The sequence below is a fragment of the Alnus glutinosa genome, chromosome 4, assembly GCF_958979055.1.
Source record: "Alnus glutinosa chromosome 4, dhAlnGlut1.1, whole genome shotgun sequence".
In the NCBI taxonomy this organism is placed as follows: Eukaryota; Viridiplantae; Streptophyta; class Magnoliopsida; order Fagales; family Betulaceae; genus Alnus; species Alnus glutinosa.
In genome coordinates this window covers 13,685,343-13,757,431 of record NC_084889.1, presented here as the reverse complement: position 1 = coordinate 13,757,431, position 72,089 = coordinate 13,685,343, and the positions used below count along the sequence as shown (strand labels likewise).

Genomic DNA, 72,089 nt, shown 5'->3' with positions numbered 1-72,089 from the left:
AAGTCCACAGTGAACCCAACACCCGGTCCTAGTATTTGCATTGCAGGGGATCATTTTCCCAATTAAAATAGTACATTCCAAAAGAGGATAATTGTCCTCCAATCCACAACATACATCAAACTCTTAGTTAAGGAGTAATTCTAAATGTACATTAACTATCTATCAAGTGTCTATAAAAAAAGTGGTTTTTAAAATCACCATTGGGCTTGTAATTGATCAAATAGTGATTTTAAAAGCCACCTCATTTTTTTATGAACACTTAATAGACAGTTAATGTACATTTAGAATTACTCTTAGCTAAAGGGCAATTGGCACTCAAAATCATGCCATCGTGGGGAGTACTCACACATAACAATTAAAGAGATGAAAGCGATTAGACATAAATCTCTATAAAATGCAAGTTTAAAATAGATAAAAATGACTTATGGCCCTAAGGTCAAAATTATAACTTATTGCATTCGGTTTCCTTTTCAAGCACAATACTGACTGAAGCATAAGAGCTATCACAGCTGGTACCCACCGGCAAGCTCTTGTGCTTACATTCTTTCTATTTCATAGGCAGGGGTAAATGAAAGGGAGTTGAGAGGGGTCAAATGCCCTCCCTCACCTCATAAAAAATCTCATTACCCTTAGTATAATTTTGTTCTATGTTCCTGAAATGCCCCCACCCCCCAGTAATTCATCAATGGGTAAACTTGCCTACCTTTTGGCCTTTTTTTTTATTATTTTTTTTTATGTCATAACTCATAAACGTTTCTCATATCTGTAACTAGGTAAAAAAAAAATTTCAGAGTTTAGAGGTTGAAGAAGAGACGAAGGTGGAAGACAAGGCAAATATATATATATATATATATATATATATATATATATATATATATATATATATATATATATATATATATATATATATATATATCTTTTTTCTTTTGTCTCCAAAACGCACCGTTTAGAAGTCGTCAATTTTTTTTAAAAAAAAGAGTCAAGAAAGCCTCAACACTCAAGAGTTAAAAGAATCAAAAAAGAATTGTTTAACATAATTAAATCATTAAATAATTGAAATGCACAACTTACGAAACACTCAAGTATTTAACAACTACAGCTACATATAAGATCTAACAAGTAAAAAGTAAATTAAAGTATTAAACTGTGGGGCGTTAGCTAGTGGTTTCAGACGGAGCAGATCTTGTGACTTATGGCTTGGGAAAAAAAAATATTGTATTGTTATTTAGAGCTGTGTGCGTGTCATAATCATTCAATCAAAATGTTATATCATAAAAATCTCGTCATAATATTTTAGACTTCGAGTTTTCAAGTTAAACTTGACGCTTGTGTTATTTTTTGCTTTTCTATACCTTTCTCATTTGAATGTCATTTTACAAATCACTGAAAAGTCTGAATTCTGAAATGAGAGAAGTAAAACTGTAGAAGAATTTGCTGTGTATGATTTGTTCTTAGGTATTTCTTCCAACTCAAAGCATTCAACCATTCAGATAAGCCTTCAAAGTTCAACTGTTCAAATTAATTTCTAAACAAATTCAACCTTTCAGTTTTAGGTATGTAATAAACTTTAATATTGATTAAGATTTAAGCATTTATATTTGAATTGTTCTTTTCAATTTATTGTTCTTTTATATTTAGATTATTTTTTTATAATTATTTTTATATTTAATTGTTTATGAATATATATAGTTTTTGTTTCATATTTTAATTGTATAAAATATATAATTGTAGTTGCCTGAGATTGTGGAGAAAAATGATTCAATTGAGCTACAATCAAATTCTAAATGAGCTCGTATTGAGGTAGATTTAGCAAATCTGCTAACCGATCCTTGCTAAGGAAATTTTTTTTTTATTACCATCCTAGTGATAGAGACAACATTCGAATAGCATTTCTACAAAAAAGACATTGTCAACCATTTAATCATAATTTTCCACAAACACAATTTGAAAAAACATGGCGTCGTTTTAATCCAACATGGTTCAAAGAATATTTTGACTGGTTGGAATACAACATTTTAAAAGATGTTGTGTATTGCTTGTTTTGTTATCTCTTCAGACCAGACACTGGAAATCAAGCAGAAGGAGACTTGTTTGTTATTGAAGGGTTTAAAATTGGAAAAAGAAAGATGAGTTATAGAGTCACATGGGGGCTCACAATAGTACACATAATCAAGCTCAACGAAAATGTGAAGCTTTGTTAAATCAAAAACAAAGCATCATAACATTTTTTGACAAGCAATCAGATCAACAGAAAATGGAATATAGAACTTGTTTGAATGCATCAGTTGATTGTATTCGATTTTTCATAACAGGGATTAGCATTTCTTGACCATGATGAATCTAAAAACTCAAGTAATCAAGGGAATTTTTGTAACTTGTTGCAGTTTCTTGCGAAACATAGTGAAGAAATTGACAAGTTAGTCTTAGAAAATGCTCCTGAAAATCATCAAATGATCGCACCAAACATTCAAAAAGAAATAGCAAATGCTGCAGCAAGTGAAACTCTAGATGCTATTCTTAAAGATCTCGGAGACTTGTCATTTGTTATCCTAGTTGATGAATCTCGTGATATATCTGTTAAAGAATAATTGTTTTGCGTCATGTAAATAAGTGGGGCCATGTGATTGAACTTTTTTAGGCATTGCACATGTTAACAGTACCACAGTTGCAGTATTGAAGAAGACAATTGAGTCAGTATTTAACAAGCATCATTTAAGTATTAGCAGATTGGGAAGACAAGGATATAATGGAGCTAGCAATATACGAGTTGAGTTAAATGGACTTAAAACACTTATTTTGAATGAAAACTCTTCTGCCTATTATGTTCATTGCTTTGCACATCAGCTTCAACTAACTTTAGATGTTGTTGCTAAAAATCACATCCAAATTACAACTTTTTTTTAGCTTGGTTAATAGTGTTTTTAACGTTGTTGGAGAATCATGCAAACGTTGTGACATACTTCGTGAAAAACGAACTGCTGAAGTTGTGGAAGCACTCCAAAAGAACGAAATTTCTACTTCTTGTGGCTTGAATCAAGAAATGAATCTAAAGAGACATGCATACTAATTAGAATAAAGACAGAAGTTCCTTAAATTTTGGGAGTATATATATTCTGAATAAAATAATAGAGCTGACTTAAGCATCGGAGCGTTCCCGATCTAGAGACCGAGAACCCATTGATGTCACTTCTTTTACAGGAAGGAGACTGGAGCCTAGCCCGGAGGATGGGAGAAAACCTTAAGGCAAATCCATCGTATCCTTGTCTTCCAAATATGCTAATACTTAAATGATGCTTGTTAAATACTGACTCAATTGTCTTCTTCAATACTGTAGCTGTGGTATTGCTAACATGTGTAATGTCTAAAAAAGTTCAATCACATGGCCCCACTTATCTACATAACACAAATCTAATGAGATAACCCTGCAGAGAAAACAAGCATGAGAGAAAACCCTAAGGCAAATCTAATGAGACAACCCTAGAGAGAAAACAAGCATGAAAGAAAACCCTAAGGCAAATCTAGTGAGACAACTCTGCAGAGAAAACAAGCATGAGATTAAACCCTAAGACAAATCCAAGGAGATAACCCTGCAGAGAAAACAAGAAAGGAAGACGACCCTCAGTTATCAAGTAACTCCCAATTTTGCAAGTTACCAGGTTTTCAGCAATCTGGACTCCTGGGTAGTCTTATCTCGAGAGATAGCGAGAGAAACCTAAGGAAAAACAAGAAGGAATGGGGGGTCGGATTTAAACCTTAATTTTGCAAGTTAGTAGGTTTTCAATAGGCAGGAGCCATTATCGGAAATAGGAAGAAAACCATAAGGAAAACTAAGAAGGCATGGGGGGTCAGATTTGACCCTTGGGTTTGCAAGTTTCAGGTTTCTAGAAGTTGTGGGGGCATCATACAAAGGAGCCAAGGCTTGGGTTTCCCGAGATACAGAATTACCATTATTTGAGCATGCTTCGGATAAGGGAATTGGGGGTAACTTTTAGGAATAATTCCACTCAGAGTGGTCCATCTAAGAATCATGGGCTTTCAGGCCAGTACCGACCCAAGGAGATTTGGTAGCCGTAAAACCGATACAATAGGACTCCCGGATAGTCCTATCCCAGGAGATAGACACCAATTAGCTATTCTTGTAAGAGTTATTTCCAAGAATACGCAGCAGAAGGTACATCCGGAATGAGTCCCGAGAACATAAACATCTCGAGACTGAGAGTCGATTTAGTCAACCAAGGCCCGGGTTAAGCATGTCCCAAGAATTCAGGTATCAACTCCACTCCAAGTCGAATTGAGGAAGGAATCACGATCTAGGCCTTTTGGGATCGTATTTAGTTTTGGTAAATTCAGGATTGAAACTAATCCCGGATTTGTCACCGAAAATCTCACTTGGAGATTAATAAGGAAAGAATCTCGAGATTGGAGGGTAGGAGAGTTTGAGTCTAAGTCAGGCTTTGACGGTGCTCCTAGGCCAAAGAACATGAAACCTTAGTAGCAAGGGTTCTCATCATTTAGCCTATAAATAGGCATGTATCCCAGGTATAAACGACAGACTGAATTCGGGTGCATTAAGGATAATTTTCTCACAGAAACTAATTTAGGCATCATAGTGAGACCCATAAAAGGGTCTCGTAATTTTAGTTGTTTTGCAGATTATTGGGAAGTGTGATATATAAAAGTACTTATACAAAAGCTAATTTTACTGTTACATAATCAAATTAATGTAATGGCATATTAAGGGTCCGTCTGGGTTTGCGATTTCAAAAAATGGATAATTGCACCATTAGTCCTTGGGGTTAACCTAAATTACAAATTACTCCATGTGATTCAAAAAGTTAATGGAGGGTCACTGTGGTAAACTATAATTACAAATCAGTCCCTGAACACGTTTTTCATCCACCAAGTTAACTGATTCTATTAGCCAGCCGCATCACACCCAATAAAAAGCCGACACGTGTCCATTACAATAAAAAAATATAAAAAAAATAAAAAAATACTGAAGGTGGCCAGGCCACCTCCATCTAATGTAAGTGGCCGCGCACCACCCCTGGCCACTTCTAGGGGTGGCGCGCGGCCACCTCTAAGTAATTTATGTATTTTTTTTTTTTAAAAAAAAAAAAAAAAGAGGAGAAAACAAATATTTTTGTTTATTTATTTATATTTTTATTAGATTTTATATATATATTTTTTATTATAATGGACATATGTCGGCTTCTTATTGGGTGTGACGTGGCTGACTAACGAAATCTGTTAACTTGGTGGATAGAAAACGTGTTCAAGGATTGATTTGTAATTATAGTTTACCACAAGGACCCTCCATGAACTTTTTGAATCACAGGGATTGATTTGTAATTTAGGTCAACCTTAGGGATCAATGGTGCAATTATTCCTTCAAAAAATGCGATTTAGAAATTGGATAATTGTACCATTGGTCCTTGGGGTTGGCATAAATTACAAATCACTCATTGTGGTACAAAAAGTTCATGGAGGGTCCATGTGGTAAACTATAATTACGAATTACTCCATAAACTCGTTTTTATCTACAAAGTTAACAAATTCCGTTAGTTTGCCACGTCATACTCAATAAGAAATCGACACATGTCCATTACAACAAAAGAAAATATAAATAAATAAAACTTAAAAATTATTTTATATTTTTAATAAAATAGAAAATTGCAAAGGGGTGGTTGCCGGGGGTGGCTCGGCCACGTTTGGGGGGTGACGCACGACCTCCCCTAGGCCTAGAGTGGCCACGTGTTGGTTTCCTATTAGGTATGATGAACAAACTAATAGAATCTATTAACTTGGTGGACAGAAAACAAGTTCAGGAAGTAATTCATAATTATAGTTTACCACAATGACCCTCCATAAATTTTTTGTACCACATGGAATGATTTGTAATTTATGCCAACCCCAGAGACCAATGGTGCAATTATCCCTTTAAAAATAGCAATTTAAAAATTTGTGATTTTTAAAAACGCAATTAAGCTTTTAAAATTGTGTGTTTTTAAAAAAATACCCTCTTACCTGTGATGTGAAAACACACATTTTTTACGTTTTCAAATCACAATTTTTTAAAAATATAATCTTAAACGATTCAATTTTTATAATTTATTTTAAAATTGTATTTTTTATCTATAAAATTACAATACTAAACGAACCTTTAATAATACATATTGATCGAATGGAATAATATAGAAGACTCCAAATATGCTTAGGGCCGGCCGGATTTGGGTATAAAGCATAGCGAACAAGGGAATTACACGTTGCACATGCTGAGTTCAAATAGATACAAAAATGAAATGAATCATGCGCAATGTCCCGCACATTTGGTCGGGATCCACACGAGAGTTTAATTTGGGGAGACACGCGCAAAGGGCGCGTGGGGGAATGTGAGAGACAGATCGGACAAGTCTCGCTTGGAGGACCCGTAAAACGGCGTGGCTTTCATGACGGCTGGCAAAGATTTTAAAAATGGCGCAGTAACCCTCGGAGAGAATTGGATAGGTGCACCAATAACAGATCCACACGTGTCAAAACGGAACAAATATACTCAAGAGCACAGAGAGAAATGCGGTAGAGTGGAAGAGTTGCTTCCCGGGAAAAAGGAGAGATAACAAAAGATTTCTTTCAGTCGTTGCAGCAGATTTTTTTTTTTTCTTTTTTAATTAAAAAAAAAAAGAAGTGTATTAAAAACTGGGATTCACCAAACAGAAAAAACGGTAAATCCTATCCCATATCCTCGATCTGATCTTAATTTTTCAAATTTTGAACTTAATATAAATCAGATTTTGTATTTTATTTTATTATTTTTTTTTTTTTTATGAATAAGCTTTTCATTGCAACTAAACCAATTACACACAAATCAGCATAACAACTGAACTACAAAAAAACTACTGACAGAATCAGAACACCAAACAACTACTCAAACAAAACCCACCCAAACAAGCAATAAAGCCCTTGTTCTAAAACTGCAGAAAAACCCAGCCAAGCTGATTCTGCAGTAAAAACCAGACAAAACCCAACAAAACCAGAACACCTAAACTAGAACAGCAAAAGGGATATTCCAATTTAAGCAAAGATCAAAATTTTCCTTAGTCTTCGGGAATCTGCCTTTTCCGGAGATACGGGAACGAATTTCCCAATAAATCGATCTCAGCAACTGTTCCTCCGTCTTTGGAGTCCCTTGGTGTCTAATCTCATTTCTAGCTCTCCATAAGTGATACACAACAGAACTCAAAACAAGCCTGCATAACACCCCCTTAACCTCTTCGTTTTCCATTGAACACATCCAGTATTAATCACACTAGTCCAGTCAAAATCAGGAGCAACAATGTTACAGCGGTGCATGCAATTCTGCCAAACTCGGGAACTGAAACTGCATTGAAAAAACAGATGATCCCTACTCTCTGTACCATGTCTACAAAATACACACTGAGTATCACCATTATATCCCCAGGCCAAAAGTCTATCACCTGTAGTAAGCCTATTCTTCACAGCTAACCACAATAAGAAAGCTTGTTTTGGGATTGCATAGAGAAACCAAATGAGAGGCCACCAATCAACTTCGGCTTTCTTCTTTCTCAAATGATTCCAAGTATCAGAACTAACATAAATTCCTTTCTTAGCCACTATCCAAACCGGACGATCAGAATCTCCAAATCGGATTTTCGAGAGCCTACTCTGAATGGTAACGAGTTCATCAGAACGAGCAGGTTTCCATATTCAATTACCATTCCTAAGAACAGAAGCAACTCGGGCATCTAACTTGCTTTGAGAATCATAAATGACTCTGTATCCGAAATTAGCCAGAAGAGGACCACAAGGATGCCAGTGATCATGCCATAAATGAATACCAGTTCCATCCCCCACTTTAAATTTGATAAAACCACGGGCAAGATTCCGAAGTCTGAGAAGTTTCCTCCAAGTCCACGAGCAATCTTGGGGAAGACGAATATTCCAGAAGCTCCTCCCCTTCAAAAGGTATGTTTGAACCCATGCTACCCAAAGAGATCCAGACCGAGCAAATAAAGACCAAATATGTCTCAACATAGAAGAAACATTCCCAACCTCAACACACTTCAGCCCCAACCCACCTTCTGACTTAGGAATACAAACATCCCCCCAAGCAACTTTGGCTTTTGCAAAATCTCCATCTTTACCATTCCACAAAAATCGATTAAATTTTTGGGAAATGTCTTTAAGAACACTTTTAGGCAAAATAAAAATGTTGGTCCAATAGACTTGCAAACCATGAAGAACTGAAACAATCAGTTGCAACCTCCCAGCAAAGGATAACTGTTTAGAAGTCCAAGAATCAATACGTTTGGTGATCTTTTCAATCAGCACTCTACAATCAGCAGCAGATAACTTGGAAGATATTAAAGGAACCCCAAGGTATCTAACCGGAAAATGCCCTTCCTCCATTTGCAATTCATCCAGTAAAATAGCCTTCATCCTATAGGAGATACCAGCACAAAAAAATGAACTTTTTGAAGGATTAGCTTACAAACCAGAGAGTTGTTCAAACTCTAATAAAACAGCCTTCACAGCTTTAATAGAAGATAAACTAGCCTCAGAAAACAGCAGCATGTCATCAGCAAAACATAAGTGAGTAAGTTGCAATTTAGAGCATCTAGGATGAAACTTGAAACCTGAGTTAGAACCAATAAATTCACACATGATTCTAGAAAACACTTCCATGGCAATGACAAATAAGTAGGGAGAGAGAGGATCTCCTTGCCTCAACCCTTTTGCCCCCTTAAAATAACCGACTAAGGTTCCATTCAAGGAAATAGAAAAACGAGGAGAGGTGATACACTCTTTAATCCAATTGACAAACTTAGGAGGAAAACCAAAACAAGATAGACAATGAATGAGGAAATTCCAATTAACTGAATCGTAAGCCTTCATCAAATCAATCTTCATGGTGCACCGAGGTTGACCATCTTTCCGATGATAGTTCCTAACCATTTCCTGAGCCAACAACACATTTTCAGCAATATTACGGCCAGGTATGAAAGCAGATTGGTTTCTACTAATCATAGAATCCAAAAGAGGGAGCATTCTGTTGGAAAGAATTTTAGTAATGCATTTATAAATGACATTACAACAAGCTATAGGTCTGAAATCTCCCATAACAGAAACATTTGGCCTTTTAGGCACCAAGGAGAGAATTGTGGCATTCACTTCTTTAAGGAGCATTTCAGAATCAAAAAAACTCTGAATTGCAACCACCACATCCTCCCCCTACAACTTCCCAAGAGGACTTAAAAAACTCAGCCGTATATCCATCTGGACCAGGAGACTTATTAGCCTTCATGCTGAAAAAAATAGATTTAATCTCCTCAGTTGATACAGAATTCTCCAACAAAACAGCCTGCTCAGCCGAAACAATTGGAGATATAAGATGCTTAATCCTAGCAGCACCATCACCAGAAAAGACCATATTAGAAGACCCCAGCAGTCTTTTATAAAAATTCTCTACAATATTTTTAATGCCAGCAATATCTTCTATTCGGTTTCCATTATCATCACAAATGTAATTGATAGTGTTACGGGCTTGTCTAGCCTTAATCACCCTATGGAAAAAACCTGAATTCTTATCTCCCAATTGGAGCCATTGATTCCTAGCTTTTTGTTTGAGAAAAGCCTCCTCAGCTCTAGAAATGGAAGTGTACTCATGCAAGCACTCTCTTTCTTTGATCAAGGATTCTGCACTACCATGAGAGTTCAGAACAGCCCTTTGAGCTATTTCAAGACACTCCCGAGCTTTCAATTTTTTTTTTTTTTTTTGCATGCACTGGCATCAGATTTTGCTCCCCACTGGTTCAAGGATGGGTGCGATCTCAAGCGGCGTGGAGCTGGTGAAGTGTTACTGCTGCGGATTGACGGAGGATTGCACGCTGGACTACATTGCACGGGTGCGAGAGAGGTACCAAGGCCGTTGGATATGCGGGCTCTGCGCCGAGGCCGTGAAAGACGAGTCGTTCAGATCGCAGAAAGATATGAGCACCGATGCATGAGGCAGTGAAGCGACACCGACACGTGAAGTTCTGCAAGCAGTTCAGGTCCTCCGGCCAGTCCACCCACCAATCCTACGGAGGACTTGATTATTGCAATGAAACAGATTCTTCGACGGTTTTTGGATTCTCCCAAGAAGAAAGGGTCGGGTTGTCCACCGCTTTGTCGGTCCAAAAGCTGCTTTCCAAGAATTTCAGATACCAAGAGCGAGTAAAAAATAAGTGAAGGTGGCCGGTAGCGAATAATGAATAAGAAACAATGGTGTGTTTCTTTAGCATTTTCAATAACATTTTCTTCATATTATGAAGTAGATCAGATCAGGTAGGCATCAATTTTATGGAAAAAGTTTGTTATGAAATCACGTTGCATGCAGTCTTCTAGTTTGAGTACAGTACCGTAGTGATAATTATAGTCTTTTCTATTGTTGTGGTTATTTAAGTCTGAGTAGAGTCTTATCTTTTATCTTCATGAGTTAGTTGTTTTCTATCTTTTAGTGGGTATATAGGGAAGTTATTTCTAAGGGTTAGTTTTAAATTAAGAGTTCAAGTTGTAATCTCTATTTAAAGAGTTGTTGATGGATAATAAAGCATGTAAATTAAATTTAATCTCAAATATTTGTTTGAAAAGGTTTAGGTTCTTTTTAACGAACAGTTCGCTTGATTAAGAGGATCAAATGCTGTACATAGAAAATTTCCGAGAGTTATTGATACTCAATCAAGTGAAGTACTTGTGATAAGGACAATTTTATACCTATTTTTTTTAGGATTGTGATCATACTCATTCTATTTAAGCTCAATTAGGATGGCTTGGCTGCCCAATATGTTATTTTTCTCATATATCAATTAGAGACAGTACTTATAGAGTGATTTTTCTTCATTTTTATGGATTTGGCTTAGGTGTTGTAGTTTTTTCAATAGTCCAAATTTAATTCCAAAATTTTTATGAAAAAGAGAGAGCGACTAAATTTGGATTGTTGAAAAAACTATGGCATATATGCTATAGTTTTTTTACAACACTTAAGCTAAATTTGTAACACTCCGGTTATTCTTCTAGGACCTACCTTTTTAGTAAATTCTTGTTAGAAATCAACAATTGAAACTCGATGGAAAATACTGAACTTCATTGATGGGGAATGGAATTGGTGAATTACAAGTAACTGGTCTAATTCGAAGTAGACCGGGCCTCCAATTACAATTAGGCTAGCTAATCAAGAACTAAGCTATAATTACACCTCAATATTCCAAATGAATCCTTCTGCTAAAATGATTACATTTTATATAAGGCTACTGGCCCAACATAATACTAGTCGCCCAACCCATTCAGTTAGCCGTTTAGCCCATGTGCTCCTTAGCCCAAAAGCCGAATCCATCATGAGCCCCAATGCTTCCACGTGCTCCCCTCAATCATCTGCTAGATACAATGAATCTGGACATCCAGCTGTAATCCACTTCTAACTTTACTCATGCTGTCACCTTGGCCTTCTCACACACGCCTTACAAATCATCTTCCAAAAACCTCTGCTATGACTCACCCATTTCTTCCTTCTTTTAAACCTTAACAAATCATTTCAGCAACCCTTCCACCAACGGCTCTAACCTTACCTCCAACGGATCTATTTCAAAGTTACCCAAAAACCCTTTCACCCAATAGAGCCATGACAATACCCTCCCCATTAAAACACCTTGCCCACAAGGTGTGGGTAGGAATTTCGCAAATGGTGGTAAACTTCCCGCGACGCCTCCTCCCAACTCTGGCCACTCCAACGGACCAAGATTTCCACCACGGCTTGATTTTTAACCTTCCTAGAACGGCGATCCAAAATCTCCTCCGGCTCTAGTTGAATCACCCCGTGAACATCGACGGGAGGAAGATGAGGGATGGCTACTGAAGATTGGCCCAATTTAGCCTTCAATTGAGACACATGAAAGACAAAATGAATAAGAGACCCTGCAGGCAAATCCAGGCGATAAGCAACCTGGCCGATTTTTTGCAAGATCTGGAACGAACCAAAAAATTGAGGTGAGAGCTTTAGATTTCATGAAAAGCCACTGAAGCTGGACGATAGGGATGTAAACGTAAGAAAACCCAATCCCCAATTTCAAAATTTCTATCGGTTCATTTTAGGTTAGAATACTTTTTCATTCTGTTCTGATTGGCTTGTAGGTTTTCTCGAAGAAGTTTCAACATTACATCTCGACTTTGGAGCTGATGATCCACCGCAGCAATTTGAGTATTGCCCGGTCTATAGGTAAGCAGCCGGCGAGGTAAGTAACCAAACATGGCCTCAAAGGAGGTCATTTTGGTGGAATGATGGTATGTAGTATTATAGCAATATTCTGCTAGTGGTTGCCAGGTAACCCATTCTTTAGGTTTATCATAGATCATGCATCGTAGATAATTTTTCAGATACTTATTGAGTGCTTCTGATTAACCATCTGTTTGCGGGTGATAAGCTGAGCTAAAACCCAAGAACACCCGTTGTGCTTTAAAGACTTTTGTCCAGAATTTGCTTGTGAATGTTGAATCTCTGTCTGAAATGATAGAAGTAGGCATACCATGAATTTTGAATAGCTGGGAAATGAATAATTGTGCTAACTTCTCTGCTGTATATGGATGCTTTAAGGGTAGAAAATGAGCAAACTTAGTCAAACGGTCCACCACCACCCAAATCACACTGTAACCCATAGACAAGAGTAACCCATCTATACAATCCATCGATATACCAAGCCAAAGGCGAGCTGGAATTGGCAAGGGTTATAATAACCCTGCTGGCGAAACATTTTCAGATTTCACCCTCTGACAAGTATCGCATTCCCTTATAAACTTTCTGATATCTAATTTCATTCCCAGCCAATAAAAATCCTTTCGAGCTCTATGGATTGTTTTGTCATACCCAGCATGTCTAGCTACTGGGATAGAATGAATGAACTGCAAAACTATTTCCCTCAAAGTAGGCCCTATGTAAAGGCGCTCCTTATACAATAGGATCTCATCCCTAATTGAAAATTTAGGACTCAAGACCCTAGCATGAAACTTCTGAATTAATTCATGCATATGAGAATCAGTTAGATAGTTGGCTTTCAATTCCTGCAGCCACTCTAAGTTAGGATAAGAAATCACAGACAACTGAACTACGGGCTCATCTTCTTCAAATCTCCGGGACAATGCATCCGCTACCTTATTGTCTTGACCATTCTTATATTCCACTAGAAAATCATAACCTAGGAGTTTAGAAACCCACTGTTGCTGCATAAGAGTACCAATCTTCTGTTCCAACAGAAATTTAAGACTCTGATGATTCGTCTTAATCGTAAATGGATGACCTAACAAATAGGGTCGCCATTTTTTTATAGCCGACACCAAGGCAATCAATTCATTTTCATAAGTGGATAACAACAAAAATCTCCCTTTAAGAGCCTGACTGAAATAGGCAATAGGCCTTTGTTGCTGCATAAGAACAACACCAATTCCTTTCCTCGAAGCGTCACACTCAATAAGAAAAGGTTTTGAGAAGTTTGGAAGAACAAGAACTGATAGATTTGTCACAGCTCTTTTTAGGGCTTCAAAAACAGTTTCAGCCTCATCCCCCCAGTTAAAAGAGTTCTTCTTCAACAACTGAGTGAGAGGAGCTACAATACTCCCATACCCTTGCACAAACTTCCTATAATACCCTATTAGGCCGAGAAACCCTCTCAAGGCTTTTAAGGACTTAGGGCGAGGCCAATCTAGCATTGCCTATAGATTCTTAGAGTCAGCTTTTACACCGTTTGCCAAAATCATATGCCCCAAATACTCGATTTCTGAACAACCAAATTTGCACTTACTCTTCTTAACATAAAGTTGGTGAGTTTGAAGCACCCCCAATGTCACTCTTAGATGCTGTAAGTGGTCCTCCACATTGCTACTGTAAATAAGGATATCATCAAAGAAGACTAGAATGAATTTTCGTAAGTAAGGATGAAAAATATCATTCATTAAACTCTGAAAGGTTGATGGCGCGCTAGTCAGCCCAAATGGCATCACAAGGAACTCGTAGTGTCCTTCGTGAGTCCTAAAGGCTATCTTAGGAACATCGATTGGCTTAACCAAAATCTAATGGTACCCCGATCGCAAATCCACTTAGAATAAATTCGAGAACCATGTAACTCATCCAATAATTCGTCGATAACCGGAATTGGAAACTTATCCTTCACCGTTTCCTTGTTAAGCGCCCTGTAGTCCATACACATTCGCTAGGAACCATCAGCCTTTCTTACCAGCAAAACAAGGGATGAAAAGGGGCTTTGAGATGGTTGAATGACCCCAGATGCGTTTGGGTATTGAATTTTGAGAATTAGAATTGAATTCTAATTCTATTTACAAATATCGAGGTAAGAAATTGTGTTTGGGTGTTGAATTTTGAGATTGAAAAATATTATATTTTAATGGTAAGAAATTATTGATAGTTTAAAAAGTTGTGTTTAATGATTGGTATTTTGAAAAGTTGTGTGAAATAATAATTTAAATAATAATAATTTATTATATATTGATTATTTAATTAAAAATAAATAAATAATTTTTTTTAAAAAAAATAATTGAAATCAAAATTTAAAATTTAAAAAAAAAAAAAAAAAAAAAATGAAGCAAGGGTGGCTGCCGGTCCCCTTTGGGGGTGGCCGCGCGCCACCCCCAGAGGAGGTCGGGGGTGGCCGCGCGGCCACCCCCAGTGGTCGGGGGAGGCCGCGCGGCCACCCCCAAGGGTCGGGGGTGGCCGCACGGCCACCCCCAAGGGTCAGGGGTGGCCGCGCGGCCACCCCCAAGGGTCAGGGGTGGTCGCGCGGCCACCCCCAGTAGTCGGGGGAGGTCGCGTGGCCTCCCCCAAGGGTCAGGGGTGGCCGCGCGGCCACCCCCAGTACTCGGGGGAGGCCGCGCGGCTACCCCCAAGGGTCAGGGGTGGCCGCGCGGCCACCCCCAGTAGTCGGGGGAGGCCGCGCGGCCTCCCCCAAGGTGGCAGCCACCCCTCTGTTTTTTTTTTTTTTAATTTCTTTTATTTTTTTTATTTAAATTATTAATATTAATTTTTTTTATTTTATATTGATTTAAATTATTAATATTAATTTTTTTTTAGTCAACTTTTTCTGCGCTGGGTCCCACCAGTAATTTCAAAATTCGGGTCAAAATTCGGGTTTTTGGGCGGGTGGGTGGGTTTTAGAAAAAACCCGGATGGAATAAAATTTCATTTCTAATGCCAAACAGTTCATAATAATTCCCTGACAATTTTTTCAATTTCTTCCTTTTGATAGTAAGGATACCGGTATGAGCGTACACTAACCGGTTGAGCATCCTGCTTTAGAATAATGGCGTGGTCATGATTTCTACTAGGAGGCAACCCAATAGGTTCTGCAAAAACATCCAGAAATTCTTCCACAATAGCTGAAATAGCCACGTCCTCCTTCATAGCTAGAGAATCCTCAACATCATTCAATAAGTGCAGGAAAATGCCCTTGTTCCCTTCATCCGTACCTGCTGCATCTTGAGCTTCCAGCAATAGCTTAGGAGTAGCTAACCCTTGTAAACGAATGATGTTATTGGCAATAGAAAATTCCATAGTTAGGTCTTTAAAGTTCCAGAGAATAGAACCTAAAGAAACTAGCCATTGGACCACAAATACCATATCACAACCAGCTAAAACAATCACAAAAACTTTTGTGATGAATTGAAAATTCTGTACTACCACATGCACCCCAATACACTTGCCTTCACTGACTATTTGATCACCATTTGCAATATGGACTTTAATCTTATTCTCTTTAACCAAAGGAAAATAAGAATGTTGCACAATAGAAGAGTCTAAGAAATTGTGCGTACTACCACTATCAATAAGGATCACGACTCGTTGATTGCATATCCTCCGAATAATCAGCATAGTCTAGGGATGATTACTACCCGTAATTGCATGTAGGGAGATTTCAGGATGCCCATCAGTGTAAGTAAACTCCATTAATTCTCGTTGTTCCAGAAAGAGGGCAACCTTCTCTTCTTCAATCAACTCTACACTTTCGATTACAAATAATCTAGGGTTAGGGCACTTATGGCCAGTATGCCACTTAGCATCACAGCTATAGCATAAACTATTTTTCCTCCTTTCTTCCATCTGGACCGGTGAAATTTTCTGAATAGGAAATGTTGTCTTAACTGAACCAACACTATTCCCACCAGAAACAATAGCCGGTGGACCCCCTGGCTTGCAATTCCCAGAATTGGAAAAATTCCCAACATGAGATCTATAGGTCTTTCTAGAATTCAAAACGTACTCCTCTTGAATTTTTGCTAAACCATAGGCAACTGGCAACGTTTTAGGAGCAAACATACGAACTGGAAGACGAATTTCTTCTTTCAGTCCACTTAAGAAGCAACTAAGCTTATACTTTTCTGACAAATCCCGTAATCTATTTGACAGAATTTTGAACTTCCCTTTATAACCTTCCACATAGGTTTGCTGCCTCAGTCATGTTAAAGACTCCATAGGATCATTATAGGCACTTGACCCAAATCTTTCCTACAAAGCTTGAGTCAAGGCATCCCAATCAGGCAATTACCTTAATTGAAACAAATCCTAAAACCAAACTAATGCTTTGCACTCCATATTATAAGAGGCTAGCAAGTTCTTAAATTCAAGTGGAGTATTGTATACAAAAAAATATTGATTAGTCTTGTAAATCCATTCAGAAGGCTCACCTCCATCAAACTTAGGAAAAGTCATTTTTACTGACCTTGGAAATAGACTGCGAGGATCATCCTGTGGAAACTAGTGATGCTGCAGTTGTGCTCTACCATTATCTTGATTAAATCCCCATGCTCCCCGATCTTGATGAGCAGCACCCTGCCTTTGAGCTTGGCCGGTTTCTTGATTCAATCCCCACGCTCCCCTATTGTCAGGTTGAAAACCCCAATGAGGAATGTTTGAATTGCTTCTCTCGTCACCTTTGTTCAGTGGTTGATAACCCCAACTCATATTATCTTGCTATTCCATATTAGGGAATGAGAATTTCATTTTTGTATTCTTGGAATGACTACTTTCACCCATATGAATTCTTTCTGTGTTGTAGGTATTTCTATCTTGCCACTGCAATGCATTTGAACTCTGATGAACAGGTTGCATAGGAGGAACATTCTTCTCATTCTGCACCTTCAACTGATTGACGAGCAACTAAATCTGATTCTGCAACTGGGTCTGTGAAGCAGCGATTTGTGCAGCCAACTGAGCTTGCGCCTGAGCTAAGTCATCATACTTCTTATCCAAATCCGTCACTTTGCCCGTCATCCCATTGATATTTTTCACTAAGCTGATTGATTCGCGTCCCTTCTGCCATGGAAGCAATGGATGAAGAATCGCTTGGCTTTAATACCACTTGTAACACTTCGGTTATTCTTCTAGGACCTTTTTAGTAAATTCTTGTAAGAAATCAACAATTGAAACTCAATGGAAAATACTAAACTTCATTGATGGAGAATGGAATTGATGAATTACAAGTAACTGATCTGATTCGAAGTAGACCGGGCCTCCAATTACAACTAGGCTAGCTAATCAAGAACTAAGCTATGATTACACCTCAATATTCAGAATGAATCCTTCTACTAAAATGATTACATTTTATATAAGGCTATTGGCCCAACATAATACCAGTCGCCCAACCCATTCAGTTAGCCGTTTAGCCCATGTGCTCCTCAGCCCGAAAGTCGGATCCATCATGCGCCTCAATGCTTCCACGTGCTCCCCTCAACCATCTGCCAGATACAATGAATCTGGACATCCACCTGTAATCCACTTCTAACTTTACTTTTGCTGTCACCTTGGCCTTCTCACACATGCCTCACAATTCATCTTCCAGAAACCTCTGCTGTGACTCACCCCTTTCTTCCTTCTTTGAAACCCTAAGATATCATTTCAGCAACCCTTCCACCAACGGCTCTAACCTTGCCTCCAACGGATCTATTTCAAAGTTACCCAAAAACCCTTTCACCCAATAGAGCTATGACAAAATCCCATCTTTAAAACACTATTTTTCTTAAATTAAGAATATTACAAATTTTATTCCCATAATCTAATACTTTTCCTTTGATTATTAAATTCATGTGTGTTAATTATTGGGAATTTTGTTTTGGGTATTACATAAAGAGCAGCAGATATTAGGTAAATTGAGACTTTCGTCTCATTTCTTCCAACCATATTTTGATTTATGTACGATTATTTCCTTTGATTCATATTTACTTAAGTATCGGAGCTATCCCCCTGTCGGTTCGCTCCGACAAGCTCTTTTGCTAATTTCTTCTCTTCTCGTAGGTGTTTCTGATAGTTACATTAGGCACGCAGTCACCTGTTATAATGTTGGCACAATAAATATGCCTAAGGCAGACTCAATTCGCCACATCATGAAAAGTAGTAATCCGACCGCTACAAAATTGCCATGTGGTGAGCATCAAATGAACCAAAATCTCTCTATTCAACCTACTAACTTAAGCATGGAAGTGTTCTCAATCCTCTGGAATTAGTGGTTTTTCTTGTGACTATTTCCTCTGTCCATCCATGGCGAATCCGTGCACATCTACTGTCTGGTGAAAGCAATAGCAAACTCAGTTTTCACATGGCTTGATATTCCAATTTTACCCACCCGTTTGGCAACTTATGCATAAAAACGGTTATTTGATTGGATGCCACGAAAAACCAAAAGCTTCTGGGTGTTTCCTTTCCGAAATGCAATTAAAATCTTTGGCGAAAGGTTGACGTACCGCCGAAAAATCCTCCAAGGCAACTACGTCCCAAACCTGAACAGTTGTGCTGCATCATGACAATTGACAGCTCCACCAACTCGCCCTATGAGCAGTCGATCCTCTGCAGGTTCACCGAGGAGAAGCTCACAAGTTCTGAGAAAGCTGAGCCTTCTCGACTTTGAGTAGCATCCTTTTGGCACCAACCTGCATGGACTGATTTGAGCAATGCACAATTCTAAATTCACATGACCTTCTATTGGGGCAAGGAGTTGACCCTCCTAGTGGACTCGTGGCACACCACGTTTTGAACCAGTTACTCGTTCGCCCTGCTCGCCTGCCTCATGGTCTCCGCCTTCTACCAGTACATGGAGCATTGGCACATGCACCTCAAGCTTGTCTCAGCCACGAAGGCACCGAGGCAGATCGAGGTGCCTCAGCTGCATGGGGTAGATCCTTGGAGGAGAGGCAAAGTGGTTTGGGGCGAGGATCGACTGGGTAGTGCTCTTTGTGGCTGTGGTATTGGGCCTCGCCATTGGCTACTTGCTCTTCATGAGTGGGGATGAGGATGTTGCTACGCTTGTTGTCAATAATCCTTGTGATTGTGCTTAGATTTCACCCCAAAATCGCAAAAACAATCCAAATGATTCTGCTTTTGGTTTTTTTTTTTTTTTTTTTTTTTTTTTTTTTTTTAATTTGGGGTTTAATTGTTGGAAAGCTTTCATTGATTTTACTATTATCAGACGAATGATGAGAGAAGGGGGTTTACGTGCCATCTGCATCACAATGTGTATGTAATTCTGCTTATGAAACTCAATTGTTGTGTAGCTCAATTTTGTATGTTTGGGACTGAGAGAAATTCCTTAATCATGGAAATGGAGTATATTATTTGCCTCATGAATATGCGGTTTTTTGCACATCTCTTCGTCAGCTTGAAAATTGGACATGCTAAATTGCCATTTGCATTATGTTTTATATTGGGCAATCAGAATTTTCTCAAAGAGAAGGAACTCATTCGTAAGGGTGCAATTTCTGGACAGTTGCATGCTCTGAAGTAGTAGCATGTATTCCCAAGAATCCCAACTATTAACGGACTTAAAGTTGACAGGCTCGAGTAGTCTTTGTCACGGTGCGCTTATCGCCGTCTGCCCTCCCATTAAGGACACAAGCACCAGCAGTTGTGGCACTGCTGCAATGAGCCAGTGACACTTTTTTCAATTTCTACCATAAAATGGACAATAGTAAGGAGCAGAACCAGGATTTTTTTTTTCTTTCTTTTTTTTGGGTTGGGGGGGGGGGGGGGGGGGGAATTTTAATTTATTTTTGGGGGGAGAGTGGAGAAATTTAACTTTTGGAAGTATACTTCATAATATATATATATATATATATATATATAAAAAACATAATGCAAATAATAACTATATTCTTACGATAAACTGGAGGACGAAATATAAACCTACTTGCAGCAGAACATGGGTAGGAAGTAGGAACTGCTGCATAAGGTTGCCAACTGTGGACTTTACCCCTCACCTTATTTGGTTAGGAAAAAATAAAACAAAAAATCATTTACAGAAGCGCTTATAATTTCCTACAGTAGAGAGGACAAACAGAAAACTCCTAATCAACAACAGTACGTGAAAATTTTCACCTAGGGTGAGCATATTATACAAGTACTGAAGAACATGCTATGAACTCACTCACACAACTCCTATTAGAAATTCTACCTAACTTGGCTCATCTATCAATAATATCCATCAGAAGTTTTTCAAATCATCCTCACAAGGGGCATGTATCACATTAGTCATTAGCGTTGCTGCAAGTGATCCAATAGACTTGGCATGGATGCTGGGAGCTGTGCTCCTTTTCGTCTCGTCATTTTATCCTCTCTTCCAAATTTAATGAAAAATAAATAAAATTGAAGCTCTTTCTGACAAAGGTATAGAAAACATACGATTAGCTATTGCTGATCTTGAATTTTCAATGAGACTAGTTCACTCTCTTGCTGTTGATTTCTGTACTTTGTATTGTTCGGGAACCATTTTCGAAGCTTCTCTGGCCAGAACCTGGTAAAAAAATTGCAAACACAACCATTTACTCAAAATGAATGTATTTGGAAACTGAAAACAGGGATTGGATGAATAAGGAAAGAACATAAGCATCATCAATCATCAAGAATTGGACATTTCTCCAAACTCCAACCCCCCAAATTCTGAATTTGGGTTAATATGCAGGAATCATTGCCCTCTCTTCTATGTACAATCCACGACTCCAGAGATGACAACCCCAAGAAGTGCCAATAGACCTCTACTTCTTTAGGGGTTAGAGCGGAATGGCTCCAAATGAAAGCATCTAGCCATCACAAACTATAAGAGATTTCGATCAACCAATATACTATTGCTTGAAGCACTCATGAAGTTGCAAAGTAAAAGTTCAAGAGACCATTCTGTCAGTCTAATACAAATAGATCGGCGTTGAAGGTTAAGACATTAACAGTGGATGGCAGCTGATAAGTTAATATTTCTTGAGACAATTTAAAAAGAAAAAAAATAATAATAATAAAAAAAAATATCAGCATTTATAACTTACAGTTCCAAGCGCTCATAAATTGCACGTCGCACTGAAGAGTTCAGGCCGTAAGCTATTGAGTTAAACAGTCCCTGAAACATGTAGACAACAATATTGTATTAATTCCCCAAATAAGCAAATGATCCTCCCATCTGGCCCAGGAAAAAAAAAATCAACAAAAGGATTTTTTTTTCCTGGTAAGTAAAAAGAGGATGTTATAAACTCGGTTATTATTATTATTATTATTTTTTTTTACCCTTTTCATTGGAGAACATATCATGTATACTAATTGATAATAAGAGATAATTACTCAACGTAACTCAACATTTTTCAGATCATTTTTGCCATAGTTCTGAAAATTCCACAATCATGCATTAGAAGGTAAAAGTAATACAACCCATAATCAGGAGAAAAAAAAATCACCGAGTTATAGGCTTCTGGAATTTCATACCAGCCCTATGCTGTCGCAATGGGTACAAACAAGTAAAACAAATATAGGTTTCTTTCCAAATACCAGCTTCAATATTTATAAATAGTTTCTACAACATTAGGCAAAACCCACATCCACCACACTGAAGCTAAAAACACGCACACAATCAGAATACATATTATATTAAATTGCTTGATATATTATAGAAAATAAAATGAAAAGAACATGTCTATGGTCAATGGAATTACCATAAGTGAAGCTGTCCCAACATCAAGAACTGAGAGCCAAAAGATTTTATGGCCAGGCTCAATAAAATCATGAATGCGGTCGATTGTACCAAAAGCCCATGCTCCTATTAGAATGAGTGGATAGTATCCCCACCTGTTTACAGCCTGTGTAAAGAGAGTAATAGGAATTATAACATTTTTCCTTATTTGAGAAAAACTACGTTTTACAGGGTTCTTAACATTGAGAAAGCCCAAATCATAGTTATGGGGTGGTTGAGAGCTTCTCTTTCTAACCCATCTTCTCTCTCTAGATTTCCTTGTGTTGTTTTCTTTTCTCTTCATACCATTTGCTAGCATAGGGATTTCTAGAGAATGTTATTAAGATTATTGGCTGATTATTTGGCTTAGTGACATTATGCTCAAGTTCCCTGCTGTATTTTGGTATCTGTTGAACTGAACATGGGCAAATCTCCTGGTTTGCATTGCCTCCTTGAAGATGTCCTTGAAGAAGTTCTTAAATCAGGGTTCTCTTCTACAAGCTGAGCAAGGCACTCGGCAAAAGTGGGGAGAGCAGGTGACCGATCTTGAGGGGTTCTTGAGTTCCTAAAAGAGGATCAGATCACTAAGGAGAAGGTGGCTTCTAGGATCCAGAAGACGTACACGAGAGGTGAGCACCAAGAAATCTGTCTTGAGATTCCACCAGGGCTAGAACTTCTTTTTGCTATGGAAGGTAGATAATTGTTTTGGTTTGGACTTTCTGCCAATAAAATGAGTCAACTAAAAAGAAGGATGCAGAGGCCGAAATCTGGTATTATGATGAAGATTTCCCGAAGTTGATTAGGCAATCTGGTCACCCTGGTTGCTAGTTCTAGCATCCAACAGATATCATAGAGTATGGCAAGTTACTAGAGGAGTTGCTCTGGAGTGTGAGCATGAAGGTAAAAGGAGAGAAAACATGTTACGGACCTCTGACCGTAACGGGGGATGAACGGTGTATAATTTGGATGGGGAAGTGCGTGGGATAGTAGGGTATTCGAGGTACCCTGGGCCTCCCAAGTTAGGATTATTCGAGAAATCCTAAAAAACTCCTAATCAACTACAAGAGCTGAATTATAATAATTTTCTTCTTGATATTTTTATTGATCACTCTATTAGGTTTATATAGAGATGATTACATCAGGGGAAATATAATACGTAAATATTACTTCTAACTCTAATAGGAAACAAGTCCCTTATTTCTCTCTCTAAAATCCTGCTTCCTCTAATGGGCAACAAGTCCCTTATTTATCTCCTTAAAATCCTGCTTACTCTAATGGGAATTAAGTCCCTTATTTTTCTCCTTAAAATCTTGCATTTATTCTCCTAGTAGGATTCTTGCTTTATGAGCATGTATCCTACATTTACAATGGGTCCTCTTGCCTTAATCAGCCACTTTCTTCTCCACGTAGTATTCTTTCCTTCTTACCCATGTTGTGCAGCTCAAGACTTTCCTTGGGAGAGGCATGGTATTTGGCAACTCCACTTCTTTCCTTCTTAGTCATGGTGTAGAACCGTAACACTCCTACCCCCTTTAATTGGACCTTGTCCTCAAGGTCCTAGAAAGATTTCTTGGATAGCTGTGGAGTATCATCACTGGAAGAAACCAAAATAAATGAACATGCAAGTTGGCACCTTTTTTTTTTTTTTTTCAAACATAGATGACCAACTTCCCCTTCTTCTTTTTCCATTTCTTTCTAGAGCCAACAAAAACAACAAGCCGTCGTTTTCTTCTCTTTTGCTGTGCGGGGAGGTTGTTGTGAGGCGACCTTGGGCTGGGCAGCGGTGCGCGAGCTGTCTGGCGGTGTTGGCGGCGTGGGCTGGCAGCATGGTTGGTGGTGTGGTTGTGCTGTCTCCGGTGATGGCTGGACCTACGGCTAGGGTGGGTTTGTTTGGTGGTTTTTGGCAAGGAGGTGCCTTTTCCTTGCGTTTTGGGTGGGATTTTGGGTATTGGCTGTGCTGATGGGTTGATCTGTGGTGGTGAGTAACAGGAAAAGCAATGATGGCCTTTAGGTGATTTTTTTGGTTTGGGTTTCGTTCTCTTGTTTTGTGGCTGACAGTGATTGGCTTTTAGGTGTAGAGAACGCGAAATTGAGGAGATCTCACAGGGGGTGGCTGGGCTTTGAGGTTTATGGGTTTGGTGCTGTGGGTGATGGTTTGACTTATTGATGGGTAAACTAGGTAGGAGTTTTGGAGGGGAACTGAGTGAGAACGTGTGTGTTTGTGGTGATCGTGGGGGTTGGTCTTTCTTTTGAGCAATGGTGGGTCTTGGGTCCTTGAATGACATCAGGGCTGTGGTCGTTTGGGTTTGAGTTTGGGGCTGTGATTGTTCACAAGGTGGTGGGTTTGTGGTTTCTTTTGTTGGTTGTTTTTCTGGTATCTTGTCTAATGGTGAAGATGAGAGTGATATTACCTGTGAAGAGCTTGTGTGGGACGGGTCTTTTGCACGAGATTTTTGGAACTGGATGGAGAGGGCTGCCATCATCTCATCAAGTTGTTTCTTGAGCCGTTCTTCCATTGATTCCAACGTGCTCAACATGCGATCTAGCCGTTGCTCCATCATGTCGAAACTTGGCTCTGATACCAAGATGTTACGGACCTCTGACCGTAACGGGGGATGAACGGTGTATAATTTGGATGGGGAAGTGCGTGGGATAGTAGGGTATTCGAGGTACCCTGGGCCTCCCAAGTTAGGATTATTCGAGAAATCCTAAAAAACTCCTAATCAACTACAAGAGCTGAATTATAATAATTTTCTTCTTGATATTTTTATTGATCACTCTATTAGGTTTATATAGAGATGATTACATCAGGGGAAATATAATACGTAAATATTACTTCTAACTCTAATAGGAAACAAGTCCCTTATTTCTCTCTCTAAAATCCTGCTTCCTCTAATGGGCAACAAGTCCCTTATTTATCTCCTTAAAATCCTGCTTACTCTAATGGGAATTAAGTCCCTTATTTTTCTCCTTAAAATCTTGCATTTATTCTCCTAGTAGGATTCTTGCTTTATGAGCATGTATCCTACATTTACAATGGGTCCTCTTGCCTTAATCAGCCACTTTCTTCTCCACGTAGTATTCTTTCCTTCTTACCCATGTTGTGCAGCTCAAGACTTTCCTTGGGAGAGGCATGGTATTTGGCAACTCCACTTCTTTCCTTCTTAGTCATGGTGTAGAACCGTAACAAAACACCCTGGAGCTAACTGTGGAAATGGCGCATCATCCAAAAGAGGTAAAAGGCCAAAGCTATGATGGTAGTGCAGTCAGTGATTCAGAGCACTCCACTGTAGTATGTTCTTGCGGAAGTCAAGATGTTTGTTCCATTTGTGATGAGGATGATGATGAAGATGGAGGAGATGAAAATAAGGAAGAACAGGAGGATGGAGATATTAATCACTCAGGAAATGAAGAGACCATGAATGTAGGAGGTAATCGGCCAATAAATGAAGCTCAGATTATCCCCTTGGTTGAAGCTTCGGGTGCAGAAAGCTTGGGAGGGAAAATTCCCACCAATTTCCTAAATTCAAAAGCTACTGAAACTAGGGCAGAACCTTCAGGAAAAGCTCTTGCCATGCAGGAAAAGGATGCTGCCACTACTGGAGAAGATATTGTCCATGCAGGAAGCAGGTTGACTGGCAGTGTAGAAGAAATGGTTCTGTCACATGTGAAACACCATGCTACAGATGGGAACAACAATGTAGATTCGGAGGGAAAGAAATGATAGAAATTTCGAGGACTAAGAGAGGACGATGGAGGAGCTGAAGTCTGTCTTCTTTTATTCTCTTTTTACTTGGACAGCTGCGTTTTTAGCTTCCTTGGTGATTAGTTTTAATGAATTTCTTGTACTTTTTTCTACTTCTAGTTAGGCGTTTTTCTTGTATACTTCTTGTGTACCTAGGTTGTGCTTTTTAATGATATTTCAATTACCTATAAAAGAAAAAATTTAAAAATAAAAAAAAAAAAAATAATAAAAAAAAAAAAAATTAAGAAAAAAAACGTGGATATGGAGGGTGGACCCAGGGTTGCCTGTGGGCTGGAAGCTAAGCCGGTTAGCCCATCCGACCATACCAGCAACAAAACCAGGTAATTCCCCTTCTTGGCCTAGTTTTCTTCACCAGGAAAAAACAAGTGAGGGCACTATGACCAAGCTTACAAAACAAAATGTGAAGCCTATGTAAGAAGGAATATATAGCACACCCAAAAGAATTACAAAAATAGGTTAGAAGAAATGAAAGAATGTGACTTGACCTTGTACTTCCCTTTCATATTGTAAAGGGTTGGGTGGTTAAGACATGGGAGCAAGACCTCCTTGATACTGGCTTCCATATGTTTAAGTTGATGAGTGAAAGAAAAAAAAAAAAAAAAAATTGCAAAGCCATCCTAAACGCTGGACCTCATCCCATAGCTGGAAAGTTGTTAATTCTCAAAAAGTGGCAACCAGGAGTACCTCTCCGAAAACAACATTGCAAGTATTCCAATATAGGTTGAGTTTTATAATGTACCACTGGTTTTGTGGATACCAGAAGGAACAGAATACTTAGGTAGCATAATTGGGAATCCTATCTTCTTGGCCATTACCATCAGTTCAATGAGGATTTCTCACTTTAATAGAATATGTATTCAAACTCAAGTAAATAAGGAAATATCAAAGTCAGTGCTCCTGGATATTGGAGGGAAGGAACTGGCAAAGGTAGAAGTGGAACTCCCATGGAAACCACTCCGATATACTAGTTGCGAGATGTTGAGAAATGCTCACAATCTAATGAGAATGTTGAGAAACGGAAGCAGCAATGGAGGTTGAAAGATGAGAGGAAAGAACTGGCTGGTGAAAAACATATGGAGCATCTTCATAATGTGAAAACCAGCAGTGGAACAAAGGGAACCAGGACATCTCCTGGTAAAGAGATGAGCAACACTGGTGAACCAAGGAGAACAGAGTCATAGGAAGTCACCTACCATTGTAAAGATCCGAAGATCAAAGAGGAAACAAAGCAAAAGTTGCACCTTAACACAAGGAACAAATTTGAAGCATTAACGTTCTGCCAAGGAGAGAATTTGTGTAGTGATGGGGGGAGAAAGAAGAAGATGATGCAAGTCCATCTACTAACCCCATTGCAACAGCATGTGGGGCAAAGGAGGAGAATCAGAATCTATTAAGGATGAAAGATCATGATATGAAGATAGCTACGGCAAAAACTATTGTGAGAGCATAATCCTATTCTCTTGGGTTGTGACAATTTGATTCTTGCTTGTTAGTTTCTTGCCTTTGAGGAAAGAGGCTGCTGAGTGCATTAGGGCTTTTCATCCTACTGCATGTTTGAACATTGTTGTATATCCTTTTTACTTTCTTTTTGGATGATACAAATACTTGCCTTATCCAAAAAAAAAATAGCATTTCAAAAGTGTGTGCGCACTTGCACATGCACATTTGTGTGAGTGAATGCATGTATGATCAAGGGGAAAGAACCCAAATTCTGAATGACATGAATGGTGGGATATTTTAGTAATTGAAGCAATGGAACCAGCAATAGATATTCCATTCAGGTATCGACTTGTTTACTTCTTGGTGGAGATCTGGAAGGCCGAGGAGTGCTGCAATTTGGAAGATGGTGCCTATTTGCCTTTTTTGGTGTGTATGGAAGGAAAGAAACAATAGGTGTTTCGAGAACTTAGAAAAGTCATTGGAGGATATTTTAGCTTCGTTTTTTCATACTTTGTATCTTTGGACAGTGGCTTTTGTGTCCCCACTATCGCTTAGTTATGTCGATTTTCTTGTTCGTTTTTCTCTTTTTAGTTAGGTGATTCTTTTTGCATACTTCCAATGTACTTAGGAACGCCTTACACTTAATAAGATTTGATTAGTACTTACCAAAAAAAACAAAAGAATCTCTATATATAGCCCCTATTCAAATCCATGTAGGAACTAAGTCGATGGAACAACATACCTTCATGTCTGCTCTTGCATCTAACTGGTATGCCCGGTCTGACATGCCTACCGCCATCTGAAATTTTCAGAGTAGAATAATAGTCTCAACAAGTGTACAAATGACTAGAATTTTTTTTTTTTGAACGGGATGACTAGCATACATACACGGGTTGCATTGTTTAGCATGCGTATCACTTGAAAGTACGTAAAGCCATTATAAAGAATTGCACCCCAGAGTGGCACATAAAATGTTATAAAGTGAACTGCCTGCAGAAATAGATAGAAATGTTTAGGATATAGTGAAGAAAAAACATCAGAGATTAAACACAAAAGATGCTGAAATTCGAAAGATCTTTATTTCATGTTCCTGCTTTTTTATCAAATCAGAGCCAACTCTGATGTCCACAATCATTGACAGTCTAGTGTCTTAATCAATTTGAAATCCAACATCTATTTCTGAAGTAAAATGGTTTTTTACTCAAATAATGAACTTCAGCTATGCATCTATAGATTGCTAAAATTCTGACAAATCTAAAAGAACATTTTGAACTGTGAAATCAACTTGGTCCCAGTAAACATCTTGCATAGACTCACTCCATCGTCACTCATGTTCGATTTTGTAAATAAGCAATAATATTGAATATGTTAAATATTTCTTTATTACCCGATGTCCACATCATGCTTTATATATATATAGTTTTGATAACACCAAAAAGGATTCCTCACTCCCCCTCTCACTTTATATATAATGCAAGATACACATATAAGCATGGAGAAGTGTGACAATAAAATAGGCAACTAACACTGGATATCATGAAAAATAACTAATTGCACAAGAATTCTGAGCAGTTCCCGGGCAGTCTAGAAAAATTTAATAAACTTGTAAAAACACGAGCCATTATTCCTGCAGCCAAAAGCTACTTAGACTAGCCTTTCCTGTGCGCCCTGTTTGTGTCCAACAATATGCGCCTAAATGTCCATGGTTATTACCAAAAGAGCGTATGACAGTCATAACCAGTGAAGTTCCTGTACAAAGTAACGAAACATTAAAATCAGCAGATGGAATGAAGATAGCTACTAGCCATCTAAAAAATATACAAGTGAAGAAGCCGATGTGTGCAATAAACTCTAAATATAACCAATCTTTTAGAGCAGGAACACTGGACAAATTACTTTTCTATTACAGATATCATAAATTATTTTTGTCACAAATTGTACGTACCCCAAACGTACAAGTGAAACATGGCCTCCAAATCTTCAACATCTGTTTTGTGTCTAACAACAGTACGGTGAAGAGTAAAAGCTATTGTTGTAGTCCAAAGGAAAGAAGCCACAGAGAAGAAATGTGTGCTATAGCCCTGAGCATAACAGAAAAATGCTTTGGATGGATCTCTGCATCAACACAAAACTTCTCTAAGTCACATAGAAAAAAAATATCAAATGAACTACATCCAAAAAAGCTGGCTGCTCTAGACTCCAAAAAGCCTACCCAACCATGCTGAAAAAACTGCAAAGCATGTCCTGCACTCAAAAGAAATTGCAGTATGTCAGCACATACCATAATTACTCAAAGAATTCAACTGAGGGACTCGGAAGAAGAATAAATGGATTATATACGAAACAGAGAAACAGACTTCTCCGGTTTCCTGAACTTGTTCAAGGACATCCTTGTGTATCAGGCAACAACATCAGTAACACAAGTAATTCTGTAGTGACATCAATTGGATTTTACAGAGTAGTTCTCTGAAACAATCCAAAACTATAATTTGGTTATCCATTTCATTCATTGCCATTGATTCAGTGGAAGCAGTAAACTAAAATTCATTTTAAAGAGTAAAGGCATGATCTTACGAAATCTATAAAGTAGTAAATTTCAAATCGAACTTGATAATTATTAATCCTGCTTCCAATTAGATTATGTCAACACCAAATCTTATTTTAATCGCCAAAGACCTAACTTCACCATGAAGCACACCAAACAATGCTGCGCCCTAGTAAATATCTTAAACTGCCAATCCTTTAAGAAATCAAGCAGGAAGCGTGAACAGTTCGATCCAAATCCACAAAATCCCAATTTAAGCGAGTTTTCATGATCGAACAAGTACTTAGTGTTTCATCATCAAACGATTCAAAAAATAGAGGTGATTATAGTAAGAAGTAAACAGAAGAGGGCAGCAGCGAGATCTAAAGGGGAGGATAGAGTTTTTGAGTTTAAAGGGCGTACGGAGAGGGCGAGGTAGAAAACAAGCTTGAAGGAGAACTTGCGGAGCTCCTTGAAGAGGACGTAGCAGAGCACAATGAAACCCGACCCCACGAACGAGAAGCTCGATGCTCCGGCATTCACCGCCATTAGAACGCGGCGATCGTGCGCCGTCAGAAGCCCGGCCATTTCTCTCTGTCACTGCAACTCTTCAGGTAAACCAGAAAACTGATTCTTATTGCTCGTAAATGTTCCTTTAAATCGCGCGGATAGTATACAAAACAGAAACAGAAACAGAAATAGTTATGATGTTTGTGTGCGCTGGAACCTGGTGCGGACCGAATTCATGCCAAAGGTGAGAAAATGAAAGAAAAAAGCCTAGGATGTGAAATTTAAATAGAAACTAATTTATTATTAATTTTTTTAATTATTTCCATTATTATTATTATTTTTCTCAATTTAAGATGTCAGAATAATCGGTGATTTTTCATAAAATCTGGCACATCGTTTTGCTCTTGTTTAAGTTAAATATTTTACGTGTTAGGTCGAACTTAATGATTTTTTTTTATTTTTTATTTTTCAATCAATCCGTGAAAAGAGTGTTGTAGCATACAATGATACTTTCAACTTGTTTATTGGGTCTCACTTGATTAGATAAGTTTTATGGAAAAAATGGTCGATTAATCTCTAATATTGTTTCTTAAGATTGAAAAGTTATCAAATTACTCCTTAAGGTTCGAAATAAATCTTTTCATTTCTCTTTCATTATCCGTTTGTTTCGACGTAAAATGGTTTCCATCGTAAAATGGTTTCAGGGAAGTCATTTTTCATGAAACCATTTTCTGTCGAAAGCATTTTCCGGTGTTTGGCGCGTACGGAAAATCGCAAATATTTTTTTTAATTTTTATTCAATCATATTAACTTATAAAAATCAATTTTTATTCACAACATAAAAATATTAATGGAAAATAATATAAAAATCATCATTGACGAGATTCGGTCACTGACCGACAAGATTCTAACCATTTTTACCTGATTCCGGCTAATATAGCTAGAATTCGAGATAAAGGCCGAAATCCGAACAGTTTCGTCGGAATCTGGGATAGCCGGATTCCGGCAGTTTCGCCGGAATCAGGCACAAAAGGCCGAATTCCGACCATCTGGCTGGATCCCGGCAGGCTGGCCGGATCTGGCCAGATGGCCGGATTCCGGTCAGATTGGTAGCCGGAATCTGGCTGACCGGATTCCGTCACCAGATTCCGGCGACATTAACCGGATGTTGTCGAATTCCAATACCGGCAATATTTCGATGGTGGTCGGCTGCTTGAACGTGAAGGTCGACTGTACCGTTTAAAATAGATTGACTGCGTCTGGCGTATTCGGAAAACGATTTACGCTTTTACATTTTCCGAAATTTACTAAGCATTTTTGGTCACATCATGTCCAATAAAAAGATGACACATGGACACAGGTTGAAGCCACCCAACTTAAAATAAGCCATATAATAAAAAATCTTTTACGTAATGCTACTACACTTGCAATATACAAAACATAAATTACCAAGTATAAATTTTTCTTTTCTTTTTGAAACTACAAACTCACCTCAAATCATAATGTACTAGAGCATCTAATTAAACTTCACATTATATATATATATAGGTTATTGTCATTACAAACTTATAATATTTACATATAAAATTGTTTCTCAAAAACTGCCATAAGCAGCAAACCAAAATACTACGGGCTCGTTTGGTTTGCGGAATAGACCCCTGGAATGCAATGATTATTCCTATGGAATAGTCATTCTTATGTTTGGTAGGAATCTATTCTTTGGAATAGTTATTCCCATTAGAATACATATTTCCTTACAAAGATGAATACATATTCCTCTAAAAAATGAGATGAATAACTATGCCAATGGGAATAGGCTAGATTTTTCAGAAAAAACACTATTTTTTTTTCTTTCAATTTTTTTTTTCAAAAAAAGGAAAAAAAAAAAGGGAAAAAACGAAACCCCACCCCCCCTTAACAGTGGTTGGCCAGCCACATATGGCTCCGGGGGTGGTCGCACCACCACCGGGGCGATTTAGGGGTGGCCGGATGGGCTTCGGCCAGCCCCTGGCTATTTCATGGGTAGCCGACCACCCTATAGTTTTCAATTTTTTTTTTAATTTTTTAATTTAAGTTTTTTTTAATATATATATAATGTGGGGTGTTTTTAGTAATTTTGATTGTATTCCAATAAATGTCTATGAGTTGTTACTAAACTAAAGATTAAGAATAACCATTTCATTCCACCACCTTCTATTCCTAGGAATAGCTATTCTTTTTCTTAATAGAATAGTCATTCCGCAAATCAAACGAGGCCTACATCTGACAACAATAAGTTGGTCCTTCCAAAAGTGAAGGCATCCTACCAACCTCATTGGAACACAATTACAGAATTCTTGTCACCCCTCGAGCCCGCACTGCTCTTGCTGCAAATGCCTTTTAAACCTCTTTGTTGGTCCCATTTAGAGGATGACTTCGCCTTGCATTTGAGGCAAGTTGAACTCTTGGCATGTTATCAACTAGTTCAATTCGACAAGAATAAAATATTTAATATTTTTCCTTTTAAATAATGCAATCTCTTAGGATAAAATTTGGGAGTATATTACCTTTCAAATAATGTAATATGTTAGCAAAAAATTAAGGAGTATCTTTCTTTTCAAATAACATTATTGTAAGTGTTTTACTATATTAAATTTTTTTTATTTAAAAAAAAAAAAAAAAAAAAAAAAAAAAAAAAAAAAAACCTCAAAATTTATTGAATAAGAGGCATTATATAATTTTTTTTTTTTAGCATATTTCATCTTGTATGAAATTTAGGAGGCCTTGGCTCCCTCGAAGTAGCTAATCTATTTTCTATTTGATTTTCTCATAAACACGGTCTTCAACTATAACACCCCACCCTAACAAATGGTGATAAAAAAAAAATAAAAAAAAATAAAAAAATTATTGATTATGAGATAAATATTAAGGCAAGAAAATGAGTAGGGTCGATAATTAAGGAAGAATTATGTGAGATGTGATTGAAACTTAAGGAAACAGAGTTTAAAACACTAAGGAAAATTTAGATCAGGTGCCACGTTCAGATGAGGCAACTCGTTAGAACAAGACAACCCCTTTGAACACCGTTCGAACGTACCACATAGGATGCCATGATTTAGATAATTTTGAATACCATTCCAACGAGTCACAAATTGTTAGAATGAGAACGTCCTACATGTGAATTAGATACATCTAGGGCTATCTATCCGTGTTGGTGTGTTGGGTTTAGGTTGACCCGCTTGACTGTCAACCCATTAAGGGTCAACCATCAACCCTAACACGACCCATTTAAATAAGCGAGTGACACGACACAACCTGTTTGATAAACAAGTCGTGTTTGGTTGACCACACCCGACCCACATAACCCATTTAATAAACAGATCGTGTTAGGTTGACCAAAATACAACCTAATTAACATGTTTGACCCATTATTTGAAAGCTAACTCAAATAAATGAATAACTTGTTTAAATGGCCAACCCATTAGAGTTTTTTTAAAAAAAAAATTGTAAAAAAAATGATTTTATAATTATACGGGTCATTCATGGGTTAAACGGGTTGACCATTTTATTAAATGGGTTAACTTGGGTCGAACTGAATTACCCAAACCCGATTATACCAAACCCTAACCTGTTAATTTTGTATTGCGTTTGTAGGTCGTGTCGAAAAATAATAGCCCTAAATATGTCTAATGAATGAAACACAGTGCTCAAGGATTAAAAGCCCTAGCCAGCATTTAGCCTTCTTTCCCCACTCATCTAGAAACCCCAAGAGAGAGAAGAAAAAAGAGAAAATTAAAGAGCTTTGAAGTTGGAGGACGAATCCAAGGCTACAAGGATAAAATCTCTAAGCTTTTCCTTTTGATTTCATGAGGTTTAATAAGTTATATGTATGTAGATGTGTTATTTTTGGAATCGTGTGTGTGTGTGTGTATTGTTGGACATTTTGTGATGTTTTGGGTTGGAAGGTGAAAGACTAAAGGGAGTTCCATGGAAATACTTCAGCTTTCCTAAGAAAGCATGAGTCTTTTATATTATGTGGGTGTGTATTGCGTCTATAGATGGTGAAAAATATGATAGGTGAGTGGTATGTGTGGTGTGAAATGTAGTTTTTAAAGAAAAGTGCTTGATCTTTAGTCTTGGAACTAAAGATCGTGGCTTTTGAGGTTCAAATGATGTTAGATAAGGAAAATAATATATTTTTAGTGCTCTGTATTAATTGTGAGGTGAGAAAATCGAGGTTTTAGTAGAAATAAATCAGGAAAAATGATTTACAATGCATCGTTGGAACAATAGTCACGATAGTTCTAGTGAGTCACATGCGAACATTGTTCAGATGAGGACTAGCGTTCAAACGGTACATGTGACAAAATGCAAAAAATTTAAGTTTAGGATCTAAGTCAAGGTTTTATGATATGAAGAAACAACTAACTTTAAGTTTAAATTGCAAACAAAGAAACTAAAGGCTTAGGAGAGGACTTTGTGGATGAATTCTACATACAAGGTAAGTAAACGCACATTAAACTTTAAAGTGATAAATTTTGCAAGCGTGTCTATTTTGGATAAATAATATATGTGCATATTCTTACAAGCATGGATTTTTTATTTTATTTTTTGAACGAAAACCTTCTTCATTACTAGAAAAGCAGACCCCAAAGGGTTACAAAGACCAGAAACCAAATACAAGATCCAGAGCTATCGAAGGCGATTACAAAGGCCGTAGGCGAAACAACAATGCCCGAAGACGAATGAGTGACTAGAGATAAAGAATCTCTACCCACTAAGCCAGGAAAAAACCTGACTTGAAGCAGCTACCAAACGGTAGATTGTGACTAAAGACAAGAATATACAACCAAATACAAATAGAAACCCTCGGAAACAAGCTCCAGAAAAAACCGCTGCCGGAACCGGCACGTGTAAAGCACGCGCCTTCTCCAGGAACCCCCCTTACGTCGGATGACCTTCAGGAGTCCAGATCATCACCAACCGAGATGGGAGAAGCAAACGATGACCCACACGAGCAAGACCAGGGAGAGAAAATCCCCGGCGCGTGCTAGTCACGTGCCGAACAGGAGCAAACCACACGGACATGTCGAGTGACCACCGTGACTGGAGAAGGCCGACAACCGCAACAAGAAGGTCCTTGTCGAAGAAATTCTAGCCGAGTCTTGTAGATCTAGTTTTGACAACATCTCTGCCGGAAGCCACCAACACTCGCCGTTCTCCACTGACCTGAACCAGAAAAATTCATGTTTGCACCAACACACAACAACAAAACAAGCATGGATTGTTTTATGATCTCTATGTTGTGAGCCCCTAAAGTTTCATAATGAAATGTATCAACTTTTATGACATCCAACTACATGGATTAAATATATAAAAATGAAATAAAGATATATAATTTGTATGACACAGCCACAAGCGAATTGTTGTATGGAGAATATTGAAAATATATTTTTCGTAACATCTGCACACCAGTTTATACAGGCTTGACCCTATGACCTAGTTAATGACATGATAATTTGTACACTGGATCCGAGTGTACAAATTATGATCAATGCATCGTTGGAACAATAGTCGCAATAGTTCTAGCGAGGCATATACGAACATTGTTCAGACAAGGACTAGCGTTCGAACGGTACATGCGACAAAATGAAAAAAGTCTTAAGTTTAGAATCTAAATTAAGGATTTGTGATTTGAGGAAACTAACTAACTTTAGGTTTAAAATGCAAACGAAGAAACTGAAGGCTTAGAAAAGGACTTTGTGGATAAATTCTACACATAAGGTAAGTAAATGCACATTAAACCTTAAAGTGATAAATTTTGTAAGCATATCTATTTTTGATAAATAGTATATGTGCATATTCTTACAAGCATGGTTTGTTTTATGATCTCTTTGTTGTTTTACATGTAGTTATTATAGCATCTGCACGCAAGTTTATACATACTTGACCCTATGACCCAGTTAATGACATGATAATTTGTATACTGGATCCAAGTGCTATTTGTGACTTGCGCAACCACCTACGGGGTGGGGTCACTAGTTGCAGGTATTACTAGGTTGAGTGATGTCACCCAGGTCAAATGTAATACCCTGAAATTTAATCCAGATTAAATATCCTCTAATTGGTATAAGTAAGTGGTGGGATTAACTTCAAGTGTTTAGAGGTGGAATTTTGAAATTTTAAGAAATTCATGTGCTGCTTGAATGTTCGAAGTTGCATCTCAAATGCTTGATGGTGAACGCTTGTGGTTAGATCTCAAACGATTGAAGTTGGACTATGAATGTTCGAAGGTGGATTCCGAACATTCGATGTATATTTGAGGGTTTTTTTTTTTTTGTTTTTGTTTTTTTAAGGCACCTTATTCTTTTGGACGCACATGAGAAGTTATAAATAAAAACCTTCTTTAACACCCAAAATAATAAAATAAAATATAAAAAAAGAATATCTACTTTAATCAAATTTTATAAAAAACCAAGACTCGTAATTGCATTTAAAAAGAAGAAAACCCAATGAAAACCTTAAAAAAAATTTATTTTCAAACCTAAATAATTCAAACTTTCATACTCTACCCGAACGTTTGATGTTCCACTAAAATGATCGAAGCTGTCATTTCTTTCACAAACGTTCGACATCTCACTGGAACGTTCGATATGTCGTTTTCCCGAATGTTCGAAGTGTACCTTCAACATTTGATCATGTGTGAAAAGAACTTTAACTTTTGAGTCATCTCAACCAAACTTATCCCTTCCTCTCGCCTATAATAGCACACCACAACCCTGAGCCTTCATTCTTCATTCTTGCACTTCAAAAACCCTACACCTAGTGTGTGTGTGTGTGTGTGAGAGAGAGAGAGAGAGAGAGAGAGAGAGAGAGAGTTTCTTTAAAGAGAAAAGTGGCATTTGGAGTGGTTACACCCTCCATTAGGTAACATTTAAACCTCAAGTCCCTTTTTTACAATGATTATACACTGACCTTGTTGTTTATTAAGACTTTTGTGAATTCTTAGCATGCCATGTTGTGAATTCCTCGCTAAGATGCCAAGAATGTGGTGATCCCATGAAGGTCACCAACGGGAACATTAGGTCTCAAGAAGGGGTGATTGTGACGTCCCACATCTCTTGAGTATGGGAATTAAGATATGCTTATATGTATATTCGCACATTTCTTGACACAACATGTTTTAAAGTCATAATGGACATGAACCTATTAAAACTTCGCAGTTAAGCGTGCTTATGCAAGAGTGGTACCAAGATAGGTGACCTCTTGCGAAGTCTAGTTCAGGAGAGTCAAAAGCAAACAGGGGTGGGTTGTTACAGAGCATGCTTTACTTTTCAAAATAATATGTTCTGAGCCTATTGATTTTATGACATGTTTAGATTGCTTCAAATGGATAAATGCTTGTACATGAGTTTCTTAAAGTAAATGAATAATATTTGCATCGTTTAACATAGTACACCAGTACGTGAGGTATAATGGTCATAGGCTTACTATTATGCGGGCTTGACCCTATGGTAAAAAAGATCTACTTTTATGTTTGGCCCTAGATTCAATGGTTCTTTGTGACTGGCGCACCATGTACGATGGGGTTAGCATTACACCTTTGCAAATAGCGTGAGCCACTTGAGGTTGAACTCAGTCAGGTTGCTAGTAAATGACGATATGCGGCAATATCTGAGACACTGGTATTGTACTACAGGTCTTTCAGGACAACGTCAATCCTACCAAAAAAGGGTTATTGGTTCATTTGGGTGTTTGATTTTTGAAATCAGAATTAAATTATTATTTGGTTCACGAATTTCGAGGCAAATAAAAGGTATTTAGGTGATAAGTAGAATTTAAATTGAATTTGAAATTATGTTTGGGTGAGAGTTGTTTGAGATTGTTTTTTCATGGATAACCATGATAGAAAATGATTGGAGGTATGAAAAGTTGTGTATAATTATAGGAGTTATGAAAATTAGTGTGAAATAATGGTTGAAATAAATTGTTTAATATAAATAAATATGAATAAATTATAAATAAATAATCTGCCATCCAATAAACTTGACTGATTTTTTGCTTCTTTTTTATTATTATTATTATTATATTTTTTTAATTTTTTGGCCCAACCAAGAGCTCTCCAGCTGGAAAGCATTCTTCTTTGAAAGTCTCCTCAGCTGCCACGTATTCGACATTCACACCATCTTCACCTTATCTTCCTCCAACTTCTCGACTTCTCTTCAATCTCTCCCTTTTCATTTCTTCTCTCTCCCGCAAACCTCATCGTCCTTTATGAAATTGCCCATGACACAACTCCACTCCCAGCTTCATCGCATCCACCATTTCTGCCAAAACCCAAAGAATACATTCTAAAACACAAGCTATAACACCAATTCCAATGCCGAGAAAATGTAGGAAAAAATGGGCATCTGTGTCCCCCTACTCCATCAGCCGATCGAACGCCACCCACCATGACGAACAGCCTCCAAATGATCACCACCCACTAAGACGAACGGCCACCAACCGACTGCACACCGCAAATCTCTGGTGGTTCTTTCGACCTTCAAGTGCCAGATCCGACTACGAGCACCACAGATATCGTTGCTCCAAATTTCGCCAAAGCTGACGCTCCGATTGACATGAGAGTGACTCAGTGTGATTCCTTTGGGAGGGACGATCGGTCGGCCAAACCTGAATGAATATGTTGGAATTCTTTGTGAATTAGTGTATTTGGTGAAGAAGAAGAAGAGATCTTACGCTTTTCTTTTCTTTTTGGTCATTTTAAAGACGTGTCTGACGCAAAGGGATGCGTTGGAATTCGTCTTGAAATTTGAAGCAAAACGAGTGTTTAGTGTGGGTTGTACTCGGGTAAAAAAAAATCCAAGATTGTAGCAAATAGAATTAGGATTTGTTTTGGCAACCAAACGCACCATAAGGGCTTGGATAAACCATACAAAAGAAACTACAACTATATATATATAGCATGTGCATTAAAATGTTAGTGATTGTTATTGAGAATATGTTACCCTCTTCAAAATAAACCTAAATTTTTAAATGACATATTAACAGTGATAATACATACTATTTTTTTAAGAAGAAAAAAAATCCACGTTTATTAAATTGAGTATATATAATGTATAGTTGCTTAAGGCTTATTGCATAAACAGGCTCTGTAATAATTTATTTACCAAGTTGTGGACTTACACAGTTATTTCTTTTTTACTGTAAAACAAATCGGTGTTTTGCAATATAGCAGATTGCCACGAGATAGAGTGAGAAATTCGATGGGATGAAGATGCCAAGTAAATGGCTCGCATTTTCGGGTGGGTTTAGTGAGTAGTTATCTGTTGTTGTAATAAAAATGTTTGTTTGGAGGCTCTGAGTCGATAATTTATGATAATGTGTTGTTTCAAGATTACTTGATTCCACTTTCCACTATAGTATACCCTCACAATTAGTGTTGGGTGGTGAATTCAGTCAATTACCGGTTAATTGATTTGATGACACTACGAGTAACACTCCAAGTTAAGTAAATATAATTATTTAATTTTAGGATAGCTATAGTATGGTATCAAAGCATTCAGCTCTATCGACCACATAAGATAATCTGAGAATAGAAATTGATTCAATAGGTCTAAATATATAATGACAAGAGTATATGATAGATTAAGGGCTTTTTAGGTTTTATGACTTGATTGATCGGGTGTAGGTTAAGTAACAACTTATATTTGATTGCGATAGAAATAGGCTTGATGAGTATTGGGTGAGAGCTTACTAGTCACCATATTGCAGCCCACATGTCCTATGTGTCAAATGAGTATGCAAAGATTAGACGAAATGAGATACAATTGCTAAAGGCCGGAGCACTTCGATAGGGGATACATCATCAGAAGGCAGCCCTTCTGCTAAGTATTGAGAAGGATTATGTAGCAATGATCAAAGAAGAGGAGGATCCGTCCGAGGACTCTGCTGAGGAGGATGCCAGCAATGACGAGTAATTTTAAGAATCTGACGTTTAGATAATGAATAGTTATAATAATTAGGTCACTCATGGACACCAAATAGATAGATTTGGGTTGCACTTTTGGGGTAGTAAACACTTATTTGTTTTGAAAAGATTTCTGAGATGAGAAAAAGAGTTTAATTGCTTTTATTTATGCAATCTTGACTTCTAGGGTTGTTTCTTAAAACATAGTTTGTCTTTTCAAAGGATTTGCAATACCAAAATAATAACAAAAATAATGATGGTCGAAGGTTCGACAGTTGAGGTGAGTTTTAAAAATCCCAAACCCATTTCAAAATTCATTTTTTCCCAAAATCTCCCTCCCAAACACGATTTCGGCCAACTCTCCCACAAAATCGCTCAACTCCTTTGAAGATCCAAGCTTATTTATAAGAATTTAACGAAGTAAGCATGATTTCTACTTGAATAAACTTTGATTTTGAAAATCATTTACTTAGGATTTCGGATTTAGGACACCCACTTACTATAAGATGGTTTAGGATCATGCTAGATTGATGGGACTTCTTTGATCACATTAATTGAATTCATACTCGCTTCAGAGAAGATGAACAAGTCATCAACAAAACACAAAGAACTATTGGATCCAAGGCTACTACTAGCAAAGCCGTAATGGTTATCCCATCAGTACATGGTGCACTGATCACAAAGAATCATTGGATCCAAGGTCAAACATAAAAGTAAATCTCTATGACCATAAGGTTAACCTGCATAATAGTAAGCTCATGACGGTTATCCCGCATATACTAGTGTACCATGTCATACACTTTTCTTATGGAGGAATGTTACCTGTGCACTTCTCAGTTTATACTAAAGTATTCTTAGTTATCCTAATAAATTCATTGGGTGTTATAGCTACTATTTGATAGCGTCAAATTGACATCAGAAAAAACATCATAATGTTGGAGTTCCAGAAGTTTCTGTTTGACAAACATCATATAGCCATCAAATACAAGTGCTGCCATTATGGAGACCCAAGAGCACCTATTCAACAATATCATATAGCTATCAAATAGAATTCATGATGTTGCCTACCAATATCAAAAAAGTTAGCGATGAAAACCTAGTTACTGTCATGACGCCACATCGCGAACTGCACAATGCTGAAGGCATTTTTGTTTTAGTTTTTACCTCACTATAAATAGTTGAGCATGCCTAATCTATGGGTTTAAGCAAGAACTTTGAGAAAATCCTAAACAACCCTTTTAAAGGTAATCTTACTTCATCCACCCTTGTGCCAATAGAGGATTTGTAAAAAGCTTATAGTTTTCTCTATCTTGGAGTTTGATTTCCTTTTCAAACCACATCATACGCATCCTTTAAGCACAAAGAAGTCTATCAGTGGGTTAATAAGGAGAGGCACTTAGAGAAGATTTGTCAGTGGGGAGCTCGTTGTTCATACAGATTGTCTAAGTATTTTACAAGGGTTGTAAGTTTATTTTGTCTTTATTTTAATATTTTTTAGTTAAGTGGTCTCATGAATTTGGCTGCCCCGTAGTAATTTCACCTTTAAGGTACTCAAATGGTTTCTATTTTGTAACCAAAATCTTTGTGTTGATTTTTTGGTTGTGATGTTTGTGTGTTTTATGATTCAATAATTTTATCTTGTGTTAATTTGTGCTTTTAGGCGATTGTTTTAGGGTTAGAACCCAATCCTTAGTCTTTTTCAGAAAGGTTGGCCGCATATGCAACGACAAATTCTTTATTAATAAATTTATACCCTTGAGAACAATGCCAATATATATATATATATATGGAGGAATGTTACCTGTGCTTTTAAGTTACATAGTTTTACTTGTTTTGTCCTAGTCTTAGGAAAGTGATTCACATTTGAGTTCTAGTATGAGTTCATTGCATTTGCTTTCTATTTTCTACCTTGTGAATGTCATGGTTGAGGTGGAAGCCATCAAGATGTTTATAGATCGATATAAGGTTCTTAGTAAGGGGGAATGAATGTTATCAATTGGTTCAATTTGGTAAAAAATAAAAAAAATAGTATCTTTCATTTCAAATAATGTCATCGCTTAGGAAAAACTTAGGGAGTATCTTTCGTTTCAAATAACTTAATTTCTTAGGAAAAACATTATAGATATTTTCCTTAATTACTTTTACAGCTTGTAAGGGATTTTCTATAAAATCCAAAGGTTTATTTAATAAGAGGCATCCCTCTACTTTTACAATTTCTTTAACATATTTTATCTTGTATGAAAATTTTGGAGGCCTTAACTTCCTTGAAGTAGCCAATCTATTTTAGATTTAATTTTCTCATAATCATGGCAAAGTACATGAAAGGGAAAAGTTTCAATCCTTGCTTTCAGCTGGGACCATTCATCCCAATCCACTTGCATTATTTATTTATTTATTTCAATTCTAAAAGGCAGAGGGGGACGACCAGAGTGGCTACTCTATCTGAACGTGACCATGGAAACCCCTCCCACTAGGCAAATGCATCGGAGGGACCTAGATGGCGGGGAACCGCATGCGCTCCCTCAAGTCCAATAGAGCCATAGCTTTATTGTCCAGCCCTACCGAGGACACTAGCGATACCCAAGCCAATAGGGTAATAAACTAAGTGCTTCCCATTTCGGGATTCGACATTAAGACCTTACTCCATTGTTAAACTCGAATGCCACTAGACCACTCTTCTCGGTGGTCACTTGCGTTATTGGTTATTTTCATAAAGTGGTCCAACTTACATTATATGCTTGCCACATTGGAGCAATTTAATGGTGTTTCATTCGGTGTGGATGCATGGTTGCTTCTCATGAAATTTAATGCTATGTAGTCTCTTTCATTCATTTCATGAGGGTTGTTATTAATGCTATGTAGTCTCTTTCATTCATTTCATGAGGGTTGTTATTAAAGCTTGAGACATATTTTTTAAATCCTAACAAGGAAATATCTTCTAGATGTCATCTCAAACTATTTTGAATTTAATAGTAAATTATGCACAGTAATATGTATTGTTAGGAGTAATGCTATAAATTATATAATTATTTTATAATTATTTTACAATATGAATATAACAGTTCCAACTTTCTCCAAAGCCTGAAAGCCATATATATCACTCTTGGTCGTCAAGCATGGGAACATGCTATGATTCCATCAATTAGAAGCTAAAGCAAATAGTGGAATTAGTTGAATCTAAAGCAATTTAAAATATCTGTTATTTTTCTTTGTTCTGTTCGTTTCTCTCTTCTTCTTCTTCATTTTTTTTTTTTTTAAGACAAGTTTATTTATATAAAAGATAGAAGTCATCCGGAAAAAAAAAAAATCATTTATTGAAATTGGAGCCAATCAGTATTGATATCCTCATATCCTCAAAGGTTTCAACCCCTTCAAGTTATGCTTTGTTAACAAGGTTCATGGATCAGAAAATTCTGCAGCCCACAATCTCACTTAATATGGTTTACTCCCCTACTCTACTCATTGTTTTTCTGAATCACTCAGAAATAATGCTATATATTGGACAAATATTTATCTTTTATCCACCCAAAATTAACGCGGTTTGATTTCTTCAACTAAAAAATGCATTCTTTCATCTACCAAATATTGTGAGAGGACCTCGTAACGTTAGCATTGGTAGATGATGGAGAGTAATTACATTGTTCCGTTACCATTATCTCCCATTACACCAAAGCTTATATAGCGTGGTTCTCTTAACCAAAAAATAAATTTTTGTCTACCGAATATATGGGAGGACCACGTCATGTAAACTTTGAAGTAATAAGAGAATAATAAAGTGATACATAGCATTACTCGGATGAAACGTACCTTTTTTTTTTTTTTTTTTTTTTTTTTATGAATATGAATATGAAACGTACATATTTCTCCAGTATATAGCATTTCTCCCCTTAAATATGCTTTAGTCTTTTGTTTTCTCCTGATTTTCTTTTGGCATGTAGGGTATTCTCGAATGTTGTAAGATCTCTTCCTTTGTTGTTTAATTAATTTTGTTATTGGCTTCTTCTTCTTCTTTTCTTTTTTTCTTTTTTAAAAAAAATAAATTAGTAATGTAGTGGCTGATCATGTCAAGATGATGTGTGCAATTAAAAAGCATCACTAATGGTTATTAAAATCGAAATAAAGGGGGTTTGGTGAAGGAGTTGGGTCGGTCGGTGGGTCACCATCGTCAACGCGACTAAACCAACCAACCAACCCCAATGGCCCTCTTAATTCGCCACACACTAGTCCACATTTTCTTGTATCAGTCTGACCACACACTTCACCCTTTCTCCATACCAACACTCCACCTCATCTATTTAGATCTACCTTTTTATTTTTTATTTTAGCCATTTTTCATTAAACAGAAAAATAACTACAAATGGTGCAGGTGAAATTAAGGTTGGTAATTTTTTATACGACCCGCAAATCCGACATAAAGTTATATGATTTGGGTTTAGGCAAAACGATTTCGGGTCATAAAGAGGTTGACATGTTTATAACCTTTATAAACGTGTCGTGTTCGAATTTTGTATCTTAACGCATTTAGATAATCGTGTCGAATTCAGGTTGGCCTAAACAGGTTGTCCGATCAACTGGGCCGATCCGAACCCGACACAGTAATCCATTTTACCAACCCTAAGTAGAACCGACAAATACCCAAAACAGATTCGGTCTCATAATTCCTTAATCAAAAGGTTGAGAAGAGGTCGACCTATCATGGTGGCAATAAGTGATGCTGCTGAACAAAAAATGCACTAACGATGACTGTGATGAAGCGGTCAATAAAAATCTCCAATCTCACTTCTTTTTACAAAAGAACATATTTACAATAGTTCTAGATAAAAGAAAAAATCCATCCCACTTTATTTATGTTTTCTTTTTTTTGACATGTCTACACAAAAGGGGAATGAAAGATTCGAACTAGTGACCTCCGCTTTATGAGGCAGGCGTGATCCCCATCCCACTTTATTGAATTACATTATTATTCAATTATATGTAAATGCCAAACCCAATGCAACCAAAATTCTGGGATACGAGAATCATCTTAGAGACAAGTAGGCGTGTCCGGTAGGTGGTAACTATTTTAAAACAAAATATGAAGCAAATTATAACTATTTTCACATTATAAAGGCTATTTCTCACACCATTCTTCTTAGAATGAGTACCAATTATGGATGGTCACGTGACAGAGATGATGCGAAAGGAAATAACTTTTAACAATATATTATATATTTGAGCCACTATCCACGATTTTTTTTTTTCTTTTAATAGTAATTCTAGAAATTATAATTATTTCATAAGGATAATTTGATAGTTTCAATTAATTATTTGATCATATTTTATTAAAAATTATTGTTGGAACTATCATGTTTTTATTGTGAAATAAAAATGTAGTATATAATATTATTATTTTTATTTTTATTAAGGAGAAAATACATTTTACCCTCCTGTTGTATTCATCCATCGGCAATTTGACATCCAATGTTTAATTTTTGGTAAATGACCCTCCTAAAGTTGTAACTGTGTTCCACAATAGACCTTCCGTCCACTTAGTCCGTCTAAAAAGACGGACAAGAGGTCACGTGCAACGCACTTGACATTTTAAAGCCAAACTTTCCAAAATTGTCCCTATACAAAACGGTGAGTTTCAGACAAATTGTCACTCACTACCGGACAACGCCTAACGTCCCCACCAGACAAAATTTTCGCAGTACCAGACCCCCCTAATGGTGGTGGCGTTGGGTGAACTACCAGCTGGTGCCGGAGCATCGATTCCCGTGGCAGTAAGAAGACGGGTTCGACGTGCTGAGATTCTCAAAAGCTCCATTAATGGCAATATCATGCCTGATTTAACTGCTTTCTCTGCAAGGTGTTAAAATACTTTAGCATGCATCACCCTGTAAAATAAAGCTCAACGACAAAATATGCAAGAGAAGCACAAGTGAACAGGACTGCATACACTCAGCCGTGTCAATTCTCCATGATTAGCAAGACACAAAGCTAGTCCTCTTAACTCATGACCCTGTAAAGCTCCTTTTACAAAGCCTGCAGGAGCAAACCTCTTAAGAGCTTCACGAGCAATCACCTTGTGCAGTAGCATCTGCAGCATCAATAAGATCCAAAAATTCCTTTGCGAATTTCACTATTCCTTGAACAGCTTCCACAACATTTTCTTTCTTAGCTAATGTCATTCAAATCAAGCCCAGTAGTGTTGTTTTTCTTTACCCATTAATAATCCTATGTTCAACCCTGTTCTACCCAACCGAAACAGAGGCCCATTGCTTCACGTTTTCTTTGTGTTCTTTCTCCCTTTTCTGAAGCTGGTATAGAAAAGCATGAAGTCACAACGTAGACTACGTAGTCATAACCGAAACAAAGGTCCATTTGCTTCGTGTCTTCTTCGTGTTCTCTCTCTCTCTCTCTCTCTCTCTCTCCCTGTCTATAACGTGCACCACTGTAGATTTAACGCTGGTTTTGGTTGTTCCCTGTAATTGATCTCTCTGAATGCTTTAAGATTGGCAGGTTATAATGAAAGAGGGGCAAAAACTTGTCGCGCCACGTCGGCGTGTTTGGGCTCGAGTACCACCACCATCTCCCCCTTTGCTGCTCTCAAGTACTGACTGTGTCTCCGACAAGAACCGCTTATTATAATTTTGAGACGTAAAAAGAAGCAAGAGAAATGGGCTTCCCCTTATTGAAAATCCTACCTTCAGGAGAATCAATACACTTCGGTGACTTAATTAGACCCAAAACCGTAGACTTTTTGAGTTAAAGATGCAACCGAGCAATCGCTGCAACAAAGAAGCTGCTGCTCCTCCTTCCCGCTTTCAAGCAGCAGCCAGCTAGTTCCATTTTCAACTTTCTTGCTTGTGGACTGACTTTGTAGATCACTGAAGAAGCAGGTGCATGCATGCATGGGCATTGTGTACGTGTTATTAGTTTCCTCTGTTCTCCCTTGTGCAAGTGCTCTCGTGGTGCCGCGGCAGTGCTATCGGTTCTGGGATTCTACTTACTAAGTTAAAGAGTCAAAGTTAGCTATTAAATGAAACAGTGCAGCGTAGAGTTAGAGCGGGAGGATCTACAAACAGCAATAATGGTGATGCTACCATTCGGCCCTGGTGGCATCGGTCTTCGGCACCATCGTCAGTGATGGGTCATCGGTCTCCGGCACCACCAATGCCAACTCCTCCACACCTCACCGCACATAAACAAGCACAAAACATAAACAAGCACCGACAGGAACAAGCCCAAGACACCTCACCGCTCGTGTCCACCATGGAGGCCCTGGTGGCCGACGACGGTGTCATCTTGCTCGGCTACCAACTCAGGTCCCCGGAGGCCGACAAGCTCTTCTGGGAACTGTGCCAGACAGTTAGTGGGAACTGGGACCGAATGTTGGTGCCGGCTTTGAGCTTCGTTGGTAAGTCGTTGGCACTCGTTGATGGCAATGTGTGGAGACAGCTTGAAGAGGGCCTCAGGGTAGCAAGAGTATATTGAGTCGCTGCACACCGTTTTGAGTGGGGCAAAATAAGAAATTTGGGCTTTAAAATGTCATGTGCAACTCACGTGACCTTTTTCTGTCACTTTTGATAGATCATATGGACGGAAGGTCTATTGTGGAACACGGCTACAACTTTAAGGGGGTCATCTACCAAAAAATAAACATTAAGTGTCAAATTACCAATGGGTGGATACATCAGGGGTTAAAGTGTACTTTTCCCTTTTGTTAATAATGCTACTTTTTCACACTTATTTATTAGATTCATTTCGCACCGATTTGATGTGATGTGTTTTATGTGATTTTTTTTTATTATTATTTATTTAAGTGACCGATATGAAAAATCACTTAAAATACGTCATATCAGTAAATGTGAAATTAGTGTGTGCAATAAATGTGTGTGAAATTAACATAAATTATATGGGTCTCATAAAAGATATCTCACAATCCCTTATCTAAATTCGCTCAAATTCAAATGAATAATTATAAGGGTTAAAGACATATTCGGTATATGTGGTTTAAAAAACTTTATTTTTTTTGTACCTCAATTTCATTTCGCTTCACAGATGATACCTGGGTTTTGGAAAAATATTGACTTGATACCTCCGTCTATTTTTCTATCCAAATTTGAACGGACTGCCACGTGTCAACCAATGAGGATTGACATGTGGCACATTATAAAAAAAAGAAAAAAAAAAGGGTGGCCCTTTGAACAAAATGGGGGTGGTTAGGGGCAAGGGGATGGGGTAAAGTGGGTTTTGGTTATTTGGAGTGTTATGGGGATGGTTCGGCCACCCTCAAATGCCAAAGCCCTCCAATAATTTTTTTTTTTTTTTTTTTTTTTAAAGGTTATAACACCACATTTTACCTAAAAGAAAAAAGAAAAGAAAATTAAAGTTTTTAATATATTTTTTTTTTTAAGTTTTAATAATTTTAATTTTTTAATTATTTTTTAAAGATTTTTTTTTTTATATTTAGCAATCCGTTAAAATTTAGACCAAAAAATAGAAAGAAATATCAAGTCATTCTTTTTTTCAAAATTCAAATATAAAGCAAAATAAAACTAAAATAACAAAATAAAATAAAATTTTTAAACCACAAACACTAAATATGTGATGGCAGTCGAGTTAGCCGATAGCGTTAACTCAACCAATAAGTTCGATCTTCTTTATATGGAAAGAGACAACCTTTGTTCCTAAAATTGCATTTATAGAACAGAGGAAGCTAGGCTCTCGGTCTCAAACCTTCCATCTCCACCAATTTCACGACAATGGAACTTCCACACTTTCTAAGCCTAGTCTCCTTATACGGCAGCTACCTCCGCCGCGCTTTCACCGCCTCCGGCCTCTCATCACAGACCATTGACGTGGACAGCGAAACCACCATCCATTTCTGGGGTCCCATTCCCAAACCCACCCAAAAACCCTCGCTTGTTTTTATGCACGGCTTCGGCCCCATGGCGCTCTGGCAGTGGCGTCAGCAGGTCCAGTTCTTCTCCCCTCACTTCAACGTCTACGTCCCTGACCTTGTCTTCTTCGGCGGCTCCACCACCAAGTCGTCGGAGAGAGCCGAGACCTTCCAGGCGGTTTCCGTCGGAAAACTGCTCGAGATCTTGGGAGTGAATAGATTTTACGTGATGGGAACCAGCTACGGCGGCCTGGTGGCCTATCACTAATGGTTATTAAAATCAAAATAAAGGGGGTTTGGTGAAGGAGTTGGGTTGGTGGGTGGGTGGGTCACCATTGTCAACGCAGCTAAACCAACGAACCAACCCCAACGGCCCTCTTAATTCGCCACACACTGGTCCACCTTTTCTTGTATCGGTCTGACCACACACTTCACCATTTCTCCGTACTAACACTCCACCTCATACTAACACTACACCTCATCTATTTAGATCTACCTTTTTATTTTTTATTTTAGCCATTTTTCATTAATAGAAAAATAACTACAAATGGTGCGGGTGAAATTAAGGTTGGTAATTTTTGACACGATCCGCAAATCCGACACAAAGTTATATGGTTTGGGTTTAAGCAAAACAGTTTCGAATCATAAAGAGGTTGACCCGTTTATAACCTTTATAAACGTGTCGTGTTCGGATTTTATGTCTTAACGCATTTAGATAATTGTGTCGAATTCGAGTTGGCTAAAACAGGTTGTTCGGTCAACCGGGCCGATCCGAACCCGACACAGTAACCCATTTTACCAACCCTAAGTGGAATCGACAAATACCCAAGACAGATTCGGTCTCATAATTCCTTAATCAAAAGGTTGAGAAGAGGTCGGCCTATCATGGTGGCAATATGTGATGCTATTACTGAACAAAAAATGCACTAACGACGACTGTGATGAAGCGGTAAATAAAAATCTCTAATCTCACTTCTTTTTACAAAAGAACATATTTACAATAGTTCTAGATAAAAGAAAAAACTCATCCCACTTTATTTATGTTTTTTTTTTTTACATGTCTACACAAAAGGGTAATGGAAAATTTGAACTAGTGACCTCCGCTTTATGAGGCATGCGTGATCTCCATCCCACTTTATTGAATTACATTATGAATCAATTATACGGAAATGTCAAACCCTATGCAACCAAAATTTTAGGATACAAGAATCATCTTAGAGACAAGTAGGCGTGTCCGGTCGGCGGTAACTATTTTAAAACAAAATATGAAGCAAATTATAACTATTTTCACATTATAAAGGCTATTTCTCACACCATTCTTCTTAGAATGAGTACCAATTATGGTTAATCACGTGACAGAGATGATGTGAAAGGAAATAACTTTTAACAATATATTATATATTTGAGCTACTTTTTGAGTGAAGTACTATCCAATTTTTTTTTTTTTTTCTTTTAATAGTAATGCTAGAAATTATAATTATTTCATAAGGATAATGTTAGGGATAAAATTAACCCTAGAGACACGTGGATTCAGAAACATCTCGGAGTTATGCCTCGGACATTTATTTCGGCCAGCAAAGAAAAGATTGCCTAGGTATAAATATATCTCAGAGGTATAACGACGTCTCGGTGCAAATACATCTCGGAGGCATAACGACGTCTCGGTCTTAACACTCCAGGTTACGGTATGTAGAACATCCCGATATCTCCTAGTCTGAATGGAGCGAACATATCTCGGGTATTTGGGTCTCGGAGTAACATCGCCTCGGAGGTGACATCAAGTCGGTATATTAACGTCTCGGCCTTTCACAACCCTGTTATGGTGCGGCGATATCCCAATATCTCCAAGGCGGAGCGAACATATCTCGGATATCATCACCTCGGAGTTTGGTTGAAAGTTTGCTGCGGATGTCTCAGAATACGATAAGGATAAAATTCCATAAGATCAGGGAAAAAAACCGCAATTCCATGATTAATGAGATAAGGTAGTTATTTATCTGAAATCAAATTTAAAGAGATACAAGCGCAATCAAACTGCGGATTCTACAATCTCATTTAAATTCTCTGAAGATAAGATTCAACTAAGTTAGGATTCAAACTCCTAATCCAACTAGGCGTCGAATTCTAGTAAGGTAGCAAGTCTGGTGAGACCACGAGCCCAGCCTATAAATAAAGACCACTGCACCAGGTATGAGAGCACGCATTCTCTGAGTTCTTGAGATTGAGATATTCATCAGAAAATTGATTTGAACTGACTTAGGCATCGGAGTGGGCGTAGTCGGCACTCCCGACGAGTTGTTTGTTATTTTTGCAGGATTGGAGTAGTTAATCAGGATCCAGTAGCGAATTACCAGGCGACACGTCACCATACCGGAAACTGTATCAACAGATAATTTCATAGTTTCAATTAATTATTTGATCAATTTTTATTAAAAATTATTGTTGGAATTCCCATGTCTCTATTGTGGAATAAAAATGTAGTATATAGCATTATTATTATTATTATTGTTATTGTTGTTAATAATGCTACTTTTTCACACTTATTTATTAGATTTATTTCACACCGATTTGATGTGACATGTTTTATGTGATTTTTTTTTATTTTATTTAAGTGACCGATATGAAAAATCACTTAAAATATGTCATATCAGTAAATGTGAAATTAGTGTGTGCAATAAATGTGTGTGAAATTAGCATAAATTATATGGGTCTCATAAAAGATCTCTCACAATCCCTTATCTAAATTTGCTCAAATTCAAATGAATAATTATAAGGGTTAAAGACATATTCGGTACATGTGGTTTAAAAAACTTTATTTTTTTTGTACCTCAATTTCATTTCGCTTCACAGATGATACCTGGATTTTGAAAAAATACTGACTTGATACCTCCATCTATTTTTTTATCCAAATTTGAACGGATTGCCACGTGTCAACCAATGAAAGTTGACATGTGGCACATTATAAAAAAAGAAAGAAAAGGGTGGCCCTTTGGGCAAAATAGGGGTGTTTAGGGGCAAGGGGATCGGTTAAAGTGGGTTTTGGTCCTTTGGAGTGTTACCCTCAAAGGCCAAAGCCCTCCAATAAATTTTTTTTTTTTTTTTTTAAAGGCCATAACACCACATTTTACCTAAAAGAAAAAAGAAAAGAAAATTAAAGTTTTTAATATATATATATATTTTTTTTAAGTTTTAATAATTTTAATAATTTTTTAAAGATATTTTTTTTATATTGAGCAATCCGTTATAATTTAGACCAAAAAATAGAAAGAAATATCAAGTCATTCTTTTTTTTCAAAATTCAAATATAAAAAGCAAAATAAAACTAAAATAACAAAATAAAATAAAATTTTTAAACCACAAACACTAAATATGTGGTGGCAGTCGAGTTAGCCAATAGCGTTAACTCACCCAATAAGTTCGATCTTCTTTGTATGGAAAGAGACAACCTTTGTTCCTAAAATTGCATTTATAGAACAGAGGAAGCTAGGCTCTCAGTCTCAAACCTTCCATCTCCACCAATTTCACGACAATGGAACTTCCACACTTTCTCAGCCTAGTCTCCTTATACGGCAGCTACCTCCGCCGCGCTTTCACCGCCTCCGGCCTCTCATCACAGACCATCGACGTGGACAGCGAAACCACCATCCATTTCTGGGGTCCCATTCCCAAACCCACCCAAACCACCCAAAAACCCTCGCTTGTTTTAATCCACGGCTTCGGCCCCATGGCGCTCTGGCAGTGGCGTCAGCAGGTCCAGTTCTTCTCCCCTCACTTCAACGTCTACGTCCCTGACCTTGTCTTCTTCGGCGGCTCCACCACCAAGTCGTCGGAGAGAGCCGAGACCTTCCAGGCGGTTTCCGTCGGAAAACTGCTCGAGATCTTGGGAGTGAATAGATTTTACGTGATGGGAACCAGCTACGGCGGCCTGGTGGCGTATCACATGGCGAGGATGTGGCCGGAGAGAGTTGAAAAGGTGGTGATCGGAAGCTCTGGGGTTAACATGAGACTAAGAGACAACGAGGCGTTGCTGAAGAGGGCCAAGTTGGAGAAGATTGAGGAGCTTATGTTGCCGGTCACGGCGGCTCAGTTACGGACGTTAATGGGTTTGTCCGTGTCCATGCGTTTCAACATGTTCCCGGATTTTTTCCTCAACGACTTGGTGCAGGTAATCTTTTCTCTGTTCTTTTCTTTTTCCTTTTCTTTCTTTCTTTCTTTTTTTTTTTTTTTTGATATAATTGAAGGTTCAAATGATTATATATTTTTGGTTTAAAATGATTCAAGTTGTCATCAAATGATAAATGCAGCTACAAATGGAATAAACAAACAATATCTACCGACAATCGACAATTAATTCAAACCCATCTAAACTGACCACCTGGTCGATCTATTCGTTGTTTTCTTTTTTAAGAAAATGAAAAATTAGTCCCTAAGTTTTTAACCCTTTAAAAATTAGCTCTTAGATATTAATTTTGAAAATTATATCTTGTGAAATTACAATTATATCTTGAAAAATAATAAAATTATAAAGAAAAAAAAAAAAAAAAAAACCTTGGGGTGAAAGCCAATGTCCGGCCACCAGCTGTCTCCACTATGAGGGGATGGAGATTGCCTCCACCCATTCATAGCAAAGGTGGAGGCACGCTCTCCTTTGGACGAGGGGCCTCCTGCCACCACCTATGGACGAGGGGCCTCCTGCCACTGCCTCAGTTTTTTTTTTTCTTTTTAATTTTTAATTTTTTTTTGTTTTATTGTTGAGGTATATAATTGTAATTTTACACGGTATATATATGTGTGGTTACAACTCACAAGTAACTTGGCAATAATTGGCTGTAGTGAAAAAAGCCCCGTCAATAATTTGGACAAAAAAGCTGACGGGAGCCTCCATATCTAACAAAAAAAAAAAAAAAATCTTTGATAAATGAAGATAGGCAGATAGCCTACATATTTGAGGCGTGTGGATCAAGATTTCTTTTTTTCTTTTTCTTTTGTTTTGGGTGCGTTTTGGTTTGACCCATGCATCACTTTGAGTGAACCCTAATTGTTCCCAGTGGGCAGGTATTGGTCGACGGTTAAGTTTAGTTGGATTGCTAATTTGCTATTATATATATATACACACGTTACATCACATATGTAATTACTTGCCCGAGAGGCATTTCTTTCGTTTATCATAAGTAATCACATACTTATTTTACATTAGCTAAGGTAATGTATTTTAAATGCATTTTCTTTTTTTCTTTTTTTTTTTTTGGTGTAAACGACTGACATGAAAAACGACTTCAAATATATCACGTCAGCTAATATAAAATGGATGTAAAGTTATTTGAGAAAGATAACGACAGATGAATACTCGACACGGATGCAGAAATTGTACTCGCAAAACAGGAAGGAAAAGATTGAACTTTTGAAGGGACTAACCCTTGGGAGAGATGACACTGCAAACATTTCTCCTCTTAAGCAGGTAATTAATTAAGTGCATGCCTTTTTAATTTATGAACATGTACAAAAGAACACACGTAATTTGTACAATAACTCTTATCATTTGCATGTGTAGGAGGTCTTGATAGTATGGGGAGATCATGACCAGATATTTCCATTAGAGATGGCTACTGAACTCAAGGAGTATGTGCTCGATCCCTTTCAATCCCCTCTCATAAATTCAATCGAAACTTTTCCTAAAATGTTTTGGAGATTCTTCTCCGACCAATATATATATATATATATATATATATATATATATATATATATATATATATATATATGAGAGAGAGGCTGAGAGTTAATTGCATGGGTGCATATATGTTGCAGGCTTCTTGGGGAGAAGGCAAGATTAGAAGTGATAAAGAACACGGCACACGTTCCCCAGATTGAATGCCCAGGACAGTTCAACAACATTGTCAAAAATTTCTTATGTGGGCCCCTTTGATTAATGTGTTATCTTCTCTATTTAACGTACGTAGCTAAGATTCTTAATTTTGATTATATATATATATATATATATATATTATATGAAACAAAGATGGGTACGGCGTGTGCTTCGTGCAATATTCTCGATCTGCATGCATAGATAGATCTCTGTCTTTTTTTTTTTCTGTTCTTTTTCAAGTCTTAGATCTCTGTCTTAATTTGATTAATTGGTTCCCATAATTAAGTTTGCTCCTCTTCCTTTTCTTTATGTGCTACATGCCAATTTTGTCTCGACACTAGTGATGATTTGGCATTTCTTTTTGAGATAAAATTAATTTTTTTTATTCTAAATGATACTTGTCATACTATGATTAGTGCTGACATAACAAATTAATGACGGATTTTATCAACTTTTTTAACGGTAGGGACCAATTTTATTTTTTTATTTTTATTTTTTTGCTTACCCTGGCCGGCCTAGGAAGTGATTAATCACTTTTTTAACGAGTAATGTTATATATAACACCAATAACCCACTATACTAATTTGATATTCTCAATCCACCATTGAATTAGTCATTTTTTTTTTTAAAAAAAAAAAAAATCAATGGTAAATTGTTAATGCCACGTCAACATAGTGGAATAGTATTGGTGAGGTATATAGTATTACTCTTTTTTAAAATCTAGGGAGCTACGAGTAATGCTACGTTCATACTACACCACCATCTCACTTGTCTGAGACATTGCTACATCAGTCAAGTGGAATAAAGATAAAATATGGATGTAGTATCTATCATTATTCATTGTCAAAATCTCAAACCATATGGACTAAAATGTATTTATCTATTTTTTTCTAGCCTCTTGGTTGATTTTCAAATTTGGGTATTTTTTTTTTCCTAAGAATAATTTTTCCCTCATGCTCACTTAAGGGTGAGAAAGCACAAATAAAATAAAATAAAATAAAAAGAAGAAGAAGTAAGTTAAAGGGAAGTTAGCAATGATCCTCATTGAATTTTTGACAAAGTTTAATAAATTCCCCCAGCATCGGTACCATAATGAGAATTGCTACTATGTATGTCCCGTCCATTTTACAATTCTTCTCCTCTGACATGGCATTGTCCACTTTACCTTTTTTTAAAAAAAAAAACCAAATGAATGAAATTTGCATTTATCACTATCTACCACTCTTCCTCCCATCATTTTCCTTCAAATTTTGAACATCTCTCTCTCTCTCTCTCTCTCTCTCTCTCTCTCTCTCGTTGATTCTTCCTCCATAGCCGGCGGTAGAGAACTCTAGAGTCGACGAAAGTGGGGCCTCTCTCTCTCTCTCTCTAATTCTTCCTGCAAAGCCAACATAACTCACATGGTTAAAGAAACCCAAAGTGTTTCACTCTGCTTCTTCAACCTTTGGAAGGTATCATATCTCTCTCTTGGTTAGGATTTGTGCATAGAGGGTTTGTTGACTAAAAGCTTAGGGTTTGTGCAAAAACTTTAATTCTCTTTTACTTAGGGTTTGTGCACATCTGTGTTCACTGGATCTAAAATGAAGAAGATGGATCTACCCAATCCGGGTTGTGTATGTTGGAAATAAAATTTTTACATTTAATGATTTTTTTTTTTTTTGGAAACTTCACAAAAGGGTATCAAATTATCACGCTTTTTCAATTAAGGGTACAAATGTAACAAAACGTTCGATTGAGTGTATGCATTTATCAAAACCATTCAATGTAGGGTATTTCGTCAGGATTCGGTGTTAAAACTTGACGGAAGTGGAGTCACGTGACTTCCACGTGATTTTTAAGGGCGTTCTTCCTGTTATGCCCCTTAAAAAAAATGTTAAAATACATATAAAAGACAAAACTTATAAAATGCTCCCAGACGACACAGTATTAATAGCATGTTTATTAATAAAACACCATGCACCATCTCCGGCACAATTCTACCCGTTGAGATTCGAATACACCCTTGGGTCATCCATGGCAGGAGTACTTGATCATGGGACTCGAATCCACCCAACGACGTCGACGTGAAGGATGGCTTTGTACATAGCATTGAAGATGCTGGACAACCGACGACGATGACCAACCTTTGTCCTCCTATGATTTTGTGTATCTCCCCATTGATTTCAAGTAATCTATCTACCTGCTATTCCTCTAATCAATATTATACTTTAAATATAATTTACTACAAGCTTCGATCCCATATATATACATGGAATGGACCACTACCTGCCAGTGGTGTTTTCACCACCTTGAGACGGGAGGCAACTAACGGAGCCTCTCCCCATAGTTGGTCAGAACAAGCAGCCCATCTCCATTGGTTTCTCTAGTCCAAAAGCTCATGAGATGGACGGTCCTAATACGCTAGGAGATGACGGCAACAATGTCCAAGACTGTTAATAAGCTTCATCTGTTTTAACTTCCAAAAACAGAGTAAAACAAAATATATGTGATGAAAGTGGAACAACATTAAAAAATCTGGTGGAAGTGATAGTGATGATACAGATGAAGAGGGCAGTGATGATATGGAGGTGTTTGACAAAAGGTTTGAGAATGATACGTGGGTTGATGGCTTTTTTTTTTTTGGTAGATGAGATAAGGTACAAAGTCCTTCTCGGTCTACATCAGTTCCTCGTGCATCAGTTCCTCTGTTGAAGCTCTTTGGATCAGTCTTAAATCAATACATGCAGGATCAGTTTGGTCAATTGTCGACCTGCGTATCTTACTGTCTTTTGCATCTGACCTGATGAATGTAGTGCTTAAGTGCATTTCAAAAGTTACTGTTGTCTTCAATATGGTGCTGGGAATAACCTATCAGACTTCTGTTTGTAACCCTATCTCTGTACATGTTTATTAATTGATTTCTTGTCAGATCATTAACAATGTGAACTACATGCATGGGTTGATGGCTGGTTTTTTTTTTTTTTTTTTCTTGGTAGATGAGAGGCCATTGTTGGTTCGAAGTGAATGTATTGTAAGGCATCAGCTGCATGTAGGTTGGTTTCTTTGGCCAGTTTTTGCAGTTCCAGTCATGGTGCTCGACGTGAAAATATATGGGCAATGGTTTATGACAGAAAAGCTGTTTCTGTCAATGATGGTGAAATCTCTGCAGTAGAGCTCAGAGCTCAGAGCATACTTCAGATCGATCTAAGAGTACATGTCACACGAAGAGGCTCAGGACGGATCCATATGGAGACCCGGAAGCTAGGTTCGATAGGCTGGTTGTGGATGCTGAGGTGATAACTTTGTCACGGGTAAGAGCTGGAGCTAAAGGTTGAAGCTTAAGAATGGCAAGGTATAAGAAAAGCAGTATAGTGCAGTCCAACTGGAAGGCTATTAAATAGTTAGGATATTTAACAAATTCTGTTTAGTTTTGTAAGATAGACTAGTGTTAATTTGGTGGTGCTCGTGACAGAGTAAGCTAGTGCTCGTGACCTTCATGGGAAACGACGTTTGAGATCAAACTACATTGAATATCTGCATTAAACTCGCATTGCTCACAATGGTAGGTGAACCCATCACATGTTTTGGCTAAACCCAGTTTATCAAGGACATAAAATAGACATTTAGAATAAACAACATCGGCAACAATATCATAGATGATATTACAATTACATGAAACCGATGGGAGGCCAGGCGAATAATTCCATGATCACGACGTCGTTTGACCTTAGAGCAAAATGGATTTGATAGGGTAATGGCACCATTCTCATCATCTAAACTAATCAACCATCCATGTGAAGAACCAAACAACCTGGGTACGAATGATTTCAACTTATATGTCTTGTTTTGGGCTACATACACTGTATACGCACGTGATGCGTATTCCGTCATCGATTTAGAACGGAAGCTGATGGAATACTCAACATTGAACGGTTTTGATAAATGCATACACTCAATCGAACGTTTTGCTACATCGGTACCATTAATTGAAAAGGCGCGATAGTTTGATATCCTTTTGTGAAGTTTCCCTTCTTTTTTTTGTTAGTTTTGTTTATTTTTGTTTGATTTTTCAGTTTGCATTCAACCAATCAAATTACCTACTCAACAACACCATTTTCAACTTTCTATGATCTTTATTTATAATTTTTTGGTATATAGAGATTATGTGTTAGGGTGTGATTTTTCTTCCTGAAGCATATAGATATGTGTGATACACAAGCTTGAAAGATATGCTAATTTTGTGGGATGTCCGTGACAACCTCTGCCTTGAGTCAGCCGAAAACATCAAAGCAAATTTTTCTTGTGCTTGAATCAAATAAAACTGATGCCTTAAATCCAAGAATAGGTATGATACCTATCACCACATCCGTAAGATTGTATCCCCATCAGGTCCTCCCAGGATAGGCGAATAAACTCGTGTTGCGGCTAGTGGTCTTGGTGCATTTACCTATTGCTGTGCTCCCATCTTTGTCATACAATCTTTACTGAAATGGCCAAACCGATAGCAAGTGCCTGTTCCTATTCTACAAGGTCCTCGATGAACCTTGTTGCATTTTCGGCATAGCTCAAGTGCTTGACTCCTTTGATACTGCTAAGGTTGGTTCTGCAGGACAGCTGGAGCGCATCCTTGAAAGGATCGTTGAAATGGTTGATTTCCCACAGCCGCTCTTTTAGTAGGTTCGGCTCCTCTAGAAGAAGTTCTTGGAACAAAGGTCCTCTTTCTTTGTTCAGCGAGGGCTGCTACGTTCACTTTCAGGCTTTCTTCATAGATTGATACATGGTCCACTAGTTAAAAAAAATTACGAATATTGAAGCACACCATCATAGCCCTGATACGTGGACTTAGGCCTCTCTCAAACTTATTAGCCTTTTTCTCTTTGTCTGGAATGAGTTACACAGAAAATCTTGATAGCTGAATAAACATAGACGCGTATTCTATTATGTCATACCCCCTTGGACTATATCCATGAACTCCCTTGCCTTGGCCCCTTGCACTACTCGCGGAAATAATTGCTTGTGGAATTCTTCCTTGAAGATCTCTTATGTAATAGATCATTCTGACCCCAGATCCAACATGAGCATGTCCTTCTTTGCTTGCCACCACCTTTTCGCTTATCTAGTCAATCTATAGGTGGTGTACATCACCTTCTACTCAATGGTTCAGCTAATAGTCTCTCAAAGTTCCCCCATGTCATTCAGCCAATTCTCAGCGCTGAAATTATCACCACTTCCGTCAAAGTTATTTGAGTTATGAGTACATAAGTCTTTAGGGTGCAGCCTTGTCCTCCCCATTGTCTCGCAATTCTAAAGTGTTGCGTCCAGTAGCTAGATTCCTTTGGGGCGGCATCTTCTGCAATAAACAATAGATAAAACCTAAAGATAATATCTATCATATCTTAGCGGGATTCATTGTCTCTTCTCCACATCCCAGCTAACCAAACGAGATTTAGCTCCTTAAAGACGATCCTGAGCACTCCCTCCAAAAGTACCAAATGCCTCTACGGGGTTGTTATCAACAAAACTATTTATAAAATAACACATGTTTTATAGGTGGAAAAGATACAAGTGTAAGTCTATAACTTAGTGAGAAATAATATGCATGATACATATGGTGAACTCAGTTTAAGATGTAAAACACATGCATCAAAGTACTATTATAACTTCACATTTCATAAGATGATCATGGATGTAGTATAGATATAGTACATGCTTATAGCAAAACGATCATGTCATAGTTCAATTCCGCATGATCTACCAATGATATTAACACATTCCGACAAGGTTGGCACTGTCTTGAGGAACTTGTAATACAATACTGGTGCCCCGGATATGTACGCATATCGTCATATATTAGTAGCCCAACCGAGTCCGAACTTATGTGGCCCACGCTAATAGCAAAGTCGTAACTATGACCTCACAGAACAACCATTGGATCCAAGGTCCATCATAACGTATCATAAACTTTTGACCATAAACAATAATCCATATAATAGTAAGCCCATGGCCATTATACATGTTATACGATGCGGTGTACCATATCATATGATGCAATTTAATATTCACTATATTTTACATGCATGCTCTCATAATTTCATTCATCTCATTATTATGTTAATCATCATTCATTTTCACAAATGGAGTTCACATTAATAAAATGTATTTCATGTGAATTATAAACATGCTTATTTGGTACTCAAAGTAATCATACTATGTAGCAAAAATAATAACAAGTATCTATGTGAGTTTTACTCACTTGTATTATAGGGTTCCTCCATAAATTCATCTTAAGGCTCCTCAACCTCAAAATCCGAGAAAAACCTATAATTAGTCCTAATCCCGATTAAAACTAATTTTAAGCTATGACAAGTTCAAAAAAGGTATTCTGCCTGACATGCGAATTGAATGTTCAGGCTCAAGGGTTGAACGTTCGTGACACGATGCACGAACGTTCGTGGCACGAGGAATGATCGTTCGAAGCACAGGTGATCGAACGTTCGGCCAGGGGGATTAGGGGACGCATGGAAGAACGATTTTATACACTTCAGCTCTATGTTAAAATAATTGTCAATTAAGAGTAGATGACACTAATCAGGTATGGATATTACATCTCACATAAATTTAAAATCCATTTGAAATGCATTATATTGGGATCGAGTAATATCTATGCTATGAGAGTGTTAAAAGATGCTAATAAGGTGCATCAAAGAAAACATCAGGAATAGTGATTTTCTAGAAAGTACTTAATCAAAATTTTAGTGCAAGTCAACACTTGATTTTGTGTATGACTGAAGTCGTCAATCATGGAATAGGTATGGATTATGCTCCCAATCATGGAAAATTGATGTCAATCGTTTGTAAGATAGCGAAATTATGTCATCCCTAATATTTTATTGGTGTGATAATATATGGTAAATGATGTGGTCAGATAAAAATGACAAAAACGTGCGCACGTGGAATAATATCAAGATTTGATATCGATCTGTAGGTTTTACAGATGAGAGTTAGCATGGATGAAAATTATTACCAATACGGTAATCATGCTATACTAAGTTTATCACAAAAAAAATGTTATAATGTGATCAAGTGGGAGATGTAAATGTAGGGGTGATCACACCAGGAGCGAAGGGAGGGGGGGTCGAGAGGGGTCAAATGCCCCTCCCATTCACCTCCTAAAAAATATCCTTACCCCTGCTATAATTTTTTTTTTTTTTTTAAATGCCCCTGGTCTCCTAGAATGCCCCCCCTCAGCATTTCATCAATGGGCAAACATGCCCACCCCTATAAGTTTTTTTGAGTGTGTGCGTGTGTGTAAATGACGTATCAGATCTTGACATCTTTTGGCTTGGAACAAAAAAACACTCTATTGTTATTTAGAACTGCGTAGAGCCGTGTGCGATTGTGCATGTCATAATCATTCAAAATCTCATCAAAATATTTTATACTTCGAGCTTTGGCCTTTGGGTTAAACTTTGTCAGTGTCATTTTCTGTTTCTCCATACCTTTCTCATTCAAAGTTTAACCATTCAAATTAATTTCTAAACAAAATCTAGCCTTTCAATTTCAGGTATGCAATAAACTTTCATATTGATTCAGATTTAAGCTTTTTATATTTGAATTGTTCTTTTTATGTTTATATTGCTTTTTTTTCTTTTTCTTTTTTTTTTTTTATAATTGTTTTTTTATTTAATTGTTTATGAATATATATAGTTTTTGTTTCATATTTTAATTGTGTAAAATATATAGGGTTAAATATAATTCATCCCCCGAAGTTGTCAGCCATTTTTAATTTGGCGACCAAAGTTTAAAAATTTGCAATGTACCCCACCAAAGTTTCAAAAAATTTCAATTCAGGAATTCCGTCTGGTTTGACGGTCAAACTAGACGGAATTTTGACCACACCGGACATTCAAAAAGAATAGCAAATGTTGCAGCAAGTAAAACTCTAGATGTTATTCTTAAAAATCTTGGAGACTCGTCATTTGCTATCCTAGTTGATGAATCTTGTGATATATCTGTTAAAGAACAATTAACAATTGTTTTGCGTTATGTAGATAAGCGGGGCCATGTGATTGAACGTTTTTTAGGCATTACACATGTTAGCAATACCACAGCTGCAGTATTGAAGAAGACAATTGAGTCAGTACTTAACAAGCATCATTTAAGTATTAGCAGATTGTGAGGACAATGATACGATGAAGCTAGCAATATGCGAGGTGGGTTTAATGAACTAAAAACACTTATTTTGAATGAAAACTCCTTTGCCTATTATGTTAATTGCTTTGTACATCAGCTTCAACTGACTTTAGTTGCTGTTGCTAAAAATCACATCCAAATTGCAACTTTTTAAAACTTGGTTAATAGTGTTTTTAATGTTGTTTAAGCATCATGCAAACGTCGTGACATACTTCGTGAAAAATGGACTGCTGAAGTTGTGGAAGCACTACAAAATAATGAAATTTCTACTGGTCGTGGCTTGAATTAAGAAATGAATCTAAGGAGACCTAGAGATACACGTTGGAGTTATCATTATGGTTCAATTATTAATCTTATTTTCATGTTTTCTTCTATCATCAATGCGGTTGAAGATATCGTGGAAGATGATTTATATTCTGAACAGAGAGTAAAAGCATATATACTAATTCAGTTACTACAGACTTTTGAATTTGCTTTCAATTTACATTTAATGAAAAGTGTTTTGGGAATTACAAATGAGTTATATCAAGCATTACAACAAAAAGATTAAGATATTATGAATGCAATGAAGTTGGTTAAAGTTTCAAAGCAGCATTTACAGGCTATGAGAGAAGAATGGTGGAATTATTTATTTGAAGAAGTTTATGTGTTTTGTGCCAAAAAACAATATTGTTGTCCCTAATATGGATGATATGTATCAACCTTGATCACGGCGAAAAGCTCAAAGCATGAAAAATTATCTGCATTACCGTGTGGAGTTTTATTATACTATTATAGACGTGCAACTCTAAAAACTTAATAGTCGCTTTAATGATGCGAATTCTGAATTAGTACTTTGTGTTGCGTGCTTGAATCAAGATGACTTGTTTGCTACTTTTAATAAGGATTACTTCGTCTTGCTCAATTTTATCCGAATGATTTTTTAGCAGTTCAACTTATCACATTGGATAACCAACTTGAAAAATATATCATTGACATGCGTTCTAATGAAGAATTCGCAAAACTTAAAGGGATTTGAGAACTTGCTGAGAAGATGGTAGAGATGAAAAAAGATATCGTGTATCTATTGGTTTATTCATTGGTGACATTGTCATTGATTCTGCCAGTTGTGACAGCAACTGTTGAATAAGCATTTCAACAATGAATATTGTTAAAAATCGTTTACATAACAGAATGGGAGATCAGTGGATGAATGATTTTCTAGTCACGTACATTGAGAATGATATATTCAAGACTATTATCAGTAAAAAAATCATGCAGCGATTTCAAGGTATGAAGACTCGTCGATGACAACTGAATTAAATTATAAGTTACATTTATATGTTTTAAAAAATAATTAAATTTTGATGAATTATATATTTATTGCGTTAGTTAAAATTTTTAATTAAGTTTTGTTCAATTTTAGTTTTTTTTTTATTCATAAAAAAAAAAATCTTCATAATAATTAGTATGGTCATCCCCACACCCAATCATTTCAATGGAATATGATAACTTACATAAATGTTATATAGAAGTGATATAACTCTTCACGAAGAGTTATATTGTATAGAGAAATAATATAACTTTTCATCTTCAATGAACTCTCTACTTCAAAAATATCACCAAATTTTGGTAAAAATTGTCAAAACACTCAATGCATTAAATTCTTTAAAGTTTCTCTAAAATAGAGAATGACAAAAACCCTCTCTATATTTAACTCTTCAAATCATTTCTCTATTCATTTTTTTTCTTCTTTCAGTTTCTTGCCAAATCTTTGCAAGGGGAATCGATCCCCTTCAATTTTTGATGTTTAAATAGTTAAAGTAGTTGCTCCAAAACCAATAAAAAATAATAGTTAGAGAATTTGATGCAGAAAACTTTTTAAAAGTGATAGTTAAACATAAAAAAATGGATTCATTCACTAATATTTAGTGAAATTTTAAAGAATCCATTAAGGATGCTCTAACATAATTTCTTTTTTCCTTCTCTTTTCTCCACCATTAGATTTCTACCGTAACAAGACAAAATCCTTCTACGTTAAATCCTTATAACTATTTTCTTACACGTCGTCAATGTCTCTTGGTCCCCATCCTTTATGTATTAGGTGAAGGCCTCTGTTCTCCCTTTTGTTTTTGTTTTTGTTTTTATTATTTTATTTATTTATTATCATTTGGAATAAAATTATAATTTCACGCAAAAGGGCGTGTCCAAAGACATGGCAGAAACTGTGTCGGTAATTTGGACGACTCACCGAGGGAGAGATTTTTAAAGCAACGAAAACTAAAGGGGACTAGTTTTTCTTAAGGACTGATTTCTTGAAAAACAAAACAAAACCCGTTAGTCAATTGAATCCAACGGATTGAGCGGAGGAGGATTGAATGTTGTTCCCGTTAACCAATATCCTTTGGAGTTGGTCGCGAGCGTGGGAAGATATTCGACAGCGAATGGCTCTGTTCTGTTAATATATATATATATATATATATTCTATTTATATATTTATTACAAAGTCACGGCGTAAGTGTGTGTATTTTCCCGAGAAACAAGCAAAAAAAAATATTGAATATAAAGGAGTAGTAGTTTCTTTCTTTATCTGGGTCGGTCTTTTATTTAACTTTGACCGAAGATACAAGGGTGGGGTGGGGGAAGAGGCTTTGCAGCTTTCGGCGCTCTTTCGTACTCTTTCCCTCCTTCCAGATTTAGCTGCCCTTCTACTTCTCGAACTATTAAAAAAAATATACTCTCATATCATATATTCATATCCATTTTCACGACATTTAAATCTATTTATATAAAACTGTATAGGGAAATTGCTTTTCTCAGCTTCACTCTCACTGAATCCACCAAATCTACCGCCATTTCTCCAACTCCACAGCTCACAAAAACGCTCTCTTGGTTATCAGGTAACTTCTTTTAAGCCTCTCGTTTTGTGTTGCATTCGTAGATCTTTCTTTTTTGTTTTGTTGGGTCTGGATTCTGCTGAGGAAATCCCGGTGATTCGATCCTGAAATGGTAGATCAAGAGGCCTTGCATATCATTTTCTTTTCAAAAAAAAGAAGAAATAATATTGTTTGGGTTTCTCACCGCGAAGCCTTTTGGATGGTCTTTCTCGTGAATTGATTTTAAACGTTGTGGTCTGGCTTACATCTCGGTGTAGTGCTTCCCTTGGATGAACAAGTAAACAAGAAATTAACAAATACTGACAAGTTTTTTGATTTAACTATTTCCTAAATTACCGCTAATGGCCTAAGATATTATTTATTTATTTTTAAATTTTTTTTTCTTCGGTGTGGGGAGATGTAGCTCATCTTTATTGATCTCTGAGAGTTCTAATTTTGTGATATAGGTCAGCTTGAACTGATGATGAGTGATAACATTACATTAGGAAATTGAGACTTGTGGGGAAACTTGACGCTGCATCTTCTATGCTGTCAATTGTGATTGAAAATATGGGCTTACTCTGCAGTAGAAACCGTCACTACAATGGAGCAGATACTGAAGAGAATGCACAGGTGAGTTCTTTTTCTCCTTGAATGCACAGGTGAGTTATGCTCAGTAAAATATATACTCTTTTATGCCCTTTTACTAATCGATGGTAGAGCAATTTTTATGTGGTATATAGGCTTCATTTTGATTGTAATGTATGGTTTTCAGGATGCAGAAATCGAAAGGCGAATTGAGCAAGAAACAAAAGCTGAAAAGCATATCCAGAAACTTCTACTACTTGGTACACATAACTTAAACAGTATTTCTTATTACCTCTGTAGTTTTGCATACTCTAAAATCATCTATTTGGTAGTTGAAGCTTGTTGAGATTGGAAAACTCGAATTCTAATGATTGACGACAGCTCAGGGCATCATGCATAGTTTTCTCTGGTGGTGCTTTGCAAAAATTAGATAGAGAAATATCGAATATGATTTTGTTAAGTATCACCTGTTTCTACAAATATGTGTACAATGCAAATTCCATTTCAAGTTTCGTGATTAAGTAGCAGTTAAAACCTTCCCAGTGTCACCCTCTTATGATTCGTAAAGAATCTTAAATTGTTTGACTATAATTAAGGATAATCCTGGATTTTGTGATTGCAGCTTAATCTGTAATGCCTTATAACATCCCATTGACCTTTATTCTGTTCATAATCGAATGAGTATCTCATGAAGTCACTTTTTTTTATTTTTTATTTTATTTTTTTATTTATATTTATTTTTTATTTTTTATTGGGGGACATTATTTAATGATTGCAATTTGACTAGTGTCCTTTGGCGACAGATAGAGTTAGAGTTTATAAAAGTGTTATTGTGACCAGATGACCAATTACATATTGATTAGTTAATATACTTCTTACAGGATAAGGGAAAACCAAAAGTAGTGGTCTTTGCTAGCAACTATTAATATTCTTACAGTTTTCCATTCCTTGTTTTGACCAGAATGTGACTTCCTTTTGTAGCTTTGGTGGTCAAGGTTGTGAATGCTTGGTTAGGTAGCTTCTGATTTTTGTTAGTTATGTGTGATTGCCTTCCTTCGCCCTTCTCTGTGCATCCAAGAGCTAATATCTTCTTCATGAATATAGTGATTGAAGATATTTATTGGTTTATTATGTACCTGAGTTGCTAATCTCGAGGGCTCACCTTTCTTCTTTTCCACCTTTGGAATGGCCTAGAGTTCATGATTATTGCTTATATGTATAAAAGTTATTCCTATAGTTTTAAGTCTCTACATTAGGGGCTTTGGCATAAATACATACTAGGGGTTGTCATTATTGTTGCTTTTTGGCTGACCCAAATGATGTGATCAATCTTTTGTTCTCAAGGTGCTGGAGAGTCTGGAAAGTCCACAATTTTTAAGCAGGCAAGATATTTTACGAGTCCCTCTTCCAAAGTGTATCCTCATCTTTATTTGAGATGCCAATATTTACACTAGAGTGCATGATCTGTGTGCAGATAAAACTTTTGTTTCAAACTGGCTTTGATGAGGCAGAGCTAAAGAGCTACATCTCAGTCATCCATGCCAATGTGTATCAGACTATAAAAGTATGCAATACTTGAAAGGGTGTGTTGGTTATTTCCCTTTCTGCATGTTACAAAGAGCATCTAGTGTCAGCTGTTTCTAGTAAATAATATAATTTTCTTGTGCTTAGATGAGTCTTAACCCTTATTATAATAAGGGAATGAGATAAATTTCAATCCTTGTATTCATTGCATGCTGAATGTTATTGAATAGATATTGCATGATGGATCAAAGGAGTTGGCTCAGAATGCCACAGATTCCTCGAAGTATGTTTTATCAAGTGAAAATAAGGTTTGAGTTCACACTTTGACCGTCTATTTTGTCGCCTTTGTGTGGTTTGATCTTTTGATTTAGTGACAATACTACAAAAATGAAATCTGGTAAGAAAGTCTTAACATAATTTATTTTTTAAGTGAAAACCTTGTTCATCCCTCAATCTTGTTTTGGAAATCTGGGCTTGTCAATTCAGTAGAACTTGCATTTTGTATCAGGCGATTGGCGAGAAACTATCAGAAATTGGAGGCAGATTGGATTGTCCGCGTCTCACTAAAGAGCTTGCATCCGAGATAGAGACTCTATGGAGAGATGACGCAATTCAGGTAGCTGTTGCTTCTAATATGCTGATTGCTTTACATCAGTCTCATTTTTTATCGAGTTATTCAGTGCTTGTCTTTTGTATTATCTTGATTAAGCTTTTCAGTCATATTTTCGTTTTGTTTCCCTTTTGAATTCTAAATTAAGCATGCTAAGTGTTTCTTTTCCTCTCTAAACACAGGAAACATCTGCTCGTAGTAATGAACTCCAAGTTCCAGAGTGTGCCCATTATTTCATGGAAAATTTGCAAAGACTGGCTGATCCAAATTATGTTCCTACAAAGGTATCCCTAATATTTCTTTATCTCAAAAGGGTTTTAGTGCATAACATAAAATTATGTTTTTAGTATCAGAATGTAAGCAAATGCCTCATGCCGTAAAAAGGAGCATACAGAAAATAATGTAATATCTGGATCTCTTGTGTATTTTCTAGTGTACTTTCTCCATTATGGAAGAGAGTTTCTATATATATCTCTCTACTACTTGCTCTAAGTCGTTCATTCTTCAATGTTTGAAAACATTTTAACCAAAATTTTATCTGCACATGCTGCTGTGGAGAATTGCTGCTGAGCTTTCTTTTCTTCTTTCAGCAGTGTTGAAGGGATGTTTTAGAGTATTTTAAGTACCTTTATATGTCTTTTCCCAAGTTTGGATTGCTTATTAATGTCTTTTCCCAAGTTTGGATTGCTTATTAATTAATCTAATGTTATTTATCCATGAAAAAAAAAAACACTAAGCAGCTTCAATGGAAACTGCTTATCTTCTACCACTGGGACATTCCAGCAGAGAGTGTAGGTTACAAAAGCTATCTTGTACCACCACCCATTCCATCTCATGGCGTGCATCACATTATAGCATCTCTATATAATTATTTATGTTAGTTAAGTGGAAGGTATATGTAGAACAAATTTCTTAAGGTATTTTGGTATTGCAGGAAGATGTTCTCTATGCCAGAGTTCGTACAACTGGAGTTGTAGAGATACAGTTCAGGTGAATATTCTGTGTGAAGTGTAAGATGACTTTCCATTATTAGGAAAATGTGGCAATTTTTCTATCTGCAGCATGCTCCTGTGCTTTGTCCTTCACTTCCCCAAGTCAGCAGCTCAACTGCAATTTTGACGGTATTATGTGAATCCAAATGAAAAAAAGAAAAATGCAGTCACGCTGGAAGTGCTGCTGCTAATTCATTTATTCTACACATGCCTCACTGGTGGTGCTATTAATAAAAACTTGCGGGTATTCCTTGCCTTATTGGTTAAGTAGTAGTTTGCAAAAGTGGAGAAGCTTATTAATTCATAAATGAGCAGGAGCTACATCAAAATCTAATGTAGTCTCTTGAGATGGGATATAGGAATCGACATTTAACTTCTCTATTAATACTTTTTTATACCAATAAGATACGATGATTTTTTGTGGCCAGATTGTAACATATGGCCCACTGAACACTCAAAATAAGAAACAACTCAACTCAACATAACCTTTTTTTCCCTTAACCCAACTACTTGGAATTGACTTAGTAAATCCATTTTTATCATACAGCTATGCCCATAGTCAAATTTAGGGTTATGGGCACAAAGGCTCTATCCACTGAAAAAAACTAAAAATAAGAGAAAACTCGACTCATGGCATTCCTCATCACTTTGATTTACTTGCTCCTTGTGCTGCCTTATAATTTCATGGTGCAGATGACCAAATCGTGCTATTTTGACTCTCTCATCTTTTCCTCAACTGCTTATAACTTTATTTTCTCTACTTTTCTTAATCTTTCTTGTCTTGCCACAGCTCTCAAAATTTTTGTAAGTTTCATTTATAAACAAATTCAAATCCACTGCTGAGGATGCACTCAGCGTTATGTGAAATAATGTCCTATTTATGACATGATCTATGCACATGCTAAATATTTTTGTTTGTAAAGCAACTTACATCTATGTTTAAAAGCATGAATGTTCAGAACTCAATTTTTTTTTATTTATTATTTTGTTTAACAATACAATCAACAACTCAATATTGGCAATGATTTTGGCAGCCCTGTTGGAGAAAATAAGAAAAGTGGTGAAGTATATAGACTCTTTGATGTTGGAGGTCAGAGAAATGAGAGGAGGAAATGGATCCATCTATTTGAAGGTGTTACAGCTGTAATTTTTTGTGCTGCCATTAGCGAGTAAGTTAACTGTTGCATTAATTTACGTTATCATCATATGCATCTAGCATGATGGCAATTAAGCCTGTCTCTGGTTAACCATTAGTTTTTTCATTGAGGGTTCCATTTGAATTGAACTGGTTTATCTCTCATTTTGCTTGTCAACTAAGTTCCAAAATTATCCTACTAGGGGCTTTTAGAATTCTATTTGCTATTTTTAAGGCCTCATCAATTGTTTGGATAATCTATATTAAAAAAAGTACTCTAGTTGCGTGATTATATTATGACTAAGTTTGCATAATAACTGCCATGAGGCCATTAATTTCCAGTAGCAAAGGTTGTTCTATGTCTGGTGCTCCATTAGTTTGGGGTGGCAAAAGACAACCAAAAGGAAGGGCTCAGAGCTTTTGTCAGTTAGACTCTCTGATTGGCACAATTGCCCACTTCTATCTCATAACATCTAAGATGATAGCATTACAATAAATGTGTAAAGCTGAAGAAGGCTTAAACTGACACTTGTGTTTCAGGTATGATCAAACACTCTTTGAGGATGAAAACAAGAACAGAATGATGGAGACAAAGGAACTCTTTGAGTGGGTCCTGAAGCAACCTTGCTTCAAGGTTTTCTTTGATGCCACTTCTGTAATGTATCTTTGTATGCACACGTGCACACACACACACACGCATACGCATATGGCCATACGTATATGCATACATATATTGTGGAGAGTTCTTTTCCAACATATTCTCTCTCCCTCTCTCTAAATATGACTTGTTATGAGCTTTATATTTTGGACAATTAAGATTTCTTTTACAACTTATGTCTTTTTCTTTTTCAACCTTTTTGGGTGCAGAAAACATCCTTCATGCTGTTTCTAAACAAGTTTGATATATTCGAGAAGAAGGTTCTAAAAGTGAGTCAGTAGAACGCTGCAAAACTATGAATTGGTGAAAACTTTGCATTTGTGTTTATGGGTCTTTGATGTTCTACATTCTGTAGGTGCCACTAAATGTATGTGAATGGTTCAAGGATTACCAGCCGGTATCGACGGGAAAACAAGAGATTGAGCATGCATATGAGTAAGCATTTACATCTTTCTGGTCCTTTTTGCATGGATAAAACAACTATAGACTATTTGACCATTCTAATTATCTGCCCTTCAGGTTTGTGAAGAAAAAATTTGAGGAATTGTATTTTCAGAGCACTGCTCCTGATTGTGTAGACCGGGTGTT

General features: G+C 37.0%; 4 protein-coding genes across 5 annotated transcripts in view; 3 read left to right on the top strand and 1 right to left on the bottom strand.

Annotated features, from left to right (window-relative positions):
• Positions 1–20,174: 20,174 nt before the first annotated feature.
• On the bottom strand, positions 20,175–30,523 carry LOC133865232 (G-protein coupled receptor 1). Its single transcript, XM_062301597.1, has 9 exons — positions 30,185–30,523; positions 29,450–29,481; positions 29,183–29,352; positions 28,888–28,986; positions 28,126–28,223; positions 27,980–28,036; positions 22,015–22,158; positions 21,358–21,428; positions 20,175–20,834 (listed from the first exon to the last, which is right to left on the bottom strand). Exons 1-9 carry the CDS (start codon positions 30,347–30,349, stop codon positions 20,729–20,731), a joined length of 942 nt encoding a protein of 313 aa, XP_062157581.1. The 5' UTR covers positions 30,350–30,523; the 3' UTR covers positions 20,175–20,728.
• An 18,344-nt stretch (positions 30,524–48,867) lies between these two features.
• Positions 48,868–49,372, top strand: LOC133866988 (uncharacterized). The gene has a single exon (XM_062303658.1). The coding sequence runs from the start codon at positions 48,968–48,970 to the stop codon at positions 49,370–49,372; it is 405 nt and encodes a 134-aa protein (XP_062159642.1). The 5' UTR covers positions 48,868–48,967.
• Positions 49,373–52,522: 3,150 nt separating this feature from the next.
• LOC133867030 (uncharacterized) lies at positions 52,523–55,139 on the top strand. Its single transcript, XM_062303703.1, has 4 exons — positions 52,523–53,269; positions 54,467–54,562; positions 54,656–54,723; positions 54,910–55,139. The coding sequence occupies exons 1-4, from the start codon at positions 52,634–52,636 to the stop codon at positions 55,025–55,027; spliced, it is 918 nt and encodes a 305-aa protein (XP_062159687.1). The 5' UTR covers positions 52,523–52,633; the 3' UTR covers positions 55,028–55,139.
• A 10,567-nt stretch (positions 55,140–65,706) lies between these two features.
• Positions 65,707–72,089, top strand: part of LOC133867166 (guanine nucleotide-binding protein alpha-1 subunit) — a 6,683-nt gene continuing 300 nt past the window's right edge. The window contains exons 1-14 of one of the 2 annotated variants that reach the window (XM_062303863.1): positions 65,707–66,018; positions 66,501–66,627; positions 66,770–66,842; positions 67,927–67,964; positions 68,057–68,146; positions 68,337–68,414; positions 68,615–68,722; positions 68,899–69,000; positions 69,651–69,706; positions 70,743–70,877; positions 71,384–71,477; positions 71,711–71,770; positions 71,857–71,936; positions 72,021–72,089. The exon at positions 72,021–72,089 is cut by the window's right edge and continues 300 nt beyond it. In XM_062303863.1, coding sequence (XP_062159847.1) covers positions 66,541–66,627; positions 66,770–66,842; positions 67,927–67,964; positions 68,057–68,146; positions 68,337–68,414; positions 68,615–68,722; positions 68,899–69,000; positions 69,651–69,706; positions 70,743–70,877; positions 71,384–71,477; positions 71,711–71,770; positions 71,857–71,936; positions 72,021–72,089 — 1,070 coding nt within the window. In that variant the 5' untranslated portion in view covers positions 65,707–66,018; positions 66,501–66,540. Of the gene's footprint in view, positions 66,019–66,461; positions 66,628–66,769; positions 66,843–67,926; positions 67,965–68,056; positions 68,147–68,336; positions 68,415–68,614; positions 68,723–68,898; positions 69,001–69,650; positions 69,707–70,742; positions 70,878–71,383; positions 71,478–71,710; positions 71,771–71,856; positions 71,937–72,020 lie in introns of both variants that reach the window. The other variant, XM_062303862.1, reaches the window with a different exon arrangement.

Excerpts from the sequence above, each read along its gene's own strand:
- LOC133865232 (XM_062301597.1), bottom strand. The coding sequence starts at position 30,349 with ATGGCCGGGCTTCTGACGGCGCACGATCGCCGCGTTCTAATGGCGGTG. Across the intron at positions 28,987-29,182 it reads GTTTCACTTGTACGTTTGGG|GAACTTCACTGGTTATGACT; the intron begins GTACGTACAATT and ends TACTTTGTACAG. Across the intron at positions 28,224-28,887 it reads AGGGCGCACAGGAAAGGCTA|TTCACTTTATAACATTTTAT; the intron begins GTCTAAGTAGCT and ends TTCTGCAGGCAG.
- LOC133866988 (XM_062303658.1), top strand. The coding sequence starts at position 48,968 with ATGGAACTTCCACACTTTCTAAGCCTAGTCTCCTTATACGGCAGCTAC.
- LOC133867030 (XM_062303703.1), top strand. The coding sequence starts at position 52,634 with ATGGAACTTCCACACTTTCTCAGCCTAGTCTCCTTATACGGCAGCTAC. Across the intron at positions 53,270-54,466 it reads TCCTCAACGACTTGGTGCAG|AAATTGTACTCGCAAAACAG; the intron begins GTAATCTTTTCT and ends ACACGGATGCAG. Across the intron at positions 54,724-54,909 it reads ATGGCTACTGAACTCAAGGA|GCTTCTTGGGGAGAAGGCAA; the intron begins GTATGTGCTCGA and ends TATATGTTGCAG.